Below are 72,089 nucleotides of genomic sequence, written 5' to 3'. Positions count from 1 at the left end.
ACTGGAAATTCAAGAACCCCTGAACCGTCTAACGGTCCGGGGGGAGAACACCAGCCCCCCTAGAGCTTCCAGCAAAGGTCAGGATATAGATTTGGAACAAGCTGGACAAAAATACAAAACCAAAACAAATAGCAAAAAGCAAAAGGCAGACTTAGCTGATATAACTGGAACCAGGATCAGTAGACAAGAGCACAGCAGACTAGCTCTGATAACTACGTTGCCAGGCATAGAACTGAAGGTCCAGGGAGCTTATATAGCAACACCCCTAACTAACGACCCAGGTGCGGATAAAAGGAATGACAGAAAAACCAGAGTCAAAAAACTAGCAACCACTAGAGGGAGCAAAAAGCAAATTCACAACAGTACCCCCCCCCTTAGTGAGGGGTCACCGAACCCTCACCACGACCACCAGGGCGATCAGGATGAGCGGCATGAAAGGCACGAACTAAATCGGCCGCATGAACATCAGAGGCGACCACCCAGGAATTATCCTCCTGACCATAGCCCTTCCACTTGACCAGGTACTGAAGCCTCCGCCTGGAGAGGCGAGAATCCAAGATCTTCTCCACCACGTACTCCAACTCGCCCTCAACCAACACCGGAGCAGGAGGCTCAATAGAAGGAACTACAGGCACAATGTACCGCCGCAACAAGGACCTATGAAATACATTGTGAATAGCAAACGACACAGGAAGATCCAGACGAAAAGATACAGGATTAAGGATTTCCAATATCTTGTAAGGCCCAATAAAACGAGGTTTAAATTTGGGAGAGGAGACCTTCATAGGAACAAAGCGGGAAGAAAGCCATACCAAATCCCCAACGCGTAGTCGGGGACCCACACCGCGGCGGCGGTTGGCAAAGCGCTGAGCCTTCTCCTGTGACAACTTCAAGTTGTCCACCACATGATTCCAGATCTGCTGCAACCTATCCACCACAGAATCCACCCCAGGACAGTCAGAAGGCTCCACATGACCCGAAGAAAAGCGAGGATGGAAACCAGAGTTGCAGAAAAAAGGCGAAACCAAGGTGGCGGAACTAGCCCGATTATTAAGGGCAAACTCAGCCAACGGCAAGAATGTCACCCAATCGTCCTGATCAGCAGAGACAAAACACCTCAAATAAGCCTCCAAAGTCTGATTGGTTCGCTCCGTCTGTCCATTAGTCTGAGGATGGAAAGCAGACGAAAACGACAAATCAATGCCCATCCTACTACAAAAGGATCGCCAGAACCTGGAAACGAACTGGGATCCTCTGTCTGACACAATATTCTCAGGGATGCCGTGCAAACGAACCACGTTCTGGAAAAACACAGGAACCAGATCGGAAGAGGAAGGCAGCTTAGGCAAAGGAACCAAATGGACCATCTTGGAGAAGCGATCACATATCACCCAGATAACGGACATGCCCTGAGATAGCGGAAGATCAGAAATGAAATCCATGGAGATATGTGTCCAAGGTCTCTTCGGGACAGGCAAGGGCAAGAGCAAACCGCTGGCACGAGAACAGCAAGGCTTAGCTCGAGCACAAGTCCCACAGGACTGCACAAATGACCGCACATCCCTTGACAAGGAAGGCCACCAAAAGGACCTGGCCACCAGATCTCTGGTGCCAAAAATTCCCGGGTGACCTGCCAACACCGAGGAATGAACCCCGGAAATGACTCTGCTGGTCCACTTATCCGGGACAAACAGTCTGTCAGGTGGACAAGACTCAGGCCTATCAGCCTGAAATCTCTGCAACACACGTCGCAGATCCGGAGAAATAGCTGACAAGATAACTCCATCTTTAAGAATACCAACAGGATCAGCGACTCCAGGAGCATCAGGCACAAAGCTCCTAGAAAGAGCATCGGCCTTCACATTCTTTGAACCTGGTAAATACGAGACAACAAAATCAAAGCGGGAGAAAAACAATGACCAGCGGGCCTGTCTCGGATTAAGGCGTTTAGCAGACTCGAGATACATCAGATTTTTGTGATCAGTCAAGACCACCACACGATGCTTAGCACCCTCGAGCCAATGACGCCACTCCTCAAATGCCCATTTCATGGCCAACAACTCCCGATTACCCACATCATAATTTCGCTCGGCAGGCGAAAACTTCCTAGAGAAAAAGGCACAAGGTTTCATAACAGAGCAACCAGGGCCTCTCTGCGACAAAACGGCCCCTGCCCCAATCTCCGAAGCATCCACCTCAACCTGAAAGGGAAGTGAGACGTCAGGCTGGCACAAAACAGGCGCCGAAGTAAACTGGCGTTTCAACTCCTGGAAAGCCTCCACGGCAGCAGGAGCCCAGTTAGCTACATCGGAGCCCTTCTTGGTCATATCCGTCAAAGGTTTCACAATGCTAGAAAAATTAGCGATAAAACGACGGTAGAAGTTAGCGAAGCCCAAGAACTTCTGAAGACTCTTAACTGACGAGGGCTGAGTCCAATCAAGAATAGCTCGGACCTTGACTGGGTCCATCTCCACAGCAGAAGGGGAAAAAATGAACCCCAAAAAGGGAACCTTCTGTACACCAAAGAGACACTTTGAGCCCTTGACAAACAAAGAATTTTCACGCAAAATTTTAAAGACCAACCTGACCTGCTCCACATGCGAATCCCAATTATCAGAAAAAACCAAAATATCATCCAGATAAACAATCAAAAATTTATCCAGATACTTCCGGAAAATGTCATGCATAAAGGACTGAAAAACTGAAGGCGCATTGGAGAGCCCAAAAGGCATCACCAAGTACTCAAAATGACCTTCGGGCGTATTGAATGCGGTTTTCCATTCATCACCTTGCTTAATGCGCACAAGGTTGTACGCACCACGAAGGTCTATCTTGGTGAACCACTTGGCACCCTTAATCCGGGCAAACAAGTCAGACAACAGCGGTAAAGGATACTGAAATTTGACAGTGATCTTATTTAAAAGCCGATAATCAATACAAGGTCTCAAAGATCCGTCCTTTTTAGCCACAAAAAAGAATCCCGCACCAAGAGGGGAAGAAGACGGACGAATATGTCCTTTCTCCAGAGACTCCTTGATATATGAACGCATAGCGGTATGTTCAGGTACCGACAGATTAAACAGTCTTCCCTTAGGAAATTTACTGCCTGGGATCAAATCTATAGCACAGTCACAGTCCCTATGAGGAGGCAGTGCACTGGACTCAGACTCACTGAAGACATCCTGATAATCAGACAAATACTCCGGAACTTCCGAAGGCGTAGAAGAAGCAATAGACACAGGCAGGGAATCCCCATGAATACCACGACAGCCCCAACTTGAGACTGACATAGCCTTCCAGTCCAGGACTGGATTATGGGTCTGTAACCATGGCAGCCCTAAAACAACCAAATCATGCATTTTATGTAAAACCAGGAAACGTATCACCTCGCGGTGTTCAGGAGTCATGCACATGGTAACCTGTGTCCAATACTGCGGTTTATTTGCTGCCAATGGTGTAGCATCAATACCCCTAAGAGGAATAGGATTTTCTAATGGTTCAAGAGTAAAACCACAGCGCTTAGCAAATGAGAGATCCATGAGACTCAGGGCAGCACCTGAATCTACAAACGCCATGACAGGATAAGATGACAGTGAGCAAATCAAAGTTACAGACAGAATAAATTTAGGTTGTAAATTACCAACGGTGACAGGACTAACAACCTTAGCTATACGTTTAGAGCATGCTGAGATAACATGTGTAGAATCACCACAGTAGTAGCACAAGCCATTCCGGCGTCTATGAATTTTCCGCTCATTTCTAGTCAGGATTCTATCACATTGCATTAAATCAGGTGTCTGTTCAGACAACACCATGAGGGAATTTGCGGTTTTGCGCTCCCGCAACCGCCGGTCAATTTGAATAGCCAGTGCCATAGTATCATTCAGACCTGTGGGAATGGGAAAACCCACCATAACATTCTTAATGGCTTCAGAAAGGCCATTTCTAAAATTAGCGGCCAGTGCACACTCGTTCCAATGTGTCAGAACGGACCATTTCCGAAATTTTTGGCAATACACTTCAGCCTCGTCCTGCCCCTGAGACATAGCCAGCAAGGCTTTTTCTGCCTGAATCTCAAGATTGGGTTCCTCATAAAGTAAACCGAGCGCCAGAAAAAACGCATCAAGATCAGCCAATGCCGGATCTCCTGGCGCCAGCGAAAAAGCCCAATCCTGAGGGTCGCCCCGTAAGAACGAAATAACAATTTTTACTTGCTGAGCAGAATCTCCAGATGAACAGGGTCTCAGGGACAAAAACAATTTACAATTATTCACGAAATTCCTAAACTTAAACCTGTCTCCGGAAAACAGTTCAGGAATCGGTATTTTAGGTTCTGACCTAGGATTTCTGATAACATAGTCTTGTATGCCCTGCACACGAGTAGCCAGCTGGTCCACACTTGTAATCAAGGTCTGGACATTCATGTCTGCAGCAAGCATAGCCACTCTGAGGTAAAGGGGAAGAAGAAAAAAAAAACTCAGAATCTTCTTTCTTATAATCCCTCTTCTGCAATGCATTAAACATTTAATACTGGCCTGGCAAACTGTTATGACCCCAATGGCGAGGGTCTCAGAGGAACGTGGTAGTCTGCAGAGTACAAAAATCCAGCTCATAGGGCAGTGGTAACTGGGTTGACCATATATCTACTCCTAACGCCAACACTAGAAGTAGCCGGGGATCATTCCTACGTTGATTCTAGATGACACGCGCCAGCCGGAGAATCTAGCTACCCCTAGTAGAGGAAAACAAAGACCTTTCTTGCCTCCAGAGAAGGGAACCCCAAAGCTGGATAGAAGCCCCCCACAAATAATGACGGTTAGGTAAGAGGAAATGACAAACACAGAAATGAACCAGGTTTAGCACAGAGAGGCCCGCTTACTGATAGCAGAATAAAGAAAGGTAACTTATATGGTCAACAAAAACCCTATCAAAATCCACACTGGAAATTCAAGAACCCCCGAACCGTCTAACGGTCCGGGGGGAGAACACCAGCCCCCCTAGAGCTTCCAGCAAAGGTCAGGATATAGATTTGGAACAAGCTGGACAAAAATACAAAACCAAAACAAATAGCAAAAAGCAAAAGGCAGACTTAGCTGATATAACTGGAACCAGGATCAGTAGACAAGAGCACAGCAGACTAGCTCTGATAACTACGTTGCCAGGCATAGAACTGAAGGTCCAGGGAGCTTATATAGCAACACCCCTAACTAACGACCCAGGTGCGGATAAAAGGAATGACAGAAAAACCAGAGTCAAAAAACTAGCAACCACTAGAGGGAGCAAAAAGCAAATTCACAACAGTTCCCTTTCCTGTCCTCTGTCTGTCTAGAGAAGATTCGGCCTCCTTCGCTAAAATCTGTTTCATTCCTGTGTTTGTTACTTCCTCTTAACTCACAGTCAATATTTGTGGGGGGCTACCTTTACTTTGGGGTATTTCTCTGAGGCAAGGTAGGCTGCTATTTCTATCTTTAGGGGTAGTTAGCTCTTAGGCTGTGAAGAGGCGTCTAGGGAGAGTTAGGTACGCTCCACGGCTATTTCTAGTGTGTGTGATAGGATTAGGGATTGCGGTCAGTAGAGTTACCACTTCCTCAGAGCTTGTCCCAGGTTTTCCCATTTTAACCATCAGGTCATTTCGGGTGCTCCTAACCACCAGGTCCATAACACTAGCCCTCCATATACAGTGGGGAAAAAAGTATTTAGTCAGCCACCAATTCTGCAAGTTCTACCACTTAAAAAGATGAGAGAGACCTGTAATTGACATCATAGGCAGACCACAACTATGAGAGTCAAAATTGAGAAAACAAATCCAGGAAATCAGCTTGTCTGACTTGGCAAGATTTATGTTTCAAATTATGGTGGAAAATAACTATTTGGTCATTAAAGGGCCACTGTCACCCCCCCCCAGGCGTTATAAACTAAAAGAGCCACCTTGTGCAGCAGTAATGCTGCAGTCTAACAAGGTGGCTCTTTTAGTTTTTGATTAAGTTATTACCGCAATAAAACGTTTTAAAAATTGGCCAAACGTACCAGCGATTGTACCGGGAGGCGGTCCGAAGCGTCCTCTATGAATCTTCAAACTGCCGTCACTCTTCTCTTCAGGGCCGATGGTACCCGCCCCCTTCGCGTTGTTGCTTCAAATCCGGCGCCTGCGCTGTGCGTGCCTGCCTGGGGCCTGCGCAGTCTTCTTTGGCCGTCATCACTCACACGCAGGGTGCCTGACTGCGTCTGTGCGGGCAGTGCGGCCGCCCTGTTACTGAATCCCCGCCCCGCACTGTGTTATTCATTATGCACACTGCGGGGCTGGCATTCCTGGGCATGCGCACTGCACTGCGCTGTTCAGGCCCTCCCCCAGCTCGGACGTTCTCCCTTGTCTGACGTTCCCCCTGCTCCCCCGCCTTCCGGCATTATTTTCGGCTGCCAGATTCCAAAATCTGGTGAGGATTAGTGTATATGGCGGCAAGCTGCTGTGTGCTTTGTCTCTCTCTATGTGTTTGTATGTTTTAATGCAAATGCATATTTACACCAGCAGCAATGAAAATTTGGTACTTGTGTGGGTGGCCATAAATTACAAAGCACTGATGATCAATACTGTTTTTTGGGGGAGCATTATAGGTTTACATTGCGTTCGGGCAATACGTTTTGCGAATATAGCTAGCGTATTGCACCAGCGCAATGTCTTTAGCGGGATTGCTTTTGCCGATCCCGCTATCGCAGATCCACGATCTGCGCTAGCGAGGAACGGAGCTGGGACGCTGAAAGCAGCATCTGAGGTCCGACTGAAAATAACGGCACATCGCAAGGGCGTGCCTAAAAAATGGCATGCGCTAGCGATGCGATCCAGATCCTAAACACATTGCCGTCAATGGGTGCGCTAACGGACCCGTTGCATGGCGTAACTTGCGACAATCACGCCATGCAGCGTACTCCTTTAGCGTTAACCCATTAACGCTTAGTGAACCTATTCGTAACGCACTGAACATCACTAAAGGAGGAGGGGTCTGCATTATACCACATCAAAGAACAATAAACGTTGAGGGGTGACCATTATTACACCGTACTGCAGATCAATGCACGGTCAGGGGTCTGCATTATTATACCGCACTGATCATCAATAAACGGTGAGGGGGGATCATTATTATTCCGCACTATAGATCTATAAACGGTCATGGTGGAGCATTGAGTGGAGCACTTAAATACGTGGCACTGAAATATGTGGCACTGAAATACGTGGCACGTGGCAATGAAATACGTGTCACTGAAATACGTGGCACGTGGCAATGAAATACGTGGTACGTGGCACTGAAATACGTGGCACTGAAATACGTGACACGTGGCACTGAAATACGTGGCACTGAAATACGTGGCACGTGGCACTGAAATACGTGGCACTGAAATACGTGGCACGTGGAACTGAAATACGTGGCACTGAAATACGTGGCACGTGGCACTGAAATACGTGGCACTGAAATACGTGGCACGTGGCACTGAAATACGTGGCACGTGGCACTGAAATACGTGACACGTGGCACTGAAATACGTGGCACTGAAATACGTGGCACTGAAATACTGGAAAAAATATTTTAATGAAATAAAAACACACACTTTTTGACAAGTACTTTATTTTACGCTTAATCCATTTGAAGACCCTCGACCTGCAACAGAAATTAAAAAAAAAAAAATTAATACTCCCTGGCCCTGTCCGCAGAAATCCAACGAGGGTCCCACGTCGATCTGCCATGGAGAACAGACACATCCGGAGATGTGTCTGCTCTCCACGGCTGCAGCAACACACTGACAGGTGCTCCAGCACCTGTCGGTGTCTTACTGTACATGCGCGAGAGTTTACCTGCGGTCATTGACCCCGGTACTCTCGCTTTACGGCACTACAGCGTGGGAAAGTTCACCGCACCTGTAGTGCCGTAAATAGAGACGCCGGGCCACGTATTTCAGTGCAACGTATTTCAGTGCCACGTGCCACGTATTTCAGTGCCACGTATTTCAGTGCCACGTGTCACGTATTTCAGTGCCACGTGTCACGTATTTCAGTGCCACGTATTTCAGTGCCACGTGCCACATATTTCAGTGCCACGTATTTCAGTGCCACGTGTCACGTATTTCAGTGCCACGTATTTCAGTGCCACGTGCCACGTATTTCAGTGCCACGTAATTCAGTGCCACGTGTCACGTATTTCAGTGCCACGTATTTCAGTGCCACGTGTCACGTATTTCAGTGCCACGTGCCACGTATTTCAGTGCAACGTATTTCAGTGCCACGTATTTCAGTGCCACGTATTTCAGAGCCACGTATTTCTGTGCCACGTATTTCTGTGCCACGTATTTCAGTGCCACGTACCACGTATTTCATTGCCACGTATTTCAGTGCCACGTACCACGTATTTCATTGCCACGTGCCACGTATTTCAGTGACACGTATTTCATTGCCACGTGCCACGTATTTCAGTGCCACGTATTTCAGTGCCACGTATTTAAGTGCTCCACTCAATGCTCCACCATGACCGTTTATAGATCTATAGTGCGGAATAATAATGATCCCCCCTCACCGTTTATTGATGATCAGTGCGGTATAATAATGCAGACCCCTGACCGTGCATTGATCTGCAGTACGGTGTAATAATGGTCACCCCTCAACGTTTATTGTTCTTTGATGTGGTATAATGCAGACCCCTCCTCCTTTAGTGATGTTCAGTGCGTTACGAAAAGGTTCACTAAGCGTTAATGGGTTAACGCTAAAGGAGTACGCTGCATGGCGTGATTGTCGCAAGTTACGCCATGCAACGGGTCCGTTAGCGCACCCATTGACGGCAATGTGTTTAGGATCTGGATCGCATCGCTAGCGCATGCCATTTTTTAGGCACGCCCTTGCGATGTGCCGTTATTTTCAGTCGGACCTCAGATGCTGCTTTCAGCGTCCCAGCTCCGTTCCTCGCTAGCGCAGATCGTGGATCTGCGATAGCGGGATCGGCAAAAGCAATCCCGCTAAAGACATTGCGCTGGTGCAATACGCTAGCTATATTCGCAAAACGTATTGCCCGAACGCAATGTAAACCTATAATGCTCCCCCAAAAAACAGTATTGATCATCAGTGCTTTGTAATTTATGGCCACCCACACAAGTACCAAATTTTCATTGCTGCTGGTGTAAATATGCATTTGCATTAAAACATACAAACACATAGAGAGAGACAAAGCACACAGCAGCTTGCCGCCATATACACTAATCCTCACCAGATTTTGGAATCTGGCAGCCGAAAATAATGCCGGAAGGCGGGGGAGCAGGGGGAACGTCAGACAAGGGAGAACGTCCGAGCTGGGGGAGGGCCTGAACAGCGCAGTGCAGTGCGCATGCCCAGGAATGCCAGCCCCGCAGTGTGCATAATGAATAACACAGTGCGGGGCGGGGATTCAGTAACAGGGCGGCCGCACTGCCCGCACAGACGCAGTCAGGCACCCTGCGTGTGAGTGATGACGGCCAAAGAAGACTGCGCAGGCCCCAGGCAGGCACGCACAGCGCAGGCGCCGGATTTGAAGCAACAATGCGAAGGGGGCGGGTACCATCGGCCCTGAAGAGAAGAGTGACGGCAGTTTGAAGATTCATAGAGGACGCTTCGGACCGCCTCCCGGTACAATCGCTGGTACGTTTGGCCAATTTTTAAAACGTTTTATTGCGGTAATAACTTAATCAAAAACTAAAAGAGCCACCTTGTTAGACTGCAGCATTACTGCTGCACAAGGTGGCTCTTTTAGTTTATAACGCCTGGGGGGGGGTGACAGTGGCCCTTTAACAAAAGTTAATCTCAATAATTTGTTATATATCCTATGTTGGCAATGACAGTGGTCAAACCTTTTCTGTAAGTCTTCACAAGATTGGCACACACTGTTGGTGGTATGTTGGTCCATTCCATCATGCAGATTTCCTCTAGAGCAGTGATATTTTGGGCCTGACGCTGAGCAACACGGACTTTCAACTCCCTTCAAAGGTTTTCAATGGGGCTGAGATCTGGAGACTGGCTTGGCCACTCCAGGAACTTCATATGCTTCTTACGAAGCCACTCCTTCATTGCCCTGGTGGTGTGCTTGGGATCATTATCATGCTGAAAGACCCATCCATGTTTCATCTTCAATGTCCTTGCTGATGGAAGGAGGTTTGCACTCAAAATTTCACGATTGCACAATTCATTCTTTCATGTACACGGATCAGTCATCCTGGTCCCTTTGCAGAGAAACAGCCCTAAAGCATGATGTTGCCACCCCCATGCTTCACAGTAGGTATAGTGTTCTTTGGATGCAACTCAGCATTCTGTCTCCTCCAAACACGAGTTTTGTTTCTACCAAACAGTTCTTATTTGGTTTCATCAGACCATATGACATTCTCCCAATACTCTTCTGGATAATCCAAATGCTCTCTAGCAAAATTCAGACGGGCCCAGACATGCACTGGCTTAAGCAGGGGACACGTCTGGCACTGCAGGATCTGAGTCCCTGGCGGCGTAGTGTGTTACTGATAGTAGCCTCTTTTACGGTGGTCCCAGCTCTATGCAGGTCATTCACTTGGTACTGGGATTTTTGCTTCTTGTGATCATTTTGACCCCACAGGGTGAGATCTTGCGTGAAGCCCCAGATTGAGAGAGATTATCAGTGGTCTTGTATGTCTTCCATTTTCTTATTATTGTTCCCACAGTTGATTTCATCACACCAAGCTGCTTGGTTATTGCAGATTCAGTCTTCCCAGCCTGGTGCAGGGCTACAATTTTGTTTCTGGTGTCCTTCAACAGTTCTTTGGTCTTCACCATAGCGGAGTTTGGAGTGTGACTGTTTGAGGTTGTGAACAGGTGTCTTTTATACTGATAACAAGTTCAAACAGATGCCATTACTACAGGTAATGAGTGCAGGAGAGAGGAGCCTCTTAAATAAGAAGTTACAGGTCTGTGAGAGCCAGAAATCTTGCATGTTTTTAGGTGACCAATACTTATTTTCCACCATAATTTGAAAAATAAATCTTGCCAAATCAGACAAGGTGATTTTCTGGATGGATTTGTTTTCTCATTTTGACTCTCATTGTTGTGGTCTACCTATGATGTCAATTAAAGGCCTCTGTCATCATTTTAAGTGGGAGAACTTGCACAGTTCATGGCTGAATAATTACTTAAATTCCCCACTGTAGTATAATGTGCACCACAGTCCTTCATATTGTATAATACATACCCCATAGTCCTCCATATAATATAATGTGCCCCATAGTCCTCCATATAGTATAATACACTCCCTATAGTCCTCCATATAGTATAACACACTCCCTATAATCCTCCATATAGTATAATACACTCCATATAATCCTCCATATAGTATAATACACTCCTCATAGTCCTCCATATAGTATAATACACTGCCTATAGCCCTCCGTATAGAATAATACACTTCCTATAGTCCTCCTTAGAGTAAAATACACTCCTCAGTCCTCCATATAGTATTATACACTCCCCATAGTCCTCCATATAGTATAAAACACTACTCAGTCCTCCATATAGTATAATACACTCCTCATAGTCCTCCATATATTAAAATACACTCAGTCCTCCATATAGTATAATACACTACTCAGTCATCCATATAGTACACTCCTCAGTCATCCATTTATTAAAATACACTCCTTAGTCCTCCATATAGTATACTACAATCCTCATAGTGCTCCACATAGTATAATGCACCCCCATAGTCCTCCATGTAGTAAAATTCACTTCCCATAGTATAATTCACCCCATAGTTCTTCCCCATAGTCCTCGATACAGTATAATGCAGCCCCAATATAGTATAATGCTGCCACCCCTTAGAGCATAATGCAGCCACCCCACAGAATATAATGTAGCCTTCTCAGAGTATAATGCAGCCACTCCATACAATATAATGTAGCCCCCATAAAACATAATGCAGACCCCCTCATATAGTATAATGCAGCCCCTCCATAGAATATAATGTAGCCCCTCACAGAATATAATGCAGTCCCCCTATAGAATATAATGTAGCCCCCTCATAAGGTATCATGCAGACCCCCTTATAATATAATGCAGCCCCCTTATATAGTATAATACAGCCCCCCTCTTATAGCATAATGCAGCCCCCCATAGAATATAATGTAGCCCCCTCAGAGTATAATGCAGCCCCCAGTAGAATATAATCCAGTCCCCCTCATATAGTATAATGCAGCCCCCCATAGAATGCAATGTAGCCCCCTCATAGAGTATAATGAAGCCACCTCTTAAATTATAATGTAGCTCCCCAATAGAATATAATACAGCCACCTATAGAATACAATGTAGCCCCCTCATACAGTATCATGCAATCCCCCTCATAGAATATATTACAGCCTCACCTGTCATGATTCCCAATGGCAGGGACATGGGCAAAAACGGACTAGCTCTAGGAAGATGGTAACTCAGGTAACCGCGATGCTGAACCTAACACGCAAATAGAAGTAGCCAGGGGGTGTGCCTACGTTGATCTCTAGACACCTCGCGCCAGCCGGAGAGCTAACTACCCCTAGAAGAGGAATACACAGACCTGGCTTGCCTCCAGGGAAACCCCAAAAGTTATAGTAGCCCCCCACATGTAATAACGGTTAGGTAAGAGGAAAACACAAACGCAGTATGAATATAGTTTCAGCAAAGTGAGGCCCTCTGACTAGATAGAAGAAAATACAAAAGAGGACTTCGCGGTTACCTCAAAACCCTAAGCAGCCATCCTGAAACTACCTTAACTCCGTTATCTACTCATGACACCGTTATCTACTCATGACACCGGAGTAGTAATTTCAGATCACTAGAGCTTCCAGCAGCACAAGAAATATAAATGCATGCTGGACAAAACAAACACAAAAAAAGCCAAAGATTCAACTTAGCTGAATTGCAGACTTGGAGCAGGTAGCAAGCAACAGAGATGCTCTGGTAACATTGATTGCCGGCACTAGAGTGACTGAGAAGCCAGACTAAATAGGAAACTCCCAATTTCCTGATGAAAACAGGTGCACTGGAAACACAAGACCAAAGTCAACCAGTACCACCAGTAGCCACCAGAGGGAGCCCAAAAACAGAATTCACAACAGTACCCCCCCCTTAAGGAGGGGGCACCGAACCCTCATGAGAACCACCAGGGCGATCTGGATGCGCCCTATGAAAGGCGCGAACCAAATCAGAGGCATGAACATCAGAGGCAGTCACCCAAGAATTATCCTCCTGACCGTATCCCTTCCATTTAACCAGATACTGAAGTCTCCGTCTGGAAATACGAGAGTCCAAAATCTTCTCCACAACATACTCCAATTCACCCTCCACCAGCACAGGAGCAGGAGGCTCAACAGAAGGAACAACCGGTACCTCGTACCTCCGCAACAACGGCTTATGGAAGACATTATGAATGGTGAAAGATGCTGGAAGGTCCAAACGAAAAGATACAGGATTAAGAATCTCCAAAATCTTATAAGGACCTATGAACCGAGGTTTGAACTTAGGAGAAGAGACCTTCATAGGGACAAAGCGAGAAGACAACCACACCAAGTCTCCAACACGGAGATGATGACCCACATGACGATGACGATTAGCAAACTGCTGAGTCTTCTCCTGAGACAACTTCAAATTGTCCACCACATGACTCCAAATCCGGTGCAGTCTATCCACCACAGAATCCACTCCAGGACAATCCGAAGACTCCACCTGACCAGACGAAAAACGAGGGTGAAACCCTGAATTGCAAAAGAAAGGAGAAACCAGAGTAGCAGAACTGGCCCGATTATTGAGAGCAAACTCTGCCAACGGCAAAAAGGCGACCCAATCATCCTGATCAGCAGACACAAAACACCTCAAATACGTCTCCAAGGTCTGATTAGTTCGCTCCGTCTGGCCATTAGTCTGAGGATGGAACGCAGATGAAAAAGACAAATCAATGCCCATCCTGGCACAGAACGCTCGCCAGAACCTAGACACAAATTGAGATCCTCTGTCAGACACGATGTTTTCCGGGATACCATGCAAGCGAACCACATTCTGAAAAAATAAAGGAACCAACTCCGATGAAGAAGGCAATTTGGGCAAGGGTACCAAATGAACCATCTTAGAAAAACGGTCACACACCACCCAAATGACAGACATTTTCTGAGAAACCGGGAGATCCGAGATAAAGTCCATAGAGATGTGCGTCCACGGCCTCTTCGGAATAGGCAAGGACAACAACAATCCACTAGCCCGAGAACAGCAAGGCTTGGCCCGAGCACAAACATCACAAGACTGTACAAAGGTACGCACATCCCGAGACAGGGAAGGCCACCAGAAGGACCTGGCCACCAAATCTCTGGTACCAAAAATTCCAGGGTGGCCCGCCAACACAGAAGAATGAACCTCTGAGATGACTCTACTGGTCCACTCATCTGGAACAAACAATCTCCCAGACGGACAACGATCAGGCTTATCAGTCTGAAACTCCTGCAAAGCACGTCGCAAGTCTGGGGAGACAGCAGACAAAATCACTCCATCCTTAAGGATACCCGTAGGCTCAGAATCACCAGAGGAGTCAGGCTCAAAACTCCTAGAAAGAGCATCTGCCTTCACATTTTTCGAGCCCGGCAAGTATGAAACCACAAAATTAAACCGAGAGAAAAACAATGACCAGCGCGCCTGTCTAGGATTCAGACGCCTGGCAGACTCAAGGTAAATCAGATTCTTGTGATCAGTCAAGACCACCACCTGATGTCTAGCACCCTCAAGCCAATGACGCCACTCCTCAAATGCCCACTTCATAGCCAAGAGCTCCCGATTGCCGACATCATAATTTCGCTCGGCGGGCGAAAACTTTCGAGAGAAGAATGCACATGGTCTCATCACTGAGCAATCGGGACTTTTCTGCGACAAAACCGCCCCCGCTCCAATCTTGGAAGCATGAACCTCAACCTGAAAAGGGAGCGAAACATCAGGCTGGCGCAACACAGGGGCAGAGGAAAAGCGGCGCTTAAGCTCCCGAAAGGCCTCCACAGCCGCAGAGGACCAATTGGCAACATCAGCACCCTTCTTAGTCAAATCAGTCAGAGGTTTAGCAACACTTGAAAACCCAGTTATAAATCGACGATAGAAATTAGCAAAGCCCAAAAACTTCTGAAGACTCTTCAGGGAAGTAGGCTGCGTCCAATCACAAATAGCCCGAACCTTGACAGGATCCATCTCAACAGAAGAAGGGGAAAAAATATACCCCAAAAAGGAAATCTTCTGAACCCCAAAGATACACTTTGAGCCCTTTACAAACAGAGAATTGGACTGCAAAACCTGAAAAACCTTCCTAACCTGTTGAACATGCGACTCCCAGTCATCCGAAAAAATCAAAATATCATCCAAATACACAATCATAAATTTATCCAGGTATTTACGGAAAATATCGTGCATAAAGGACTGAAAGACTGAAGGGGCATTAGAAAGACCAAAAGGCATTACCAAATACTCAAAATGGCCCTCGGGCGTATTAAATGCAGTTTTCCACTCATCTCCCTGCTTAATCCGCACCAAATTATACGCACCCCGAAGATCAACCTTAGAGAACCACTTTGCCCCTTTAATACGAGCAAATAAATCAGTCAATAGTGGCAAAGGATACTGGTATTTGACTGTAATCTTATTCAACAGGCGATAATCAATACAGGGCCTCAGGGAGCCATCTTTTTTACCCACGAAAAAAAAACCTGCTCCTAAAAGGGATGAGGATGGACGGATATGTCCCTTTTCCAAGGACTCCTTAATATACTCTCGCATAGCAGCATGCTCAGGCACAGATAGATTGAACAAACGACCCTTGGGAAACTTGCTGCCCGGAATCAAGTCTATAGCACAATCGCAATCCCGGTGAGGGGGGAGAGAACTAAGTTTAGGCTCCTCAAAAACATCACAATAATCAGACAAAAATGCCGGAATTTCAGAGGGAGTAGATGAAGCAATGGAAACCAAAGGTACTTCCCCATGAGCCCCCTGACATCCCCAACTTAACACAGACATTGTTTTCCAGTCAAGGACTGGATTATGAGTTTGCAACCATGGCAATCCAAGCACTAAGACATCATGCAAGTTATGCAACACAAGGAAGCGAATCACCTCCCGATGGTCAGGAGTCATACACATAGTCACTTGTGTCCAGAATTGTGGTTTATTCCTAGCCAAAGGTGTGGAGTCGATACCCTTCAGAGGGATAGGAACTTCCAAAGGCTCTAGGCTAAACCCACAACGTCTGGCAAAGGACCAATCCATAAGACTCAAGGAAGCGCCAGAATCCACATAGGCATCCACAGAAATAGTTGATAATGAACAGATCAAAGTTACAGACAAAATAAACTTAGACTGTAAGGTGCAAATTGCAAAAGACTTATCAACCTTTTTTGTGCGTTTAGAGCATGCTGATATAACATGAGCAGAATCACCACAGTAGAAGCACAACCCATTTTTACGCCTATAATTCTGCCGTTCATTTCTGGACAGAATTCAATCACATTGCATAATCTCTGGTGCCTGCTCAGAAGACACCGCCAAATGGTGCACAGGTTTGCGCTCCCGTAAACGCCGATCAATCTGAATAGCCATAGTCATGGATTCATTCAGACCTGTGGGCGTAGGAAACCCCACCATGACATCTTTAACGGCGTCAGAGAGACCTTCTCTGAAATTCGCCGCCAGGGCGCACTCATTCCACTGAGTAAGCACAGACCATTTTCGAAATTTTTGACAATATATTTCAGCTTCATCATGCCCTTGAGAGAGGGCTATCAAGGCCTTTTCAGCCTGAATCTCCAAATTAGGTTCCTCATAGAGCAACCCCAGTGCCAGAAAAAACGCATCCACATTAAGCAGCGCAGGATCCCCTGGTGCCAATGCAAATGCCCAATTCTGGGGGTCACCCCGCAACAGGGAAATAACAATCTTAACCTGCTGAGCGGGGTCTCCAGCGGAGCGAGATCTCAGAGAAAGATACAATTTACAATTGTGCTTAAAATTCAAAAAGCGAGATCTATCTCCAGAAAAGAACTCAGGTATAGGGATCTTAGGTTCAGACATAGGAGCATGTATAACATAGTCTTGGATATTTTGAACCTTAGAGGCAAGAGTATTAAGATTTGAAGCTAAACCCTGGATATCCATTTCTCAACAGCAGAGGTCTGAGCCATTCAGGGGTTAAGAGGAGAGGAAAAAAAAAACAAAAAACAGCAGATTGCAATTATGGCTAGACAGAACCTCTGAGTAAAAAAAAAAAAAAAAAAAGTGTCAGAAACTTCTTTTTTTCTCTCCTTCTTTAGCCAATACCTTTAATACATTATGGCCGGCAATACTGTCATGATTCCCAATGGCAGGGACATGGGCAAAAACGGACTAGCTCTAGGAAGATGGTAACTCAGGTAACCGCGATGCTGAACCTAACACGCAAATAGAAGTAGCCAGGGGGTGTGCCTACGTTGATCTCTAGACACCTCGCGCCAGCCGGAGAGCTAACTACCCCTAGAAGAGGAATACACAGACCTGGCTTGCCTCCAGGGAAACCCCAAAAGTTATAGTAGCCCCCCACATGTAATAACGGTTAGGTAAGAGGAAAACACAAACGCAGTATGAATATAGTTTCAGCAAAGTGAGGCCCTCTGACTAGATAGAAGAAAATACAAAAGAGGACTTCGCGGTTACCTCAAAACCCTAAGCAGCCATCCTGAAACTACCTTAACTCCGTTATCAACTCATGACACCGGAGTAGTAATTTCAGATCACTAGAGCTTCCAGCAGCACAAGAAATATAAATGCATGCTGGACAAAACAAACACAAAAAAAGCCAAAGATTCAACTTAGCTGAATTGCAGACTTGGAGCAGGTAGCAAGCAACAGAGATGCTCTGGTAACATTGATTGCCGGCACTAGAGTGACTGAGAAGCCAGACTAAATAGGAAACTCCCAATTTCCTGATGAAAACAGGTGCACTGGAAACACAAGACCAAAGTCAACCAGTACCACCAGTAGCCACCAGAGGGAGCCCAAAAACAGAATTCACAACACTCACCATAGAATATAATGTAGCCCCCATAGAATATAATACATCTCATCTCCCCATAAAATAAAATGTAGCCCCCCTAATAGAGTATGATGCAATCCCCCTCAGAATGTAATACAACCCCCCCATAGCATATAATGTAGCTCCCCCCAGAGAATATAATTCAGCCCCACAGTACAGTATTTACTCACTGCTGCTCCTGGCTCGTCTCTGGTCATAATGGCTGCACTGCCCGACACACAGTGGGTGCGTGATGAAGTGATGTCACTGCACCCGCAGTGTCAGAGGCAGAGGGGAATGATGGGAGAGGGAGTGTCATCTGATGCTCTCTCCTCCATCACTGAATGTGGCACGTGGAGAGGGGGAATTGGCGCTGACGCTGGGTGGGCCCCCCGACTTACTGGCCCCATAGCGGCTGTGTGGTGTGCTGCTATTAGCAACACACCATTGGCTGGGGGCCCCTAATGCTGACCCTGCATTGACACACTCCACAAGGAGGGTAAGCCACAAATCGTCATTGCTAAAGAAGCTGGCTGTTCACAGAGTGCTGTATCCAAGCATATCAATTGAAAGTTGAGTGGAAGGAAAAAGAGTGGTAGAAAAAGGTGCACAAGCAACCGGGATAACCACAGCCTTGAAAGGATTGTTAAGAAAAGGCCATTCAAAAATTTGGGGGAGATTCACAAGGATTTGACTGCTACTGGAGTCATTGCTGAAAGAGCCACCACACACAGACATATCCAGTACATGGGCTACAAGTGTCGCATTTCTTGTGTCAAGCCACTCAAGAACTCAGGACAATGTCAGAAGAATCTTACCTGGGTCAAGAAGAAAAAGAACTGGACTGTTGCACAAAGGTCCAATGTGTTGTTTTCAGATGAAAGTAAATTTTGCATTTCATTTGGAAATCAAGGTCTCAGAGTCTGGAGGAAGAGTGGAGAGGCCACAATCCAAGCTGCTGGAGGTCTAGTGTGAAGTTTCCATAATCAGTGATGGTTTGGGGAGCCATGTCATCTGCTGGAGTAGGTCCACTGTGTTTTATCAAGACCGAAGTCAGTGCAGCCGTCTACCAGGAAATTTTAGAGCACTTAATGCTTCCCTCTGCTGAGAAGCTTTTTGGAGATGGAAATTCCATTCTCCAGCAGGACTTGGCACCTGTCCACACTGCCAAAAGTACCAATACCTGGTTTAAAAACAACAGTATCACTATGCTTAATTGACCAGCAAACTTGCCTGACCTTAACCCAATAGAGAATCTATGGGGTATTGTCAAGAGGAAGATGAGAGACACCAGACCCAACAATACAGACAAGCTGAAAGCTGCTATCAAAGGAACCTGGGCTTTCATAACACCTCAGCAGTGCCACAGGCTGATCGCCTCCATGCCACATTGATGCAGTAACTGATGCAAAAGGGGCCCCGACCAAGTATTGAGTGCATTTACTGAACATACATTTCAGTAGGCCAACATTTCAGGTTTTTAAATAATTTTTCAAGCTGGTGTTATAAAGTATTCTAATTTACTGAGATAATGACTTTTGGGTTTTCATTGGCTGTAAGTCATAATCAAGAACATTAACAGAAATAAACACTTGAAATAGATCACTCTGTTTGTAATGACTCTATATAATATATGAGTTTCACTTTTTGTATTGAAGAACTGAAATAAATAACATTTTGATGATATTCTAATTTTGTGAGAAGCACTTTTACCTCTTTACACTGAAAATATTCGGCCACAGTTGAGCTGCAATCAACTAAGGATAGGTTAACAAAGTTCATTAAACACCCTGTAATGACTGCAGAAGAAATGGTTTTATTTAATAAAATCAGATAATTCGGCAAAAAAAAAAAAAAATTTAAAAAGCTCCTTTGGACCAATTGGCTATTTTCTTATTTCAAAAATCAAACAATTCATCTTTGAAAAAACTTTTTCCTCGGCTGGTTTGTCTTTAAAAAAAAAAAAAACACCAACTGTGCAATACTCACCCTCACTCCTCACCCCCCCCCCCCCCATATAAAGTGCTGTGTCTCAACCGCTACTCCCAGTGTCTGTTATTGTCTGAAGCACTGAAATCACATTATCAGCACTGCATCCAATAATTGAACTTAGTGGCAGTAAGCAGAACTTGCCATCAAGTTGCCATCAGAAAAAACAAAGAAATAAGCCGGAGCACAAGCTGGTGTATGAGCAATGTGTAAGATCACGCTCACCCTGTGTCCATTTTACAGACAAAACCCAAGAAGAAAACAAAATGAGCAAATATTCTATAATAAGTAAATAGTAATAGTACATGTACACTCACTGGCCACTTTATTAGGTACACCTGTCCAACTTCTTGTTAACACTTAATTTCTAATCAGCCAATCACATGGCGGCAACTCAGTGCATTTAGGCATGTAGACATGGTCAAGACAATCTCCTGCAGTTCAAACCGAGCATCAGTATGGGGAAGAAAGGTGATTTGAGTGCCTTTGAACGTGGCATGGTTGTTGGTGCCAGAAGGGCTGGTCTGAGTATTTCAGAAACTGCTGATCTACTGGGATTTTCACGCACAACCATCTCTAGGGTTTACAGAGAATGGTCCGAAAAAGAAAAAAAATCCAGTGAGCGGCAGTTCTGTGGGCGGAAATGCCTTGTTGATGCCAGAGGTCAGAGGAGAATGGGCAGACTGGTTCGAGCTGATAGAAAGGCAACAGTGACTCAAATCGCCACCCGTTACAACCAAGGTAGGCCTAAGAGCATCTCTGAACGCACAGTGCGTCGAACTTTGAGGCAGATGGGCTACAGCAGCAGAAGACCACACCGGCTACCACTCCTTTCAGCTAAGAACAGGAAACTGAGGCTACAATTTGCACAAGCTCATCGAAATTGGACAGTAGAAGATTGGAAAAACGTTGCTTGGTCTGATGAGTCTCGATTTCTGCTGCGACATTCGGATGGTAGGGTCAGAATTTGGCGTAAACAACATGAAATCTTTGGGATGTGGTGGAACGGGAGATTCGCATCAGGGATGTGCAGCCGACAAATCTGCGGCAACTGTGTGATGCCATCATGTCAATATGGACCAAAATCTCTGAGGAATGCTTCCAGCACCTTGTTGAATCTATGCCACGAAGAATTGAGGCAGTTCTGAAGGCAAAAGGGGTCCAACCCGTTACTAGCATGGTGTACCTAATAAAGTGGCCAGTGAGTGTAAATGACATAGCCATCCAACCATGAAAAGATGTACCCAATTGGGACATTCCTATCATGTCTCTTTTGTCAGCCGACCTCTATGTGAAACCGAAAAAAACACCATTAATTTAGTCATTGCTCATTTTGAGCTTAGCATTCAATGGTGGTCACACTTAGTGATGACAGCAATTTCTGTATACATTCTTATACAGGGAGGAGGGCTGATTAGGGACCCCCACTTGACTGCTATGTGTGCTTCATAATTCCCAATATTGTGATGTTTTCTTTGTACTCAGCAATTGTTTTGTACCCATTGAGTTATGACACCAGAAAGTTGTCTCCTCTTTTTTTCTTTCCAGCGCTAAGAATATGACAACCCAAAAATATTTTCTTCTTCTTTTCGAGTAAAAAGTGCTTTCATTTTAGAAAAGTAATATAAGTGAAAAAACAGAATAGAGTCTACAATAAAACAAATCCTCAGCTACATTGATGAAGAATATAAACCGCTTTCCTGTAGGGTTAAGTGTGCGCATATTTTCAAGCAATAGGGAACACAAGAAGATCTTAATTTAGTAAGTTACAAAACTTTCCATTATACAACAATTAAACTTTATTTACCGGAAGACAGAAAACAGTATAAGCAGATTTAGCCAAGATACTTTTGCTTGGAATAGGATCAGTTTGAAGCCAAAGTGTTGCAAAACAGGTGGAGAAAGAGTCATTGCATTTTTCATCTATGAGTGCTGCTGCTCATTTCCTTTTGCCCACACGAGTCTTGGGAACGGTTTCTCAAAGATTCTATTATCATTGGACTTTGGGAGTTGTGCTGCTTCTTTTCCCTGATACAGTTAATATTGCAATGACTCAATTCTATTAATACAAAAATGTATGCTTTCTGGCTAAATCATTTATTAATGGAACATCATGATCAATATAGTCAGAACATTTGCATTTTTAAAAATTTGTTTTAATAGATTCTATCTGCTTTTTGGTGGCACGTACATTAAGTACCCTTGTTTCTAGGCTCTTGAGGCTTAGAGGTCTGGAGTGGTTCGCAAACTAAAGGGAATGTTGTAGTTTCAAGAGGACAAAGAAAAAAAATGATGAAATGTTCTGAGCAAAACAGAAAAAAACAGTAGCAAAAGGTTGGTTTGGTTGGTAAACAACATAATTGCTCCTTCCATAGCAAAGAAGCCTTTTATCATTCCTAAACGATTGCACCAAAATTCATTTATTGCTAAATCTTTTTTTTTTTTTTACAGATAAACAAACTATCAAATTAGTTTTTTGTTTTATGTAATGTAAATTTTAAAAGGGGTTGTGCTGATAGTTGTTAACTTAAAGAGTTAAAAAACAAAAGAAGTAACATTTCTACTGATTCCCCTATCGCTCCAATTCTGCTTCCCCTAATTTCCTACTGGTTTTTATTTTTGCTTCCCGATTATTCTCCAGAAGGGAATACTAATTGATAGCGGATTGTGATTCACTGTTGTAGTGAATGATTGGCTAAGCAGCATTTCCTCAACTTTTGTGTCAAAGGACTAGTTTATTTTTTTCACTATGGGCCTAAGATCTAAGAGTCAGGTAGCTGCTAAGTACCCACCAGTTATACCTGGCACCAGCTCAGAGTGGTGATGGACCGCTCCTACCTGTGATTCTGCTGCTTCAAGTCAACAGAGCAGCTCTTTCTCTTCTGGTCTGCTCTGTCGAGGGGCATCACTGGCAACATCATGCTGATTAACCCACTCCTGACATGCGCTGTACATATACTGTTCTGCAAGAGCTGTATTACCGCAAAGAGAAGTATATGTATGGGGCCGCATTCACGCAGCCTCACGCTGAGTGAAGCGGCGATCGAGTGAGGGTGTTAGGTCTATGTGAGAGCTGACACCCTGCAGCAATGCCCACAATCGGTGCTAGCACCGGTCGCGGACTTTTAACCTCTCTGATGCCGCTGTCAATAGTGACAACGACATCTAGGAGCATTGCACAGGGAGTGGGCTTCGATGCAATCGCATTGTGCTGATGGTCTCCATAGTGGCCCTCAACCACTAGATTGCCATGGGGTCCTTCAGGGAAGGTGGCCTGTGAGTCTCTGCTAAGAGCAGGAGCTGATGCTCCTCCTTCCCTGCTTGTCAGATGCTGATCTGATGCTCTGCAGTGCAGAAACATTGTAGAGTATCAGAGCAGCAATCTCTTACTATACAATGATGTCCCATTCTGGGACAATGTAAAAAAAAAGTTACAAAAAAGTTATTAGAAAGTGTAAAAATATAAACATAAACCTCAATAAAGAACAAAAAAAAATATTGTTCCAAAAAATACATTGAATAAAAGCTCACAGACACAAAAAGAGGACTTAAAAATCCTCCAAAAAATTGAAAAAAATCACAGAGAAAAAGCAGAGATGATTACCTGCTGAAGCCTCCAAACAAATGCACTATCAGGGTGCGGCGGACCCGATAAATGATGGCAAAAACACAGGTGCAAAAAATACAGATGAAACAACCACTTTCAATCCAGTGTTGGCTGTTTGGCATTAGTGCACAAAAAGATAAGCGATAATAGTCTGTATGTGGCATTGTTCACACAGGCAATGCAGAGCATCTGGTTTACAGCCTATTACTAACGCACATACAGGTGGGCCGCCCAGTGCTACAAAATGCATGCTGTGTGAATAGAGGCCTACAGTTTACAGAGCCATCTTGGTCCGACTGCGCCCTGCAAGATAAAGTGCAAAAAAACCCACATATCAATGTATGTAAGGTATTAGTTTATATTGGAGCCTCAATACGTAAGCCGGGAACCCGCGTCAAGGGTCCTTACATTTTGCCAGTCCTAACACTAAACATTGAGTAAAAGCTCACAGACACAAAAAGAGGACTTAAAAATCCTCCAAAAAATTGAAAAAAATCACAGAGAAAAAAGCAGAGATGATTACCTGCTTTTTTCTCTGTGATTTTTTTCAATTTTCTTGAGGATTTTTAAGTCCTCTTTTTGTGTCTGTGAGCTTTTACTCAATGTTTAGCGTTAGGACTGGCAAAATGTAAGGACCCTTGACTCAGGTTGCCGGCTTACATATTGAGGCCCCAATATAAACTAATACCTTACATACATTGATATGTGGTTTATTTTTGCACTTTATCTAGCAGGGTGCAGTCGGACCAAGATGGCTCTGTAAACTGTAGGCCTCTATTCACACAGCATGCATTTTGTAGCACTGGGCGGCCCGCCTGTATGTGCGTTAGTAATAGGCTGTAAACCAGATGCTCTGCATTGCTTGTGTGAACAATGCCACATACAGACTATTATCGCTTATCTTTTTGTGCACTAATGCCAAACAACCAATACTGGATTGAAAGTGGTTGTTTCATCGGTATTTTTTGCACCTGTGTTTTTGCCATCATTTATCGGGTCCGCCGCACCCTGATAGCGCATTTGTTTGGAGGCTTCAGCAGGTAATCATCTCTGCTTTTTTCTCTGTGATTTTTTTCCAAAAAATACATGTATTTGTGTAAAAAAGTGCAATAAAACTAGATCAAAAAGTGTAAATGTAAATAAAAATGGTACCGCTGAAAATGTCATCTTATCCTGCAAAAAACAAGCTGACATACAGCTCAGTCAGCAGAAAAATTAAAAAAATTATGGCTGTCGGTATAAAACGATGTAAAAATAATTATTTTTTCAATAAAATAGTTTTTATTGTGTAAAAGTGCCAAAACATAAAAAATATAAAAATGGGATATTGCTGTAATTGTACTGACCCTAATAAAGCTTCCTTATTAGTTTTACCATACGTGGAACGGTTTAAAAAAAAATCCTGAATTGCTGGTTTTTGTTCATTCTACCTCACAAAAATTGAAATAGAAAGCGATCAAAAATTGTTATGTGCCCGAAAATGATTCCAATGAAAACAAAGCTTCAGCCTGTGTGAGGCAACACGGAGCCAAAAGGCCTGGCACCCATCAGCGTGACACGGCGGTACAGTTGCCCATGGGAACACATCTCGGTACGGACTGTCTTGTTTCCAAGCTGCGGTCCAGAGGATACCTGTTTTCCAGTTGTAATTTTCTTTGAACATTAAAAGACAATTGTTTCAAACTTTTCTGTGGTCACTGTATGTCTGTCACACTGCACCAACCCCGCTGCACTACAACTATCATGTGATCTGTGATACATTTTGGTGTGGCATAACAGTCCAGAAAAGTGTTGGAATATTTTTCTGTATTCAATTACTCATTCAACATACTATTACGTGGTCTGTGGTACATTTTGATGTAATATAATACTCCAAAAAAGAGTTGAAACATTTTTTCATTCAATTACTCATCTATAGAGTATTATGTGATTTGTGGTACATAATGATGGTATTAAACTCCAAACACTTTGACTTCTGCAGGTGACCAATTTTTTATTTTTTTTTAATTAAAAATAAACTTGGTTTCAAGAGACCTAGCAATTGGAAAATGCATAAGGCACGCGGCAAGGGACAGGAAAGTGTAAGTGCTCATGATGATAAACACAGACGCCGAGGATGTGGGGCAGGTGTGACTACGCCTGTTTCTGGAGAACAATAAACACCCCCATCCATAACACATAACTTCCTTTCCCACTATGCAGGGAGGCACGGTACACCACTTCTGAAGCCAGAGCAGTGCGAACAGGTGATTGGTTGAATAGAAAATAACCCAGTCTTCCATACAGTCCAGTCTTACCAGCCTATATTTTGGATCACTTAATTGTCACCCTGGTCCTCCTTTCTCCCACCATGTTAAGTCTCAGGAGACTAGTGTTCCCACACTAGGACAGTCTGAGGAGGTCTTTATCGCTTCTTGATTGTGGCCTCTCACCTTGCATGATACAAGAGGGTGAGGAAGAGGTGCTATTTAGTGATATACAAAGCTTAGAACAGCCAAGGCCACAAGAAAATGACGGTGGGGTATGGCAAATTTTTGTCTAAGGAGGAAGATGATGATGAAACAAGGTTGCTGATATGTGAGGCTATTCTTAAGTCACCAAGTCAGGAGGACCAAGGTGCGGCAGTGGAAGACGAGGTGGTGGATGACAAAGTCACCAACCCAACCTAGCAAGCAGGAATGAAGAGCGAGGCCAGCAGCACTCAGGGGGACAATCTGCAGCACCAAACCAGGCAGGAAGAGGCAGTGGGGTGACCAGAGGGAGAAGGTGGGCAACTATTCCATACAGACAATCCTGAATTTCTCCGTCGAAGAGTTAGATATTCCTCAGTCTGGGACTATTTTCAAAAGAGTTCTGAGACAAAAAAAGGTCATTTGCAACCTGTTCCATGCTAAGATCAGCAGGGGCATAACCACTAAGAGCCCAACCACCAACAGTGTGATCAGGCACTTGTCATCTAAGCACCCGACTCGGGAAGCCGAACGCCTGGGTCCACAATTAGTCCTTCCCACTGTCTCTTTGTTACAGATCTGCAACACAGGACTTAGGCAGAAGGGGGAAAACTGACCCTGCACTATGACTAGGCTGAAACCATACGATGGAGTGGGCGACCCATTCCTTGCGAATAGAGCCACCGACGATCCTAGGTTAATCTCAAGCGAAGACCTATAGATAAGGGGAAGGGGTACCCTAAAAGAACTAAGGACTGGGTACAAAAACGGGTCACCTCCTAGTAGAAAAGAGAGAAGGCTGCAGAAACAATAAAAAACAGAAACTAAGGCTAACAGAACCAGAGGTACAAGTACTACACAAATAACATACACAGAACACTAAGCAAAGCACCAAGCTAGAGCTCAAGCAGATTAACACTGTTGTCCAGCAAGGACTGGGAGGCAGGTGCTGATTAATAAAGAGTGAAACAAACACCTGACCCAAGACAAACCCAGCACCAGAGGAAAAAGACCAGCAGCCAGAACTCCACAAGAACATGGCGTATAGTAACAAACTAAACAGATTCTAACAGTACCTCCCCTTTAATAAGGATCCCCCGGATCCTCTAGGCTGGGCCTTATTCGGAAATCTCCTGTGAAAAGCATTAATTAACCTTGAGGCTGAGACATCCACAGCTTTCACCCAGTAATTATCCTCGGGACCGAAACCCTTCCAGGACATAAGATACTGTAACCCTCCTCTACGCCACCTGGAATCAAGAATGCATGAAATCTCAAACTCGCAGTCCTCATCAATTGGAGGAGCAGACAGCATAGCCACCTTATCTGGTGTGTCAACCTTCTTCAGGAAAGATACATGAAAAACTGAATTAATTTTCCAGGACGAAGGAATGTCTAATCTCACCGCTGCCAAATTGACAATGTGAACCACTTTGAAAGGTCCTACAAACTTCGGGCCCAACTTTTTAGAAGGGATCATTAAATGCAGATTCCTAGAGGACAACCAAACCATGTCCCCAACAACAAACCTCGCCTCTCTTCTACTCTTGTCAAAAAATTTCTTAGACCTCCTATTAGCCTGTTTAAGATTATGGCGCACACTGGTCCAAACCCTTTCCAAATTTCCAGAAAAACTCTCCTCCTCAGGCACCGCTGCCCCAATCATAGAAAAAGGACTGAAAGATGAATTTTTCCCAGTACAACAAAAGAAAGGAGAGCACCCAGCCGAAGAAGACGTATGATTATTGAGAGCAAACTCAGCTAATGGTAGATATTCCAACCACATCTCCTGATTGTCCACTACAAAACATCTCAAAAACTGCGCAACGTCCTGGTTCTGTCCATTGGACTGCGGATGATAGCCCAACGAAAATGACAAATGAACCTTAAGTCTGTCACAAAAGGCATGCCAAAAACAAGTCACAAATTGTGGTCCCCTTTTGGAGACAATGACCGTGGGAACACCATGGAGTCTGACAATCTCTTTCACAAATGCCCTGGCAAGTGTCTTAGCACAGGGTAATTTATTGAACTGGACCAGATGACACATCTTACTAAACCGGTCCACAATGACCCAGATAACAGAAAAACCCTCAGAGACCGGCAGGTCAGTGATAAAATCCATTGCAAGATGCATCCATGGAGAACTAGGAACCTCTAACGGGCAAAGAAACCCTGCCGCCGGAGCATGAGAAGCCTTAGACCTAGCGCACATGGTACACTGATGCACCCACTTGACAATTTATCTTAGCCATCCCGGCCACCAGAAACTCCGACTGATCAACTTTCTTGCTTCAGCAATCCCTGGATGACCCGCCAAACAAAAATCATGACATTCCGTAAACAAAGCTCTCCTTAGGGCTTTAGGCACAAATAATTTCCCATACGGAGTGTTAGTTGGTGCCACATCCTGAGCTTTAAGAATGCTATTTTCCAACTCAGAACCTAATGCTGCCACGACCACCTCTCTCTGCAGAATAGATTCTTCCTTTTCAGTATTAACCAGTGGGGAGGAACTTCGAGACAAAGCATCAGCTTTAACATTTTTTGTCCCAGGAATATATGTCACAGAGAAATGGAACCGGGCAAAAAGCAATGCCCACCTAGCTTGACAGGCATTCAAACATTTAGCAGCATCCAAGTAGTTCAGGTTTTTATGATCAGTAAAGACTTGTATAGGATGTCTAGCGCCCTCCAAAAAATGTCGCCAATGCTCAAACGCAATAGCCAGCAATTCTCGGTTCCCAACATCGTAGTTGAGCTCCGCCTCTGAAAATTTTTTAGAAACGAAAGCACAGGGATGCACCCCATCCTCCCCCTCCTGGGACAGAACAGCCCCCACTCCTACTGATAAGGCATCCACCTCTACCAGAAAGGGCTAGTCTCATCTGTCTGGATCAAAACAGGAGCAGAGCTAAACATCTCCTTGAGATGCGCAAAAGCCTTAACAGCCTCAGGGGACCATTGGACAGTATTGGAACCCTTCTTAGTAAGATCAGTAAGGGGTTTTGCGAAAACAGAAAAATTCTTTATGAATTTTCTATAATAATTAGCAAACCCCAAAAATCTCTGAATCGACTTTAAGCATTCAGGTCTAGGCCACTCCAATACCGCCTGAACCTTCACCGGGTCCATCTCAAAACCATCACTGGAAACAAAGTACCCCAAAAAACTAATTTTCTGTACCGCAAACTCGCATTTCTCCAGTTTAGCAAAGTGTGTGCTTTCTCTCAGAATCTGCAGAACCTCACGGACTCTCTGCTAATGCGACTCCAGATCGGGTGAATAGATCAAAATATCATCCAAATAAACAATCACACTCCTACCGATCAACGGTCTCAGGGTGTCGTTAATGGAATTTTGAAAGAACGCCAGAGCATTTGTAAGGCCGAAAGGCATAACTATACACTCAAAATTAACTTCCTGGGTATTAATCTCTTCCTGACCTTTGATGCAGCGTATGCGTCATGAAAACCTGTGCCAATCTGACCTGTGACGCAGCATATGCGTCATGGTCGGATCGCGTCCCTGCAGGCCGGGTGAAAGGGGTTAACTCCAATTTGACCCGACATGCAGGGACAGGGGGAGTGGTACTACAGCCCGGGGGGGGTGGCTTCGCCCCCCGTGGCTACGATTGCTCTGATTGGCTGTTGAAAGTGAAACAGCCAATCATAGCAATCTGTAATATTTCACCTATGAAAATTGGTGAAATATTACAATCCAGCCATGGCCGATGCTGCAATAGCATCGGCCATGGCTGGAGACCCCGATCTGGCCCCCCCAACGACTGACGGGGCGATCTGCAGCCGCCGTCAGTGTTCCGTACCCCTCCGTCCTGTCCTAAGCGCCTTCCTCTCCCCTCCGCCCCTCCCCGTTCTCCCCTCTGCCCCCCCCCCGCTGTCCGATCGCACCCCCCCCATACTTACCTAGTCCCGGTGTCTCTCCCGGTGTCCTCGGTCTTCTCGCATGGGCGCCGCCATCTTGGAAAATGCCGACAGATTCGTTCCCTGTGCATTTTGGTCGCTGTGATAAGTTCTATCACAGCGATCAAAATTAAAAAAATAGTAAATAAACCCCCCCTTTATCACCCCCATAGGTAGGGACAATAATAAAATACAGAAAATATATTTATTTTTGTTTTTCCATTAGGGTTAGGGGTAGGGTTAGGTTTAGGGGTAGGGTTAGGGGTAGGGTTAGGGGTAGGGTTAGGGTTGCACTTAAGGTTAGGGTTGCACTTAGGGTTAGGGTTGCACTTAGGGTTAGCGTTGCACTTAAGGTTGCACTTAGGGTTAGGTTTGCACTTAGGGTTGCACTTAGGGTTAGGGTTGCACTTAGGGATAGGGTTGCACTTAGGGCCAGGGTTACACTTAGGGCCAGGGTTGCACTTAGGGCCAGGGTTGCACTTAGGGTTGCACTTAGGGTTAGGCTTGCACTTAGGGTTAGGGTTGCACTTAGGGTTAGGGTTTCACTTAGGGTTAGGGTTTCACTTAGGGCTAGGGTTAGAATTAGGGTTAGGGTTAGAATTAGGGTTAGGGTTGCAATTAGGGTTAGGGTTACAATTAGGGCTAGGGTTGGAATTAGGGTTAGAATTAGGCTATGTGCACACTGTGCGGATTTGGCTGCGGATCCGCAGCGGATTGGTCGCTGCGGATTCATAGCAGTTTTCCATCACGTTTACAGTACCATGTAAACCTATGGAAAACCAAATCCACTGTGCCCATGGTGCGGAAAATACAGTGTGGAAACGCTGCATTGTATTTTTCGCAGCATGTCAATTCTTTGTGCGGATTCCGCAGCATTTTACACCTGCTCCATAATAGGAATCTGCAGGTGAAATCCACACAAAAAACACTGGAAATCCGCAGTAAATCTGCAGGTAAAGCGCAGTGCGTTTTACCTGCAGATTTTTAAAAAACGGTGCGGAAAAATCCGCACACAAATCCGCAACGTGGGCACATAGCCTTAGGGTTGGAATTAGAGTTAGGGTTGGAATTAGGGTTAAGACTAGGGTTAGGGGTGTGTTGGGGTTATGATTGTGGTTAGGGTTGGGATTAGGGGTGTGTTGGGGTTAGTGTTGGAGTTAGAATTGAGGGGTTTCCACTGTTTAGGCACATCAGGGTGTCTCCAAACGCGACATGGTGCCACCATTGATTCCAGCCAATCTTGCGTTGAAAAAGTCAAATGGTGCTCTCTCCCTTCCGAGCCCCGACATGTGCCCAAACAGTGGTTTACCCCCACGTATGGGGTACCAGCGTACTCAGGAGAAACTGCACAACAACATTTGGGGTCCAATTTCTCCTGTTACCCTTGGGACAATAAAAAATTCCGGGCTAAAAAATCATTTTTGAGGAAAGAAAAATTATTTTTTATTTTCACGGCTCTGCATTATAAACTTCTGTGAAGCACCTGGGGGTTTAAAGTGCTCACTATGTATCTAGATAAGTTCCTTGGGGGTCTAGTTTCCAAAATGGGGTCACTTGTGGGGGAGCTCCAATGTTTAGGCACACAGAGGCTCTCCAAACGCGACATGGTGTCCTCTAACGATTTGTCATGTCGGACGCTTTTCACACTAGGGCGTCCGACAGACAGTGGTAATTCCACATTCGTCCACTATATGCTCAGTGGCGTCGGCTAGACTTTATCAAAGGGGCCCGGGTAATCAGCTGTAGTCTACCCAGTACCCCCGTGACTGTTGTGAAATTGGATTTTGGGCTCCCCCGGTGGCCACTGGTGGAATTGAACTGGTGTGCATCATCCCCTCTGTTCACCTGTTTCCATCAGGATGTGGGAGTCGCTATTTAGCCTTGCTCCTCTGTCACTTCCATGCCGGTCAACATTGTAATCAGAAGCCTTTCTGTGCATGTTCCTGCTGCTAGACAACTCCCAGCTAAGTTGGACTTTAGTCCTTGTTTGTTTTTGCATTTTGTTCCAGTTCACAGCTGTAGTTTCGTTTCTGTGTCTGGAAAGCTCTTGTGATCTGAAATTGCCACTCTGATGTTATGAGTTAATACTAGAGTCTTAAAGTAATTTCAGGATGGTGTTTAGATAGGGTTTTTAGCTGACCATGAAAGTGCCCTTTCTGTCTTCCTGCTATCTAGTAAGCGGACCTCAATTTTGCTAAACCTATTTTCATACTACGTTTGTCATTTCATCTAAAATCACCGCCAATATTTGTGGGGGCCTCTGTCTGCCTTTCGGGGAAATTTCTCTAGAGGTGAGCCAGGACTATATTTTCCTCTGCCAGGATTAGTTAGTCCTCCGGCCGGCGCTGGGCGTCTAGGGATAAAACGCAGGCTACGCTACCCGGCTACTGTTAGTTGTGCGGCAGGTTTAGTTCATGGTCAATTTAGTTTCCATCCTTCCAAGAGCTAGTTCTTATGTTTGCTGGGCTATGTTCTCTTGCCATTGAGAACCATAACAGTTTGACCGGCCACAAAAGGGTTAAATTAATTGACAGAGAAAGGAGAGAAAAGAGAAGTCTGCTGAAGATTTTTTTTTTTTTTTCCCTTCAGTTCTGAGTGTGCTTGTAATTGAATCTCTTGCAAGTCTGCCTATATTGCAGCCTTTCTCTCTCTCTCTCCTTCTAATCCTGGAATGGCTCTGTGTTCACCTGTTTAAAATGGACATTCAGAGTTTAGCTGCAGGTTTGAATAATCTCACCACGAAAGTTCAAAATTTACAAGATTTTGTTGTTCAGGTTCCTATATCTGAACCTAGAATTCCTTTGCCTGAATTTTTCTCGGGGAATAGAGCTTGCTTTCAAAATTTCAAAAATAATTGCAAGTTGTTTTTGTCCCTGAAATCTCGCTCTGCTGGAGATCCTGCTCAGCAGGTCAGGATTGTGATTTCCTTGCTCCGGGGCGACCCTCAGGATTGGGCTTTTGCATTGGCTCCAGGGGATCCTGCGTTGCTCAATGTGGATGCGTTTTTTCTGGCCTTGGGGTTGCTTTATGAGGAATGTCATGTTCTCAATGGCAAGAGAACATAGCATCAGCATATATAGGAACTAGCTCTTGGAAGATGGGAACTGAGCTGACCATGAACTAAACCTAACGCACAACTAGCAGTGGCCGGGTAGCATGCCTACGTTGATTCTAGATGCCCAGCACCAGCCGGAGGACTAAATAATGCTAGCAGAGGAAAATATTAGTCCTAGCTCACCTCTAGAGAAATACCCCGAAAGGAGACAGAGGCCCCCCACATGTATTGGCGGTGAATTAAGATGAAATAACAAACGTAGTATGAAAATAGGTTTAGCAAATTTGAGGTCCACTTACTACATAGCAGAAGACAGAAAGGACACTTTCATGGTCAGCTGAAAACCCTATCAAAACACCATCCAGGAATTACTTTAAAACTCTGGCATTAACTCATAACACCAGAGTGGCAATTCCTGTTCACAAGAGCTTTCCAGACACAGTAACGAAACTACAGCTGTGAACTGGAACAAAAATGCAAAAACAAACATGGACAAGAGTCCAACTTATCTAGTAGTTGTCTAGGAGCAGGAACAAGCACAGAGAGGCTTCTGATAACATTGATGACCGGCAAGAAACTAACAGAGCAGCAAGGTTATATAGCGACTCCCACATCTTGATGGGAACAGGTGAACAGAGAAGATGAAAACACCAGTTCAATTCCACCAGTAGCCACCGGGGGAGCCCAGAATCCAAATTCACAACAGTACCCCCCCCTCAAGGAGGGGGCACCGAACCCTCACCAGAACCACCAGGGCGATCAGGATGGGCCCTATGAAAGGCACGAACCAGATCAGAGGCATGAACATCAGATGCATTCACCCAAGAATTATCCTCCTGGCCGTATCCCTTCCACTTGACCAGATACTGGAGTCTCCGTCTGGAAACACGAGAGTCTAAGATTTTCTCCACAACGTACTCCAACTCACCCTCAACCAACACCGGAGCAGGAGGCTCAACGGAAGGCACAACCGGTACCTCATACCTGCGCAATAATGACCGATGAAAAACGTTATGAATAGAGAAGGATGCAGGGAGGTCCAAACGGAAGGAAACAGGGTTAAGAATCTCCAATATCTTATATGGGCCGATGAACCGAGGCTTAAACTTAGGAGAAGAGACCCTCATAGGGACAAAACGAGAAGACAACCACACCAAATCCCCAACACAAAGCCGAGGACCAACACGACGGTGGCGGTTGGCAAAAAGCTGAGTCTTCTCCTGGGACAACCTCAAATTGTCCACCACCTGCCCCCAGATCTGATGCAATCTCTCCACCACAGCATCCACTCCAGGACAATCCGAAGATTCCACCTGACCAGAGGAAAATCGAGGATGAAACCCCGAATTACAGAAAAACGGGGACACCAAAGTGGCAGAGCTGGCCCGATTATTGAGAGCGAACTCTGCCAATGGCAAAAAAGCAACCCAATCATCCTGGTCAGCAGACACAAAACACCTCAGATATGTCTCCAGGGTCTGATTAGTCCGCTCGGTCTGGCCATTCGTCTGAGGATGGAAAGCGGACGAAAAAGATAAATCTATGCCCATCCTAGCACAGAATGCCCGCCAAAATCTAGACACGAACTGGGTCCCTCTGTCAGAAATGATATTCTCAGGAATACCATGCAAACGAACAACATTTTGAAAAAACAGAGGAACCAACTCGGAAGAAGAAGGCAACTTGGGCAGAGGAACCAAATGGACCATCTTAGAGAAACGGTCACACACCACCCAGATGACAGACATCTTCTGAGAAACAGGCAGATCTGAAATAAAATCCATCGAGATGTGCGTCCAAGGCCTCTTAGGAATGGGCAAGGGCAACAATAATCCACTAGCCCGAGAGCAACAAGGCTTGGCCCGAGCACAAACGTCACAAGACTGCACAAAGCCTCGCACATCTCGTGACAGGGAAGGCCACCAGAAGGACCTTGCCACCAAATCCCTGGTACCAAAAATGCCAGGATGACCTGCCAACGCAGAAGAATGAACCTCAGAGATGACTCTACTGGTCCAATCATCAGGAACAAACAGTTTATCAGGTGGGCAACGATCCGGTCTATCCGCCTGAAACTCCTGCAAGGCCCGCCGCAGGTCTGGAGAAACGGCTGACAATACCACTCCATCCTTAAGGATACCTGTGGGCTCAGAGTTACCAGGCGAGTCAGGCTCAAAACTCCTAGAAAGGGCATCCGCCTTAACATTCTTAGAACCCGGTAGGTATGACACCACAAAATTAAACCGAGAGAAAAATAATGACCAGCGCGCCTGTCTAGGATTCAGGCGCCTGGCGGTCTCAAGATAAATCAAGTTTTTGTGGTCAGTCAATAACACCACCTGATGTCTGGCCCCCTCAAGCCAATGGCGCCACTCCTCAAAAGCCCACTTCATGGCCAAAAGCTCCCGATTCCCAACATCATAATTCCGCTCAGCGGGCGAAAATTTACGGGAAAAGAAGGCACAAGGCCTCATCACGGAGCAGTCAGAACTTTTCTGCGACAACACTGCCCCAGCTCCGATCTCAGAAGCGTCGACCTCAACCTGAAAAGGTAGAGCAACATCAGGCTGACGCAACACAGGGGCAGAGGAAAAACGGCGCTTAAGCTCCCGAAAGGCCTCCACAGCGTCAGGGGACCAATCAGCAACATCAGCACCCTTCTTAGTCAAATCGGTCAATGGCTTAGCAATATCCGAAAAACCAGCAATAAATCGACGATAAAAGTTAGCAAAGCCCAAAAATTTCTGAAGACTCTTAAGAGAAGAGGGCTGCGTCCAATCACAAATAGCTTGAACCTTGACAGGATCCATTTCAATGGAAGAGGGAGAAAAAATATATCCCAAAAAGGAAATCCTCTGTACCCCAAAAACACACTTAGAACCCTTCACACACAAAGAATTAGACCGCAAAACCTGGAAAACCCTCCTGACTTGCTGGACATGAGAGTCCCAGTCATCCGAAAAAATCAGAATATCATCCAGATACACAATCATAAATTTATCCAAATAATCGCGAAAAATATCATGCATAAAGGACTGGAAAACTGACGGAGCATTTGAAAGACCAAAAGGCATCACTAAATACTCAAAGTGGCCCTCGGGCGTATTAAATGCGGTTTTCCACTCATCCCCCTGCCTGATTCGCACCAAATTATACGCCCCACGAAGGTCAATCTTAGAGAACCACTTGGCCCCCTTTATGCGAGCAAACAAATCAGTCAGCAACGGCAATGGGTATTGATATTTTACAGTGATTTTATTCAAAAGCCGATAATCGATACATGGTCTCAAAGAGCCGTCTTTTTTTGACACAAAGAAAAAACCGGCTCCTAAGGGAGATGACGATGGACGAATATGTCCCTTTTCCAAGGACTCCTTTATATATTCTCGCATAGCAGCATGTTCAGGCACAGACAGATTAAATAAACGACCCTTTGGGTATTTACTACCCGGGATTAAATCTATGGCACAATCGCACTCTCGGTGCGGAGGTAATGAACCAAGCTTGGATTCTTCAAAGACGTCACGATAGTCAGACAGGAACTCAGGAATTTCAGAGGGAATAGATGATGAAATGGAAACCACAGGTACATCCCCATGAGCCCCCTTACATCCCCAGCTCAACACAGACATAGCTCTCCAGTCGAGGACTGGGTTGTGAGATTGCAGCCAAGGCAATCCTAGCACCAAATCATCATGTAGATTATACAGCACCAGAAAGCGAATAATCTCCTGGTGATCCGGATTAATACGCATAGTTACTTGTGTCCAGTATTGTGGTTTATTATTAGCCAATGGGGTGGAGTCAATCCCCTTCAGAGGAATAAGAGTCTCCAAAGGCTCTAAATCATACCCACAGCGTTTGGCAAAGGACCAATCCATAAGACTCAAAGCGGCGCCAGAGTCGACATAGGCGTCCGTGGTAATAGATGACAAAGAGCAAATCAAGGTCACAGATAGAATAAACTTAGACGGTAAGGTGCAAATGGAAACAGATTTATCAAGCTTTTTAGTGCGCTTAGAGCATGCTGATATAACATGAGTAGAATCACCACAATAGAAACACAACCCATTTTTCCGTCTAAAATTCTGCCGCTCGCTTCGGGACAGAATTCTATCACACTGCATACTCTCTGGCGACTTCTCAGTGGACACCGCCAGATGGTGCACTGGTTTGCGCTCCCGCAAACGCCTATCGATCTGAATAGCCATTGTCATGGACTCATTCAGACCCGCAGGCACAGGGAACCCCACCATAACATCCTTAATGGCATCAGAGAGACCCTCTCTGAAAGTCGCCGCCAGGGCGCACTCATTCCACTGAGTAAGCACAGACCATTTACGGAATCTTTGACAGTAAATTTCCGCTTCATCTTGCCCCTGAGATAGGGACATCAAAGTTTTTTCTGCCTGAAGCTCCAAATGAGGTTCGTCATAAAGCAACCCCAAGGCCAGAAAAAACGCATCCACATTGAGCAACGCAGGATCCCCTGGTGTCAATGAAAAAGCCCAGTCTTGAGGGTCGCCCCGGAGCAAGGAAATCACAATCCTGACCTGCTGTGCAGGGTCTCCGGCAGAGCGAAATTTCAGGGACAAAAATAATTTGCAATTATTTCGAAAATTCTGAAACCCAGATCTATTCCCCGAGAAAAATTCCGGCCAAGGAATTCTCGGCTCAGATACAGGTGCATGACAAACAAAGTCTTGCAAATTTTGTACCTTCGTGGCGAGATTATTCAAACCTGCAGTTACACTCTGAAGATCCATTACAAACAGGTGGACACAGAGCCATTCAAGGGTTAAGAGGAGGTAAGAAGCAGCTAGACAGCAATTAAGGGCTAGGCAGCAAAACTCTGAGGGGAAAAAAAAAAAAATTCCCTTAAACACTTCTTTTTCTCCTACTTCAGCCCAAACAATTAACACTTTGTGGGCCGGTCAAACTGTCATGTTCTCAATGGCAAGAGAACATAGCATCAGCATATATAGGAACTAGCTCTTGGAAGATGGGAACTGAGCTGACCATGAACTAAACCTAACGCACAACTAGCAGTGGCCGGGTAGCATGCCTACGTTGATTCTAGATGCCCAGCACCAGCCGGAGGACTAAATAATGCTAGCAGAGGAAAATATTAGTCCTAGCTCACCTCTAGAGAAATACCCCGAAAGGAGACAGAGGCCCCCCACATGTATTGGCAGTGAATTAAGATGAAATAACAAACGTAGTATGAAAATAGGTTTAGCAAATTTGAGGTCCACTTACTACATAGCAGAAGACAGAAAGGACACTTTCATGGTCAGCTGAAAACCCTATCAAAACACCATCCAGGAATTACTTTAAAACTCTGGCATTAACTCATAACACCAGAGTGGCAATTCCTGTTCACAAGAGCTTTCCAGACACAGTAACGAAACTACAGCTGTGAACTGGAACAAAAATGCAAAAACAAACATGGACAAGAGTCCAACTTATCTAGTAGTTGTCTAGGAGCAGGAACAAGCACAGAGAGGCTTCTGATAACATTGATGACCGGCAAGAAACTAACAGAGCAGCAAGGTTATATAGCGACTCCCACATCTTGATGGGAACAGGTGAACAGAGAAGATGAAAACACCAGTTCAATTCCACCAGTAGCCACCGGGGGAGCCCAGAATCCAAATTCACAACAGAGGAACCTCAGTTAGAGCTTCAGGCGGAAAAGGCCTTGATGTCCCTATCTCAGGGGCAAGACGAAGCTGAAATATACTGCCAGAAATTCCGTAAATGGGCTGTACTTACTCAGTGGAATGAGTGCGCCCTGGCGGCGAATTTCAGAGAGGGTCTCTCTGATGCCATTAAGGATGTTATGGTGGGGTTCCCTGTGCCTGCGGGTCTGAATGAGTCCATGACAATGGCTATCCAGATCGATAGGCGTCTGCGGGAGCGCAAACCTGTGCACCATTTGGCGGTGTCTACTGAGAAGACGCCAGAGAATATGCAATGTGATAGAATTCTGTCCAGAAGTGAACGGCAGAATTTTAGATGAAAAAATGGGTTGTGCTTCTATTGCGGTGATTCAACTCATGTTATATCAGCATGCTCTAAGCGTACTAAGAAGCTTGATAAGTCTGTTTCAATTGGCACTTTACAGTCTAAGTTTATTCTATCTGTGACCCTGATTTGTTCTTTATCATCTATTACCGCGGATGCCTATGTCGACTCTGGCGCCGCTTTGAGTCTTATGGATTGGTCCTTTGCCAAACGCTGTGGGTATGATTTGGAGCCTCTTAAAACTCCTATACCCCTGAAGGGGATTGACTCCACCCCATTGGCTAGCAATAAACCACAATACTGGACACAAGTAACTATGCGGATTAATCCGGATCACCAGGAGATTATTCGCTTTCTTGTGCTGTATAACCTACATGATGTGTTGGTGCTTGGATTGCCATGGCTGCAATCTCATAACCCAGTCCTTGACTGGAAAGCTATGTCTGTGTTAAGCTGGGGATGTAAGGGGACACATGGGGACGTACCTGTGGTTTCCATTTCATCATCTATTCCCTCTGAGATTCCTGATTTCTTGACTGAATATCGTGACGTTTTTGAAGAACCTAAGCTTGGTTCATTACCTCCGCACCGGGAGTGCGATTGTGCCATAGATTTGATTCCGGGTAGTAAATACCCTAAGGGTCGTTTATTTAATCTGTCTGTGCCTTAACATGCTGCTATGCGAGAATATATAAAGGAGTCCTTGGAAAAGGGACATATTCGTCCTTCGTCATCTCCCTTAGGAGCCGGTTTTTTCTTTGTGGCTAAGAAAGATGGCTCTTTGAGGCCGTGTATTGATTATCGGCTTTTGAATAAAATCACGGTTAAATATCAATATCCGTTGCCACTGCTGACTGATTTGTTTGCTCGCATAAAGGGGGCCAAGTGGTTCTCTAAGATAGATCTCCGTGGGGCGTATAATTTGGTGCGTATTAAGCAGGGGGATGAGTGGAAAACCGCATTTAATACGCCCGAGGGCCACTTTGAGTATTTGGTGATGCCTTTTGGTCTTTCAAATGCCCCTTCAGTCTTTCAGTCCTTTATGCATGACATTTTCCGTGATTATTTGGATACATTTATGATTGTGTATCTGGATGATATTTTGATTTTTTCGGATGACTGGGACTCTCATGTCCAGCAGGTCAGGAGGGTTTTTCAGGTTTTGCGGTCTAATTCCTTGTGTGTGAAGGGTTCTAAGTGCGTTTTTGGGGTTCAAAAGATTTCCTTTTTGGGATATATTTTTTCCCCCTCTTCCATCGAGATGGATCCTGTCAAGGTTCAGGCTATTTGTGATTGGACGCAACCCTCTTCTCTTAAGAGTCTTCAGAAATTTTTGGGCTTTGCTAACTTTTATCGTCGATTTATTGCTGGTTTTTCTGATGTTGTTAAACCATTGACTGATTTGACTAAGAAGGGTGCTGATGTTGCTGATTGGTCCCCTGCTGCTGTGGAGGCCTTTCGGGAGCTTAAGCGCCGCTTTTCTTCCGCCCCTGTGTTGCGTCAGCCTGATGTTGCTCTTCCTTTTCAGGTTGAGGTCGACGCTTCTGAAATCGGAGCTGGGGCGGTTTTGTCGCAGAGAAGTTCCGATTGCTCCGTGATGAGACCTTGTGCTTTTTTCTCGCGTAAATTTTCGCCCGCCGAGCGGAATTATGATGTTGGGAATCGGGAACTTTTGGCCATGAAGTGGGCTTTTGAGGAGTGGCGTCATTGGCTTGAGGGGGCTAGACATCAGGTGGTGGTATTGACTGACCACAAAAATCTAATTTATCTTGAGTCCGCCAGACGCCTGAATCCTAGACAGGCGCGCTGGTCGTTGTTTTTCTCTCGGTTTAATTTTGTGGTGTCCTACCTGCCGGGTTCTAAGAATGTTAAGGCGGATGCCCTTTCTAGGAGTTTTGAGCCTGACTCCCCTGGTAATTCTGAACCTACAGGTATCCTTAAGGATGGAGTGATATTGTCTGCCGTTTCTCCAGACCTGCGGCGGGCCTTGCAGGAGTTTCAGGCGGATAGACCTGATCGTTGCCCACCTGGTAGACTGTTTGTTCCTGATGATTGGACCAGTAAAGTCATTTCTGAGGTTCATTCTTCTGCGTTGGCAGGTCATCCTGGAATCTTTGGTACCAGGGATTTGGTGGCAAGGTCCTTCTGGTGGCCTTCCCTGTCTCGAGATGTGCGAGGCTTCGTGCAGTCTTGTGACGTTTGTGCTCGGGCCAAGCCTTGTTGTTCTCGGGCTAGTGGATTGTTGTTGCCCTTGCCTATCCCGAAGAGGCCCTGGACGCACATCTCGATGGATTTTATTTCGGATCTTCCTGTTTCTCAGAAGATGTCTGTCATCTGGGTGGTGTGTGACCGTTTCTCTAAGATGGTCCATTTGGTTCCCCTGCCTAAGTTGCCTTCTTCTTCCGAGTTGGTTCCTCTGTTTTTTCAAAATGTGGTCCGTTTGCATGGTATTCCGGAGAATATCGTTTCTGACAGAGGTACCCAATTCGTGTCTAGATTTTGGCGAGCATTCTGTGCTAGGATGGGCATAGATTTGTCTTTCTCGTCTGCTTTCCATCCTCAGACTAATGGCCAGACCGAGCGGACGAATCAGACCTTGGAGACATATTTGAGGTGTTTTGTGTCTGCAGATCAGGATGACTGGGTTGCTTTTTTGCCTTTAGCAGAGTTTGCCCTCAATAATCGGGCCAGCTCTGCCACCTTGGTGTCTCCCTTTTTCTGTAATTCGGGGTTTCATCCTCGATTTTCTTCTGGTCAGGTGGAGTCTTCGGATTGTCCTGGAGTGGATGCTGTGGTGGAGAGGTTGCATCAGATTTGGGGGCAGATAGTGGACAATTTGAAGTTGTCCCAGGAGAAGACTCAGCTTTTTGCCAACCGCCGGCGTCGGGTTGGTCCTCGGCTTTGTGTTGGGGACTTGGTGTGGTTGTCTTCTCGTTTTGTCCCTATGAGGGTTTCTTCTCCTAAGTTTAAGCCTCGGTTCATCGGCCCGTACAAGATATTGGAGATTCTTAACCCTGTGTCCTTCCGTTTGGACCTCCCTGCATCTTTTTCTATTCATAATGTTTTTCATCGGTCATTGTTGCGCAGGTATGAGGTACCGGTTGTGCCTTCCGTTGAGCCTCCTGCTCCGGTGTTGGTTGAGGGCGAGTTGGAGTACGTTGTGGAAAAAATCTTGGACTCCCGTGTTTCCAGACGGAAACTCCAGTATCTGGTCAAATGGAAGGGATACCGTCAGGAGGATAATTCTTGGGTGACTGCCTCTGATGTTCATGCCTCCGATCTGGTCCGTGCCTTTCATAGGGCTCATCCTGATCGCCCTGGTGGTTCTGGTGAGGGTTCGGTGCCCCCTCCTTGAGGGGGGGGTACTGTTGTGAAATTGGATTTTGGGCTCCCCCGGTGGCCACTGGTGGAATTGAACTGGTGTGCATCATCCCCTCTGTTCACCTGTTTCCATCAGGATGTGGGAGTCGCTATTTAGCCTTGCTCCTCTGTCACTTCCATGCCGGTCAACATTGTAATCAGAAGCCTTTCTGTGCATGTTCCTGCTGCTAGACAACTCCCAGCTAAGTTGGACTTTAGTCCTTGTTTGTTTTTGCATTTTGTTCCAGTTCACAGCTGTAGTTTCGTTTCTGTGTCTGGAAAGCTCTTGTGATCTGAAATTGCCACTCTGATGTTATGAGTTAATACTAGAGTCTTAAAGTAATTTCAGGATGGTGTTTAGATAGGGTTTTTAGCTGACCATGAAAGTGCCCTTTCTGTCTTCCTGCTATCTAGTAAGCGGACCTCAATTTTGCTAAACCTATTTTCATACTACGTTTGTCATTTCATCTAAAATCACCGCCAATATTTGTGGGGGCCTCTGTCTGCCTTTCGGGGAAATTTCTCTAGAGGTGAGCCAGGACTATATTTTCCTCTGCCAGGATTAGTTAGTCCTCCGGCCGGCGCTGGGCGTCTAGGGATAAAACGCAGGCTACGCTACCCGGCTACTGTTAGTTGTGCGGCAGGTTTAGTTCATGGTCAGTTTAGTTTCCATCCTTCCAAGAGCTAGTTCTTATGTTTGCTGGGCTATGTTCTCTTGCCATTGAGAACCATAACACGTGACATTATAATCGGCCAAAATAAATTTTGGATGCCATGGATCCCATGACTTCCATAACCCGCCAGTTGGAGGCGCTGTCCTTACAGGTCACTGAGTTGAAGGGGGCAGCTCAGCAACAGGGTCTTGTAGTATCTAATGTGCAAGCTGAAACTGCAGGTAGAGTTGCAGAGCCAAAGATTCCTTTACCTGAGAGGTTTGCTGGGGAACGCAGTAAATTTGTTGTTTTTCGTGAAGCTTGCAAATTATATTTTTGTATGCGCCCGGTTTCCTCAGGTAATGAGGCTCAGCGTGTGGGCCTGGTATTGTCATTACTGAACGGAGACCCCCAAGCATGGGCATTTTCAATACCATCTGATTCAGCTGCATTTAACTCAGTGGAGATTTTTTTTCTGCTCTTGGGCTCATATATGATGATCCTGACAGATTGGCTCTAGCAGAATCTAAAATACGCGCTCTCTGCCAGGGGGAGCGAATGGCGGAGGATTACTGTTCTGAATTTTGCCGCTGGGCGGTGGACACACAATGGAATGACCCGGCGCTCCGGAGTCAGTTTGTACATGGGGTTTCGAGAAGGGTTAAACAAGCCCTCCTGATGTATGAGACTCCTGCTTCTCTAGAGCCTGCCATGAGTCTTGTTGTCCGCATTGATCGCCGTTTGCGTCAGGGGGTGCAAGAGACGCCGCTTATGGGGGAGGGCGTAGGTGCACGTGAGGTTGCTGCAGGTGAGCCCACGGAGCCTATGCAAATCGCAGGGGTGTCACATCATCGAGCCCCCTCACTCAGGAAGCAGGGAGCCTGTTTTTGCTGTGGTAAAAAAGGGCATTATGTTAATGCTTGTCCTCTGTTTTCTAAGAAAAGCGCAACGACGGAAAACTACTAAGGTCAGAGGGTGTGGAGGAGGCCAATCTGAGCTTATGCATATCCTCCATGGTGGTCTCTCAATGTATGCTCCCTGCCAGAGTTATGGTCGCTGGCAGAGAGCTGCCAATCACTGTTTTTGTGGATAGTGGGTCGGCCACTAATCTTATTGATGAGGAGTTTGCGCGCACGGCCGTGTTCACGGTCGAAAAACTGCCTCATCCTATCCGGGTGGTCACCATCAATGCTACTCCACTCCCACAGGGGGAGATTACTGAGTTTGTGGCTGAGGTTAAACTCCACATTGGGGTCCTACATTCTGAGCAAGTTACATGTAGGGTGCTCAGTAATCTTCCTGCACAAATTGTTCTGTGTTTTCCATGGTTGTCTATGCACAACCCAGTGATTGACTGGAAAACTCAGGACATAATTCAGTGGAGCGGATTCTGCCAGGAGAATTGCCTGGCCACATGTGTTTCCGCTGTGACTCCTAGCATTCCTGAGTCACTGCTGGATTTCGCAGATGTGTTCTCTGAGAAGGGCTGCTCAGAATTGCCGCCCCATCGATCCTATGACTGTACTATTAGGTTTAAACCAGGGGCCAAATTGCCAAAAGCTAGGATGTTTAACATCTCTGGTCCTGAGAGGCAAGCTTTAAAAGACTACATAGCTGAGAGTTTGAGCAAAGGGCACATCAGGCCTTCGTCCTCGCCGGAGGCATCGGGGGTTCTTCTTCGTTAAGAAGAAAGATGGTGGACTACGCCCGTGTCTGGATTTCAGGGAGTTAAACCAGATTACGGTCCGTGATCCATACCCTATGCCACTGATACCTGATTTATTCAACCAGGTGGCTGGTGCTAAGTGGTTTTATAAGCTTGACCTCAGGGGGGCATACAACCTCATAAGAGTCCATCAAGGTGATGAGTGGAAGACGGCTTTTAATACTCCTGAGGGTCATTTTGAAAATTTGGTGATGCCATTTGGGTTGACAAACGCGCCTGCTGTATTTCAACATTTCATAAATGATGTGTTCTCGCATGTACTGGGGAAATTCGTTATTGTGTACCTAGATGACATTCTCATTTATTCATGCGACCGTGATACCCATTTAGAGCATGTGAGGCAGGTGTTACAGCTACTCAGAGAAAATAAGCTCTATGCAAAACTGGAGAGATGTGTTTTTTCGGTTCAGGAGTTGCCTTTCTTGGTTTATATTGTGTCTGTTTCAGGGTTTAAAATGGACGCCGCTAAAGTGCAAGCGGTGCTGCATTGGGAACGGCCTGATAACCTAAAAGCACTCCAGCGGTTCCTTGGATTTTCTAATTAGTATAGAAAATTTATCAAAGATTTTTCTACCATTGCTAAACCGCTTACTGACATGACGAAAAAGGGTCCCAATTTCTCCGCCTGGCCTGAGTCTGCTGTGCGCGCGTTCGAATTTCTGAAGAATAGTTTTACTTCGGCCCCCATTCTGGTGCAACCGGACGTATCAAAACCATTTACCATGGAAGTCGATGCATCTGAGGTTGGAGTGGGGGCGGTGCTGTCACAAGGCTCATCCTTGGGCGAGTTGCGTCCATGCGCCTACTTTTCCAAGAAGCTGTCGCCCGCCGAACGTAACTACGATATCGGCAACAGGGAGTTGTTGGCTATCAAGTTGGCTTTTGAGGAATGGCAACACTTCTTGGAGGGGTCGGTCCACCAGGTTACAGTTATCACCGACCATAAAAATCTGCTTTATTTAGAGTCAGCCAAGCGTCTGTCCCCCAGGCAGGCTCGCTGGGCATTGTTTTTCACGCGATTCAACTTTTTTGTTACGTACCGACCGGGGTCTAAGAACACTAAGGCAGATGCTTTATCTAGGTGTTTTCCGGGGGGGGGAAATCGGGAAGATCCGGTACCCATCCTCCAAAAGGGTGTAGTGGTCTCGGCTCTCATGACAGAGGTTGAGGCTGAGATTGCCGAGGCTCAGGAGGAAGTAGCACCAGAGCTTCCCATTAACAAATCATTTGTACCGCTTCATCTTCGCCTAAAGGTGTTGGGTGAGCATCATGATGCTGTTCTGGCTGGCCATCCAGGGGTTAGGGGTACCTTGGAGTTGGGGTTGCGTTGGTTTTGGTGGCCCAAAATCCGACAGGACGTGGTCTCGTACGTATCAGCATGTACCACGTGGGCTAGGGCTAAGACGCCTCGCTCCCGTCCTGCTGGCACATTACATCCTCTAGGGGTACCCAGTAGGCCATGGACAGGGATCTCCATGGATTTTATTACAGACCTGACCTCCTCAGCTGGGAACACGGCATCTTGGTGGTTGTTGATCGGTTCTCAAAGATGTCGCACTTTGTGTCTTTGCCTTCGTTGCCTAATGCAAAGACTCTGGCTCAGGTTTTTGTGCAGGAGGTGGTCAGACTTTACAGGGTCCTGTCTGACATAGTGTTGGATAGGGGTACTCAGTTTGTGGCAAAGTTTTGGAAAGCATTTTGCTCACGGCTGGGGATCAAGTTGTCGCATTCTTTGGCATTTCATCCTCAGTCAAATGGTCAGACCGAGCGTATGAACCAAAATTTGGAGCAGTACTTACGCTGCTTTGTTTCTGACAACCAGGAGGAGTGGTCGATGTTCCTTCCTTTGGCTAAGTTTGCCATTAATAATCACTGTCAGGAATCGTCTGGGGAGTCCCCGTTTTTTTGTGTTTACGGGTACCTTCCTCAATTTTGTACTCTGCGTCAGGGTGGCTCTGCTGGCGTTCTGGAGGAGGACCAGCTAGGAGCACAACTGTCATCCGTTTGGAGGAGAGTGAAACAGCGTTTGCTGAGCGTGGGTGCAAGGTACAAACGAGTGGCTGACAGTAGACGTGTGCCAGGTCCGGACCTGAGCGTGGGTGATTGGGTGTGGTTGTCCACAAAGAACATAAAACTCAAAGTACCATCCCTGAAATTGGGTCCAAGGTTTATTGGTCCATTTAGGGTCACGCCATCATTAACCCGGTAGCCTACCGATTGGAGCTTTCTACTGTACACAACACAACATGTTTCACAGATCTCTTTTAAAGAAGGTGGTGGGTTCCGTGGATGCGGCGCCGATGCCATCTCCAGTCTTGGTGGATGGCAATTTGGAGTTTGAGGTCTCCAAGGTGGTTGACTCTCATATAGTGCATCGCACATTACAGTACCTGGTACACTGGTGTGGTTATGGGCCGGAGGAGAGGTCTTGGGTACCAGCTTCGGACATACATGCGGACCGGCTGGTCAGTATGTTTCACCGCCGCCATCTGGACAAGCTGGGTCCTATAGGTCGTGAGGGCCCTGGGTTCCCTCGTAGAAGGCGGAGTACTGTCATGTCGGACGCTTTTCACACTAGGGTGTCCAACAGACAGCGGTAATTCCACATTCGTCCACTATATGCTCAGTGGCGTCGGCTAGACTTTATCCAGGTTGTCCGGGGTTAATCTAACTGGTAATCGGGTTGGAGGCTGGGTCACGCCCATGGCCTTTAAATAGTCATTCTGGACTTTGGGCGTCGCTGATTATAGCTTGTGTCTTGTGCCTGGTGATCTTGGTCTGGAGTGGTGGTCTAGGAGGGAGTGGTGGTCTAGGAGAAGAAATATCGTATCTGGTGGTGTATTATCCTTTGTCATATTTCTCCTTCCTATATTTGTATTTGTTTTGCCCTGTGCACATTATAGTGTTTTCCTGTGTGTCTGCAGCGTGGTGCATTTTTAGTTTTCCCTGTCTGTGCTTTCTGTAGGGGTTGGTGTGTGGTCTTATCACTGGGTGGCGGGTGGAGGTTTCAGCATAGGACTGAAACAGGAGTCAGGGTCAGGCCTGGCGGCCCAGACAAGCACACCATCAGTGTAAATTCTGGGAGAGGGACAGACAGGGTTTTTCCTAGTCTGAGGGATATCGCAGGGGCCCGGGTGATCAGCTGTAGTCTACCCAGTACCCCCGTGACACAATTGGAGCTAATTTTCCATTCAAAAAGTCAAATGGCGTGACTTCCCTTCCGAGCCTTACCATGTGCCCAAACAGTGGTTTACCCCCACATGTGAGGTATCGGTGTACTCAGGAGAAATTGCTTAACAAATTTTATGATCCATTTTATCCTGTTGCCCATGTGAAAATGAAAAAATTGAGGCTAAAAGAATTTTTTTGTGAAAAAAAAGTACTTTTTAATTTTTACGGATCAATTTGTGAAGCACCTGAGGGTTTAAAGTGCTCACTAGGCATCTAGATAAGTTCCTTGGGGCGTCTAGTTTCCAAAATGGGGTCACTTGTGGGGGAGCTCCAATGTTTAGGCACATGGGGCTCTCCAAACGCGACATGGTGTCTGCTAAAGATTGGAGCCAATTTTTCATTCAAAAAGTCAAATGGCGCTCCTTGCCTTCCAAGCCCTGCCGTGTGCCCAAAAAGTGGTTTACCCCCACATATGAGGTATCAGCGTACTCAGGACAAATTGGACAACAACTTTCGTGGTCCAATTTCTCCTTTTACCCTTTGGAAAATAAAAAAATGTTGCTAAAAGATAATTTTTGTGACTAAAAAGTTAAATGTTCATTTTTTTCCTTCCATGTTGCTTCTGCTGCTGTGAAAAACCTGAAGGGTTAATACATTTCTTGAATGTGGTTTTGAGCACCTTGAGGGGTGCAGTTTTTAGAATGGTGTCACTTTTGGGTATTTTCAGCCATATAGGACCCTCAAACTGACTTCAAATGTGAGGTGGTCCCTAAAAAAATGGTTTTGTAAATTTTGTTGTAAAAATGAGAAATCACTGGTCAAATTTTAACCCTTATAACTTCCTAGCAAAAAAAAATTTTGTTTCCAAAATTGCGCTGATGTAAAGTAGACATGTGGGAAATGTTATTTATTAACTATTTTGTGTCACATAACTCTCTGGTTTAACAGAATAAAAATTCAAAATATGAAAATTGCGAAATTTTCAAAATTTTCTGATTTTTTCACAAATAAACACAGAAATTATCGACCTAAATTTACCACTAACATGAAGCCCAATATGTAATGAAAAAACAATCTCAGAATCGCTAGGATCAGTTGAAGCGTTCCTGAGTTATTACCTCATAAAGGGACACTGGTCAGAATTGCAAAAAATGGCCAGGTCATTAAGGTCAAAATAGGCTGGGTCATGAAGGGGTTAAAGGCTGTCTTCCATTCATCACTTTCTTTAACCCACAGCAAATTAAATGCGCCATGGAAATCGATCTTAGAGAACCACTTGGCTCCAATTAATTGGTTAAACAAATCCGGAATTAGCGGCAAGGGGTAAGGATTGCGCACAGTGATCTTATTAATCTCCCTGAAATCCAGACATGGCCTAAGACCCCCATCTTTTTTTTGACAAAAAAGAACCCCACTGCCACAGGGGACTTAGAGGATCTTATATGACCTGCAGCAAGACTAGTCTGCAGGTATTCCTTTAAGGCCTCCCTCTCGGGAATCGTCAGATTAAATAAACAACTCTGGGACACCTGGAACAAACTCAATAGCGCAATCGTAATCTCTATGAGGTGGGAGAGCTTGTGACTCCACTTCTGAAAAGACTTTCCAGAATTCCTGAATAGCTTCAGGTAGCTCTTTTTTCATAACAGCAGCAATGTGTACATCACAACATTTCCCATAACACTCCTGACCCCATGATCTTATCGTACTTGACGACCAGTCCAGTACAGGATTGTGCATTTTTAAGCAGGGTAACCCCAGGACAACTGGAAAAGGCAATTTATCAAGTACAAACAAATCTACAGATTCCTGGTGTTCCATATTCACAGTGAGTAGAAACCCGGTGACCTTTTGAGAAACGCACCCATGCTCTAGAGGAGTGTTATCAATCGCCACTACAGGAAAAGGGCATGATAAAGGTACAGAATCAATCTTAAACTTGTCTAGAAATTGTTGATCAATCAAATTAAGTGCAGAACCACAGTCAACCATCACTTGAAAATCAATCGAATGACCACCACAGGTAGAACTACCAGAAAAAGAAACTCCTGCTGACCGTAAAAATGCAATGCGAAAGGGAAGGTTATTAGAGGAGGGTTATTCTGATTGACCTTTTTTTTTCTCCTTTCCTTTTCTATGCGCCCTTCACATTGCTTAATAAAATGGTCAGCCTTACCACAATAAAGACATAGCCCCTCTGAGAATCTTCTCTGCCTTTCCTGGGAACGAGATGACATCGCCCCAAGTTGCATCAGCTCCCCACAGTCAACGGGGCTCTCCAGCAAAACTGAAACCTTCTCCTCATTCCGTCTACTTTTTAATCTTCTATCCACCCGGATAGCTAATTGCATAGCAGCCTCAAGCATAGCAGGTGCAGGATATGCAATGAACAAATCTTTAACCCTGTCATTCAAACCTGCTAAAAACTGACTCTTGAGTGCTGGATCATTCCAGCTGACCTCTGCAGACCATCATCTGAACTGGGTACAATATCTCTCAGTATCGTCAGAACCCTGTTTCAGCCGCCTGAGTTCTGCCTCGGCTGTAGTGACCCGATCAGTATCATCATATAATACCCACCATAGCAAAAAAAAATCGCTACCACAGACATCAAAAACGGGTCATCCGGATGCAATGAAAATGCCCAAACTTGGGGCTCACCTCGCAGTAATGACATAATAATCTCCACACACTGTAATTCAGCCCCTGAAGACCTGTTACCCGATAACACCAGGAAACATGAAGAGATCCATAGTATTAAAAATATATAACTTTATTGATACTTAAAAACAATGAATACACCAAATAAATTAAAAAAGCAGAGTGCCTCACAAGGGGAAACACCACAGACTCTTATAGAGAATATGTAATGAATGGCTGATCAGAATAGATGCTGTCACATGAGGTAATAATGTGCATAGTTGGCAAACAAAAGTTGGTAGAAAAGCAGGAAGGGAAGATAAGGACATAGTATGGATAGGTATCCTAAGGCAATGGTTTTGGTAGTTATATAGAATAATATTCACTCTATACAAATGACAAATACAATAAAAGGTATACAAGTGGAATATGAATGCTATATAATACTGCTGCCTTATAGGTTAGGGTGTGTTTCCATAGCCAAGAGGCTGGTACCCAACAGTGAGAGGAGAATACCTATGCAGCTCTAAGTCATAAATAATTACAGAATAATTTACCTCAAACATGGCAGAGACCATGGCCTGTTGAACAAAATTTTCTGCGTAACCTGAGTCCAGGTAGGTCGATTCGACAAAAGAAATGTTGCCGCAGGAGACCGATACTGTCAGAGTCAGCGATGGAAAGGAGTAATTCTTGCCCAGCGTAACCTCTCTTACAGATCTTGGCTACTGGCGTTTCCCGGTCTCTCGGGGCAGGATCGGATAAAGTAATAGCAATAGAAACACGTTCCCTCTGTACGACAAAACTCCTGATGACACTTCACCTGGTCAATCTGCATAGTTTCAAGGAGTGGTGCCACAGCAGGGGCTTGCTGGGTAATTGGCCTTTGGAAGGTGGAAGCTAAGCGCACAGATTTTCTTTCCCTACTGGAACCTGATGACCGGCGAGGTCATTCTTGATTCGCCCGGAGAAACCCTCCCACCCCACAATGAATGCTATAGTGTATGCTATATATGACACAAAAATTATGGCTGCAACCACCCAGTGATTAACTGTCTAAAAAAAGAACATCAAACCATCTACAATAATTGTATACAGGATAATATACCATACAAAAGGAAGAAGGAAAGTTGGTGGTCTAAACTATTAAACAATGCCACAACACCATGGACCCTCGCTATATTCATGCATATGCCCTTGTATTTTCCCCCATTCACAATGTATTACATACTGTATATACTTTCCATGTACAGTGTTATCTCATGCATACTCTTTGGCCCATTTTTGGTACACTGATTTGATTAATAGTATGTTTTCCAGTTATTTTAGTGCATATTTTCATTTTTCCCTATTATACCTTTTTGTTGCACATTTTTTCAAGAAAAATTTATCTTTACACAATTTAAGCTATTGGACAAAAATAAGTAAACATAAAAGGGGTACATTTTTTGCTGTATACTATTGCAAATCCTTGGTGATCAATCATTTCCAAGACTTGAAGACAAAAATCAGATCTTTAAAGGGGTATTCCCACTTCAGAAGCATATATCACATTTACAGGATATGTTATATATGTTTGTTAGATACATGTCCCACCTTTGGACTTGCGTTTGTACTGAGAACAGGGGTCTTCTGACTACCATTCTGTTTAATGGGATGTCCACCAGCCACTGAATTCATAATGAGAAATAATGGATAGGTTGTTACCCCTGGCTTTTTCCTTAATTTTTCTATATGACTTGGGGGGCCTAACCCTGACGGACTCTCACTCTTCAGGCATTTTTGTCATGTCTTAGATGGAAGTATCAATTATAAATAAGATGTAAAGGTGGAAGACAAAAATATGTAATTAGTTGTTGTTTTTTTTAAAGGAAGTTGGGCAAACTACTCTATTTCTAAATCATGTAATTTGGGTTGGCAACAAAATGTATAATTTACTAACTTAAGGGTTTAGAATTTGTTCCCGATGCTTCAAAAGGCCTAATCATAAGATTTGTGTACATGATGTCCAAGATGCAGAACTGATGTTTTGAGATTAGTTTACTTAGTATCAACCCACACTGTTCCTTATTTCGAAGAAAGCCATAAATAACGAAGAATCATTAGTTATGTGAAAAACGGTTTCTGTATCAGTTTTTACAGTCCGTGCGTAATCCAATGTTTTTCAAAGCTTCTCCTATCACATGCTCAGTGAAAAGCAGGCAGTACGCTGATGACACACACACAAGTACAATCCGTATTTTTTTATGGACCTATATATACTGTATATACAGTACAGACCAAAAGTTTGGACACACCTTCTCATTTAAAGATTTTTTTCTGTATTTTCATGACTGTGAAAATTGTAAATTCACACTGAAGGCATCAAAACTATGAATTAACACATATGGAATTATATACTTAACAAACAAGTGTTAAACAACTGAAAATATGTCTTATATTCTAGGTTCTTCAAAGTAGCCACCTTTTGCTTTGATGACTGCTTTGCACACTCTTGGCATTCTCTTGATGAGCTTCAAGAGGTAGTCTCAAAGCAAAAGGTGGCTACTTTGAAGAACCTAGAATATAAGACATATTTTCAGTTGTTTAACACTTGTTTGTTAAGTATATAATTCCATATGTGTTAATTCATAGTTTTGATGCCTTCAGTGTGACTTTACAATTTTCATAGTCATGAAAATACAGAAAAATCTTTACATGAGAAGGTGTGTCCAAACTTTTGGTCTGTACTGTATATACACACACTTTAATGGGTAAATATTCATCAACAAATGAGGTTTAAAAAGGTCATGTCTCAATGTTTATGCATACAATCTGTCCTAAAAAAATGGACATAAACTATAAAGTGTTCTCTATATAACAATGTATCTTTGTACCATGTTAGCCAATAGATTAAAAAAATGAAAAAAATCACACAGACACAGGGAAGCAGAACTGTCAATATGGGAAGGGGAGAAAACAGTTGTGGCAATAAATATCGGAGCAGCTTATAGATAAGGAGTGTGAAAGCTTTGTTGTCTACTGATTGAGGTGCAGTCCGGGCTTGTAATGCCCCCACGAGGTTTGAGGAGCATTAAAAGCCTTTGAAAAATCCCCAAATGGTATATACATAGCTATCGCTTTGTCCAGGTGTATACTCGCCTCTTCATAAAATTAAATCAGGTTTGTTTTAAAACTTGTCTCTAGTAAATTATTGCTGGCAATCCCTTCTAATACTATTTTTCATCACATAACCCTGTGCACTATCACTGAAGGAGATTGTCCACTAGTACTTTTACTTTGCAAGTAAGTGCTCTCGGCACTAGGCCACCGCCACTGATTGCAGCTAATCGGTGGGGGTGCCAGGTGCGAGACCTCGCCAAACAATAGTATAAAACCACTTTAAAGGGAGCATGTCACCTGAATCTTGCTGCCCAAATCACAGGCAGCATGAATTAGAGTCTAGCTGCACAATTGCAGCCAGATATATTTTTCTCTGAAAATAAGAATAGAAATGAAAAAGTAAAAATTACATTTTACTCAGCTCTGCAGCCACTATTGAATAATGTGGTCATTTAACATGCTAAAACTGGTGAAAGGTCCTTTTAAGGGCTACGCACACTACCGTATAACATAGCCGATTGCCATGCAATGCTTTATCTGATAGCACTCGGACCAGTGTTATACTATGGGGCAGTGTAGACCTGTGATAATTTTTTTACGCCAATTCGTCATGAGAAAACAATCACAGCATGCTGCGAGTGACTCTAATATTTGGATCACAGGCACCTATACAAGTCTATGGGTTTGTGTGAAACATGAGATGGTACTCGGATGTCATCCGAGTGTAGTCCGATGTACGCTCACAGAGACAATGGAGAATATGGAGAAATTAAGTTCTCCGTCTTCACACATGTGCTTTGATTCTCTCACGCGACAGAGCTTGAGCCGAGCGTCACTAGCATAATTGGCCCATTACTCTGTTAGGCCTTCTTCACATGTCCATTGTTTATGTCTGTTTATGATCTGTTTTTTTTAAAAATCACAAATATGTACATACACACACCCACTGTATTCAATAGTGTTGTGCACATGTCAGGTTTTTTACACGGACCGTGTGTTTGTGTGAAAAACCTGTAGACATGTCTCTTTAATAGTCATATGGGCGTGGTGACAACGCTGTTTCTCCCCCAGAATCCTGCTCATCATTCCGTTGGTGGCGTAGTGGTGTGCGCATGTCCAAAAGGCGAATCCACTGCCCAGGTGATGAAAAAGAGCGCGATCTGCACTATTCAGCCGTTTACCGCAGAAGGAGCGCTCTGCTGCCCGGGGCTTCAGGAAAATGGCCGTGGGATTCCGCGCGTGCGCAGATGGAGATCACGGCGGCCATTTTCCTGAAGCCCCGGGCAGCAGAGCGCTCCATCTGCGCACGCGCGGCCACAGAAAGATGGCCGCACGCACCACCGGTAAACGGCTGAATAGCGCAGATCGCGCTCTTTTTCATCACCTGGGCAGTGGATATTCTCTGTTGGACATGCGCACACCACTACGCCACCAACGGAATGATGAGCCTGATCTGGGGGAGAAACAGCGCTGTCACCACGCCCATATGACCAGACCAGCGTGAGTGACAGCACAAAACGGCCACTTTACAAAGGTATTTCGGCAGCATAGGTGGGTAATAAAGGCACACAAAGACACTAATGTAACTCCCAGTAGGGTTGACTGAAACGGATCGGTCATTTTCAAAAGTCGCCGACTTTTGGCAAAGTCGGGTTTCGTGAAACCCGACCCGACCCCAGCGTGGGATCGGCCACACGGTCGGCGATCTTCGCGCCAAAGTCGCGTTTCGTATGACGCTTTCCCCGCCATTTTTTCAGCCAATGAAGGAGTGTGTGCAGCGTGATGACATGGGTTCCGGCTCGCTTTGTGCGGCGTCACAAGGGGTAAAACCGCCATGTTAACGTTTGGGATATAGCGATTCCCACAGTGAAACACAAATTTTGCAGGGACGGAGGGAAGAGAGAGAGAGAGAGAGAGAGAGAGAGAGAGAGAGAGAGAGAGAGAGAGAGAGAGAGAGAGAGTAAATAAAAAAAAAAATTGCATTGGGTTTCGTGTTTCGGTCGGCCCCCCGACTTTTCACAATAATCTGCCGATTTCACACGATCCGACTTTCGAGACAGTCGGGTTTCACGAAACCCGACTCGATCCTAAAAAAGCAAAAGTCGCTCAACCCTAACGCCCAGCTCTGCCCCTATTTAACGCTATTTTTAGCTCATCTTCAAAAACCGGGGTGACAGGTTCCCTTTAACCCCATTGAAAACCTCGGGAATGTAATCAAGAGGATGATGGATAGTCACAAGCCATTTAAGAACTGCTTAAATTTTTGTACCAGGAGTGGCATAAGGACACGAAAAAACAGTGTGAAAGACTGGTGGAACGCATGCCAAGACGCATGAAAGCTGTGATTAAAAATCATGGTTATTCCACAAAATATAGATTTCTGAACTCTTCCTGAGTTAAAACATTAGTATTGTTGTTTCTAAATGATTATGAACTTGTTTTCTTTGCATTATTTGAGGTCTGAAAGCACTGTTTTGTTTTCTTTTAATTTTGACCATTTTCCTTTGTCAGAAAAAAAAACAAAATTTATTGCTTGGAAATTCGGAGACATGTTGTCAGAAGTTTATAGACTAAAAGAACAATTTACATTTTACTCAAAAATATACCTATAAAGAGAAAAATCAGACAAACTGAACATTTTGCAGTGGTCTCTTAATTTTTGCCAGAGCTGTATATTTTTCTCTGAAATGCTCAAGCATTTTAGACATAATATACTTTAATCCGTTCACTACCAGTTAAATCCCGCTGTCAATCACTAACAGTGGGATTTAACATGCACCAGCCAGAAGCATGTCATTCATCCCAATTCCCACACATCGGCACCTCCGATCATATAACGGGGCGCCGATGGGTTGTCATGAGTGACAGCCAGGTGCCTACTGATGACAACCATGCCTGTCATTATGAGCCTCCTGTAAATGCCGTCCTGTGGTTTTAACACAAGAACTTCAAGTCACCCCCCTTTTGTCCCACTTTAAAAATAAAACAATAAAAAAAAAATACACATATTTGGTATCGCTGTGTACAGAATAACTGATCTATCAAAATATAAAATAAATTAATGTGATCGGTAAACGGCATAACGAGAAAATAAATCTAAACGGCCGAATTATGTGGTTTTGGCCGCTGCAACATTGAATAAAATGCAATAAGAGGAAATCAAAAATTTTATGTACCCATAAATGGTATTAGCAAAAACTTCAGGTCAGGATTCAAAAAATAAGCCCTCACACAGCTCCGTAGACAGAAAATGAAAATGCTACAGGTCTCAGAAAATGGCAACAAATGAAATTTTTTACAAATTTCCTATTTTTTTTTTCACCACTTAAATAAAAACAACTTTACAGGTTTGGTATCGGCGTACTCGTCCTGACCTGGAGATACTTTATAATACTTTTGTGCATGTTGCACATAAGCTCAGGTGAACAATGATTTAAATGCTTGCTTCCTATTTTTTCTTTTTTGTTTTGTGCAGAGCTGGTGCACAGTGAAAAAAAAATATTTTTGTTGCTAATACTGTGCTCCTACCACACTATCTGAGAAACATGACTGGGAAAAAATGAGGTTGTGGTGCAAGGTGGATTAGGCTTGGTGTTCAAGGTGTATGTGAGGGGGTAGATGGTAATGTTAGTGAAAGCACTAATGAACCAACAGCGTCATGTCCAATACAAACAAACTAACAACGTCTGTTACTGGACGAGCTACTCCACTCTACCTTCCTTTGGCAGCCGCACAGCAGAAAACCTTGTTAATGAGGCCTAGAAAGAGCCCCCTCGCATCACAACTCTCCAACTGCCCAACTGACTGTAGGTAACCACAGATGGGTGAGTCTGCATAGCTGTTCACACATTCTATGCCATGAGTATCAGAAGTTTACTCAAAAGTATCCCAGAGTCAAAAGTAGGAAATCATCTGAACTGATGCCCAAAATGTTTTTAGCTCAGATCTGGGGCAGAATGAAGTAGGGTCCAAGCAGCATCTTGACCCTTATGACTAGACATTAACCCCCGAGGGGAGGTGATCCTGGTGAGAGCCAGATATCTGATGCTCTCACAGACTGTACTGTCAGGGCAGGAAGAGGAGGAGGGTGACTCTCAGGGCGAGGAGTGTGATAACAAAGAAGATGAAGATGAGGTTGTAGATTTCACTTGGCGTTAACACAGAGGCATGCATTTGAGCAGGTCATCTGAGGAGGTGGAGGAGGAGGAAAACAAGGAGGTTACATTGCGCTGTACAGTGCAGAACACAGTGATGCAGCCAAGACTAGCACTGCATCCTCAGCCAAAACTGTGTCTGTGGCCAGAAGCATTTGCATGTCTGCAGCTCGTAGGGGCACAAAGGGTTGTCTAGACTGGGCCTTTTTTACACTGCACAGGATGAGCTAACTCACGTTATCTGCCAACTTTGCAACAAAAAAAACAGAGTAGTGGAAAAAGGGCAATAATTAGACTACCACATGCATGAAACTTCACATGCGCAATCAACGTGCGTTACTCTGGCAATACCACTGCGCTAAAAGGTGGAAAAGTGGACCCCAACAATCATCAGCCGTCCCATCAACCGCATCTGCTGCTTCTTCCTCCTATTCTGTTACCGTGCCAAGTATTGTCATGCAGGTCTCTGATGGCAGAACCTCCATTTCTTTACCCGCTCCAATCAGGTTGAGTGAGAGCCCGCCATCAGCTTTAATGGAAGCGGACATGCCTGCTGTTTTTGACCGATCTCAGAGAATGAGCACACCACACCGTTATCAATCCACAGTAACATTTCTGCCTGAACCTCACTCATGGTCCAGCAGTTTGTCTAGTTCACTGTACTTCACCCTCTCTCAGCACTGCAGCCAGCTCTCGGTCGCACAGTTGTGGTCACATAAAAGACTGTTTCCTTCTACACATGACAAAACTAAAAGCTTGAAATCAACCTTCTCCAAATATGTTGCCCAAGTAAATTCTGCCTTTCCGCCTGGTAGATACAGATGGTTTCAGAAAGCTGATGGCTGTCGCAGTCCCCCAGTACCAGTTGCCCAGTTGCCAATACTTCTCTAAAAAAGCTGTGCCTGCGCTACACCAACATGTCACAAACAATATCACCCGTTCCATGACAATCTATACCCTGCACCCCATCTTGACTGAAAAAAGCAGAAAAGTAGTAATTTTTGCAAGTTTAATAAAAAAGAAAAACTGAAGTATCATATGGTCATAAGTATTCAGACCCTTTGCTCAGTATTCAGTAGAAGTACCCTTTTGAGCTAATACAGCCATTTCACACCTGGATTTGGGGATCCTCTGCCATTCTTCCTTGCAGATCCTCTCCAGCTCCGTTAGATTGGATGGTGAACGTTGGTGGACATCCATTTTCAGGTCTCTCCAGAGATGGTCTTTTGGGTTTAGGTCAGGGCTCAGGCTGGGCCAGTCAAGAATGGTCACAGAGTTGTTCTGAAGCCATTCCTTTGTTATTTTACCTGTGTGCTTAGGGTCATTGACTTGTTGGAAGGTGAACCTTCGGCCAAGTCTGAGTTCCAGAGCACTCTAGAAGAGGTTTTCATCCAGGATATCTCTGTACTTGGCCACATTCATGTTTCCTTCAATGACAACCAGTCATCCTGTTCCTGCAGCTGAAAAACACCCCAATAGCATGATGCTGCCACCACCATTTCACTGTTGGGATTGTATTGGGCAGGTGATGAGCATTCCCTGGCTTTCTCCACACATACCACTTAGAATTATTGCCAAGAAGGTCTATCTTCGTCTCATCAAACCAGAGAATCTTATTTCTCATAGTCTGGGAGTCATTCATGTGTTTCTTTTAGCAAATTCTATGTGGGCTTTCATATGTCTTGCACTGAGGAGAGTCTTCCGTCGGGCCACTCAGCCATAAAGGCCTGACTGGTGGAGGGCTGCAGTGATAGTTGACTTTGAGGAACTTTCTCCCGTCTCCCTACTGCATCTCTGGAGCTCAGCCACAGTGATATTGGGGTCCTTCTTTGCCTCTCTCACCAAGTACTGCAGAAATTCTGTTGTAAGCTTGGTCAGATCTGTGCCTTGCCACAATTCTGTCTCTTAGTTCCTTGGCCAGTTCCTTTGACCTCATGATTCTCATTTGGTCTGACATGCACTGTGAGCTGTGAGGTCTTATATAGACAGGTGTGTGCCTTTCCACATCAAGTCCTATCAGTTTAATTAAACACAGCTGGACTCCAATGAAGGAGTAGAACCATCTCATGGAGGATCAGAAGGAAATAGACAGCATGTGACTTAAATATGAGTGTCTGAGCAAAGGGTCTGAATACTTATGACCATGTGATATTTCAAATTTTCTTTTTATTACCGTATATACTCGAGTATAAGCCAAGATTTTCAGCCCATTTTTTTAGGCTGATAGTGCCCCACTCGGCTTATACTTGAGTCATTGGCCCAGGGGGTCGGTGGGGGAGGGGGAGCGGCAGCTGTCAAATCATACTCATCTGTTCCTGGCGTGTCTCTGCATGTCCCTGCTTCTTCAGCACCTGCAGCTCTTCCTGTGTTCAGCAGTCACATGGTACCACTCATTAAAGGAATGAATATGGACGCGACTCCACTCCCATAGGGGTGGAACGCATATTCATTACTTTAATGAGTGGTACGATGTGACCACTGAACATAGGGAGAAGCTGCCGGCACCCAGAGATCATCTGTCTGTGAGAAGCTGCCAGGGACCGTCCGGGGAGCAGGTGAGTATAACGGGGAGGGAGAGCATTCTGATATTCACCTGTCCCCGTTCCACCGCCGGGCTCCATCTTCCACATCCTCTGGCTGTGATGTTCAGGTCAGAGGGCGCGATGACATGTTTAGTGTGCGCACCACCCTCTGCCTGAACAGTCACTGCAGAGGACATGGAAGACGGAGCCCTGCGGTGGAACGGGGACAGGTGAATATCGCAAGTACTGGTGTCTCCGCCTGCTCAGGACAAGAGGTGAGTATGTCTTTTTTTTTTATCGCAGCAGCAGCATATGGGGCAAATGTTTCTATGGAGCATCTTATGGGGCCATAATCAACCTTTGTGCAGCATTATATGGGGCAAATGTTTCTATGGAGCATCTTATGGGACCATAATCAACCTTTATGCAGCATTATATGGGGCAAATGTTTCTATAGTGCACCTTATGGGACCATAATCAACCTTTTTGCAGCATTATATGGGGCATATTTCTGTATGAAGCATCTTATGGGGCCCATCATAAACTTTATGGAGCATTATATGGGGCATATGTTATTATTGAGCATCTTATGGGGCCCATCATGAACTTTATGGAGCATTATATGGAGCTCCTGATTCAATATGGATATTCAAAAACACTTATCCTACTGATGTCTCAATTAATTTAACTTTTATACGCATCTACTTTTATTTTTTAAATTTACCAGTAGCTGCTGCATTTCCCACCCTAGGCTTATACTCAAGTCATTAAGTTTTCCCAGTTATTTGTGGCAAAATTAAGGGTCTTGGCTTATACTCGGATCGGCTTTTTCTCGAGTATATAGTGTAAATTTGCAAAAATTACTACATTTCTGTTTTTCAAAATGGGGTGCATAGTGTACATTAATGTGAAAAAAAAAATTTTTTTTTGAATTTACCAAATGGCTGCAATGAAACAAAGAGTGAAAAATGTAAAGGGGTCTGAATACTTTCCGTACCCACCGTATGTTTGCCAGGGTACATTTTACCGCAGTCACTTGGATGAGTAAGTATGGTGAAGGACATTTCATCTCGCTGACTGGGCACTAGGTGTCTCTGGAGGCTGCGGTGGCAGAAGGGGAAGGTGGTGCTCCACAAGTCTTGGAATTCCCTTGGTTTGCAGGCAAACCTCTGTATTTCACAGTTCCTCCACTGCTGCTGCCTCTTATTTTATATCTTCTAGGGCCTGTACCTGCACCCTTAGCATTTGACTTAATGAGACACACGTTCCAACAGTGCATATTGAATCCCCACCACCTTCATAATGTGCAGCCAGGGCTCACCGCAATCAGGCAGTGTTAAAATTGATATGCCTTGGAGATCGCAGTCATACAGCTGAAGAGTTGTGGACAGCCGTCCAGACCGAGTTTGAACAATGGATGTCTCCGCTGAACCTGGATCCAGGAAAGGTCATGTCCGATAATCGTGCAAACCTGGTAGCGGCCCTATGCTGAGGCAAGCTCACACACAAGCCTTGCATGGCTCACGTCCTCAACCTGGTGAAACAGCGATTTCTCCGCCACTATCCTGGCTTGGGTGAGCTGCTGCAGAAAGCACAGAAGCTGTGTGCTCACTTCTGTCGTTCGCATCCCTCAGGTCAATGACTTGCAAAGACACAGTGGTCTTTGTCCATGCCAGTTAACAGGTTGATATGCGATGTGCGGAATTCCACTCTGCACATGTTACAGTGACTGTGGCAGCAGCAATGAGCCCTGACGCAGTAGGATATGTCGCATAGCATGGGCCAATGCAGTATGAACGTGGCGCATATCACGTTTATGGAGTGGGCACAGATTAAGGACCTCCACACCCTTCTGCACAGCTTAGAAATGGCTACTAAGATGGATAGCAATGACGATGCCATCATTAGCATCACTATTCCGATCATCTACATGCTGGAGCAGACTTTGAATAGCCTGCCGGAGGAGGTGGTGGTCCCAGAGGAAGAGCAGGAATCAGAGGAGGATATGGAAGGGATAACATTGTCTCAAAGTTCCAGACTGTCGTCACACAGGTGGATACCAAGGGAGGGTGGATTACAGCGATTGAGGGGGTCTGGTGATACCAGGCAAACTGTTAGTGCTGAAAAACAAATGGATGAGGAAGTGGAGACGGGCTGAGCAACTGTCAGGAGATGAAGATAATCATCTCCTCTCTGTTGTTCGTGGTTGGCAGAAGGGACAGAGGAAACAAGCTTCGTTGCTACCTAGCCACCAACACAGCATGGGCTTGGACCTCGTGGAAGATCCCGTTATATGAGTGACTTCTTGCAGCACTATCTGCAACATGATTCCGTATAGTTATGATTCAAAATAGTGCTAACTACTGGGTTACCATTCTGTTAGATCCATGTTATAAGACAAAATTTCGTCAGATGCTTCCCGCTCTGGAAAGTAACCCGCAAATGCTGGAGTATTGAAACACGCTTTTACACAACCTTAAGAGATGTTTTCCCCAAGACAGCAGTGAGGCACACAGTGTGCATCGCAGCTCTAGACTTCCAACCTCAGGCACGTCAATTAGTCAATGCCAAAACATTAGCAGCAGCAGCATCAGTAGCAGCAGCAGTAGTGTAAGTAGCAAAAGCAATTTTGGTGAGTCCTTTGCCACATTTTTTAGACAAGCTTGTGCACCAGCACAACAGAGTCCAAGTCTGACATGTGATGAATGACTGTAGAGGATGGTGCAGGAGTATCTAGAACCCAATATCAATACCACCAGTGATGGTTTGGACTTTTTCACATTTTGGACTTCAAAAATGGATGAGCGGCTTGAGAACGCCTCTCACGCCTTGCAGATTTTATTGTGCCTGGCAGGCAGGGTTCTCTCAGAATGTGTCTTCAGCACTGCTGGTGGTGTCCTGAAGGATAAGCGCAGCTGGCTGTCCCCTGAAAGTGTAGACTGCCTAACGTTCATCAAGAAACACAAGTCATGGATCGCCAAGGACTTTTGCACGCCAATCATAGACTGTTGTAGTTTTTAGTGTGCTGCATTGATCTCACGTAATTGCAGTTTTTGATATCTTTAGTGGGGCTTCTGTGCCTGCTGTTGCCGCAGATGTTAACACTAGTGTTGAGCATTCCGATACTGCAAGTATCGGGTATCGGCCGATACTTGCTGTATCGGAATTTCCGATACCGAGATCCGATACTTTTGTGGTATCGGGTATCGGGTATCGCAACAACATTAATGTAATAATGTGTAAAAAAGAGAATTAAAATAAAAAATATCGCTATACTCACCTGTCCGACGCAGCCGGGACCTCAGCGAGGGAACCGGCAGCGTTGTTTGTTTAAATTTCGCGCTTTTACTTGGTTACGTGAAGTCCCGGCTTGTGATTGGTCAGGGCGGCCATGTTGCCGGGACGCGGACCAATCACAGCAAGCCGTGACGAAATTACGTCACGGCTTGCTGTGATTGGTCCGCGTCCCGGCAACATGGCCGCCATTAACCAATCACAAGCCGTGACGTCACGGGAGGCTGGACATGCGCGTATTTTGAAAAGCGCGAGTGTCCAGCCTCCAGTGACGTCCCGGCAACATGGCCGCCATTAACCAATCACAAGCCGTGACGTCACGGGAGGCTGGACATGCGCGTATTTTGAAAAGCGTGCGTGTCCAGCCTCCCGTGACGTCACGGCTTGTGATTGGTCAGGGCGGCCATGTTGCCGGGACGCGGACCAATCACAGCAAGCCGTGACGAAATTACGTCACGGCTTGCTGTGATTGGTCCGCGTCCCGGCAACATGGCCGCCATTAACCAATCACAAGCCGTGACATCACGGGAGGCTGGACATGCGCGTATTTTGAAAAGCGCGCGTGTCCAGCCTCCAGTGACGTCCCGGCAACATGGCCGCCATTAACCAATCACAAGCCGGGACGTCACTGGAGGCTGGACACGCGCGCTTTTCAAAATACGCGCATGTCCAGCCTCCCGTGACATCACGGCTTGTGATTGGTTAATGGCGGCCATGTTGCCGGGACGCGGACCAATCACAGCAAGCCGTGACGTAATTTCGTCACGGCTTGCTGTGATTGGTCCGCGTCCCGGCAACATGGCCGCCCTGACCAATCACAAGCCGGGACCTCACGTAACCAAGTAAAAGCGCGAATTTTAAACAAACAACGCTGCCGGTTCCCTCGCTGAGGTCCCGGCTGCGTCGGACAGGTGAGTATAGCGATATTTTTTATTTTAATTCTTTCTTTTACACATTAATATGGTTCCCAGGGCCTGAAGGAGAGTTTCCTCTCCTTCAGACCCTGGGAACCATCAGGAATACCGTCCGATACCTGAGTCCCATTGACTTGTATTGGTATCGGGTATCGGTATCGGATTGGATCCGATACTTTGCCGGTATCGGCCGATACTTTCCGATACCGATACTTTCAAGTATCGGACGGTATCGCTCAACACTAGTTAACACTAATTTGTGGAATTGTGAACAGTCCTGGTTGGGTGTCCATCTGCTTGGTTGGCTGTAGTGGAAGAGGTATCACTACCCATTATACTATCTCTACTCTGCTGAAATTGATGACATGTTGTTGGTGTCTGCCACTAATTGTTGGAAATGCGAACACTCCTGATTGAGTCAACATCTGCTGGGTTGGCTGTAGTGGAAGATGTTTCGGTCCCTATTATACTATTTCTACTCTCGAGAAATTGATGCCACTGCAGTGGTGTCAGGCCCAATTTTTTTTAAATTTGAAGACTCCTGATTGGGTCTCCATTTGCTAAGTTGGCTGTAGTGGAAGATGTATCGGTCCCTGTCCCTATTATACTATTTCTACTCTGGTGAAATGGATGCGACTTTGGTGGTCTCAGGCCCTAAATATTTTAAACTTGAAAACTCCTGATTGGGTCCCATCTGTTGGGTTGGCTGTAATGGAAGATGTGTTGGTCCATATTATACTATTGTTACTGTCGTAAAATTTATGCCACTTCAGAGGTGTTAGGCCCTCATTTTTTTAAATTTCAAGACTTCTATTTGAGTCTATGGAGCGCCCCCAGACGCAGGGCCGCAGGGTACTCGGTACCGGGCTTCTCTTTCTCAGTTCTGGGGTTGTCACGGTGGCTAGACCTGGTCCGTGACCCTGCTAAGGGGCGTCCAATGAAAGTTGTAAGTGGTGGTGCGTGGTGCAGGTCACGATGAATAACGAGGACACAGGGTTGCAGTCTCTTTACCTCTTTACTGAAGGCTTCAAGGTCCTCAATCCAGAGTACGGTTAACAGGGCTGTCTGAGACCGGCTGGTCCGATGGCACCTCCAGAGTTCCCTTTGCAGGTGGAAATCTGTGCCTACCTTCTAGCGCCTGTGTGTTGTAGTACTTCCCTGCTGAGCACCATGGGATAGTCCTCACAACTGTTGTGTCTGTTTCTGATGTTCTTTCCCACAACTTATGTCTGTTCTGATGTTCTTCTCCGTCCCCCAGATGATATGGATAGGACGCACCCGTATGACGGGTAGGCCTGGAGTTCTTCCGGGACCCTAGTGATGCCCCTCTCCCACAGTTGCCCCCTATGTCTGCTTCGGTGATTTAGGTGAGACAGCCAACCTATAATTAACTGTCCTGCCGTTGGTTTGAAGTAATGCTTGGAGCTCAATACTTCCTCGGCGTTCCGGCCACCGGCTACGCGCCTCAATAGGATGTTGCCTCGATCTTACAGCACGACTCCTACTGGTGTTATCTCCTTTTTGCTTTGATCTCGTTTCTCACTCTCCACAATAAACCTCGCTTCTTGTCCTTTCTTGAGATACCGCCGCGATGTAGTGCAGGTGCGGTTCCTTAACGTTCTTTCCTGTTCGCTAGGCCTCTGTCAGGATCCCACCCCTGATAGGGACCCCCCTGAATCTTCCCCTGCAACACCCTCTGCCACAGGATGTTGCCTGGTTCCAACCCAGTCAGCTTCTGCTCTAACTTTCTATCTAACCCCCAGTTTTACCAGATTGTGAGGAGTGGCCTAATGCATAGCGCACTTTGCTCCCCCTGGAGGCCAGACTATGAAGTGTATTGGTGTCTGTGATACCTGGTCAGATGAACTCCTTCAGTGCCATCAGACGTACCATCACTCCCCTTAGCGGTGGAGCATCAGTACTGCAACGACCAGGACTCTGGGGCGCTGCATCAACATCTGCTGGGATTTTTGTAGTGGAAGATATGTTGGTCCCCATTATACTATTTCTACTCTGGTGAACTTGATGCCACTTTGTTGGTGTCTGCCACTGAATGTTGGAAATGTGAACACTCCTGGTTCGGTCTACATCTGCTGGGTTGGCTGCAGTTGAAGAGATGTCGCTGCCCATTATACCATTTCTACTCTGATGAAATTGATGCCACTTTGGAGGTCTCTGCTCCTAATTATTTTAAATTCGAAGACTCCTGATTGGTTCTCCATCTGCTGGGTTGACTTTAGTGGAAGACGTGACGGTCCCTATTATACCATTTCTACTCTGGTGAAATTGATGCCTCTTTGTTGGTGTTTGCCACTAATGTTTGGAAATGTGTACACTCCTGGCTGGGTCTCCATCTGCTTGGTTGGCTGCAATGGAAGGCGTGTTGGTCCCTATTATAATATTTCTACTCTCATGAAATGGATGCCACTTCGGAGGTGTCAGGCCCTCATTTTTTTAAATTTCAAGACTCCTAATTGGGTCTACATCTGCTGGGTTGGCTGTAGTGGAAGAAATGTTGCTCCCTATTATACTATTTCTACTCTGGTGAAATTGATGCCACTCTGGTAGGGTTTGCCACTAATTTTTGAAAATGTGAATAGTCCCGATTGGATCTCTCCGTCTGCTGGGTTGGCTGTAGTAGAAGAGATGTCGCTTTTCATTATACTATTTTTACTCTGGTGAAATTGATGCCACTTTGTTGGTGTCTGCCACAAATTTTTGGATATGTGAAGACTCCTGGTTGGGTCTCCTTCATGTGTGTTGCCTTTAGCAGTAGGCCTCCGAGAAAGGCAGGCCTCCACCACTTTTGAGTCATTTACCCTTGTTACTATCCTTACTAGGGTTGAGCGACCTTAGCTTTTTTAGGATCGAGGTGGGTTTTGTGAAACCCGACCTTCTCGGATGTCGGATCGTATGGAATCGGCCGATTCTACTGTAAAGTCGGGTTCCGGACCCGGAACACGAAACCCAATGTATGTCAATGAAATTATTTTATTTTTTTTATTCTCTCTCTCTCTCTCTCTCTCTCTCTCTCTCTCTCTCTCTCCCCTCCGTGCAAGGCATATGTTATTTTTTGACTCCGGAAATTACTACGTCCGAAAACGTAACATAGCACTATGATGCCGCAGGAACCGGAACCTATGTCATCACGCTGCCCACAATTAATTGGCTCAAAAAAATGGCGGGGAAGGCGTCATTCGAAACGCGACTTTGGCGCCAAGTTCGCATTCCACGTGGCCGACCCACACTGGGATCGGATCGGGTTTCATGAGACGCCGACTTTGCCAAAAGTCGGCGACTTATGAAAATGAACGACCCGTTTCGCTCAACCCTAATCCTTACATTTATATAAGGAAAGCACTGGCGCACTACAATTCTATGAATCCAAGCATAAGGGGTGCAGGGAAGTAGCAATGCAACATGAAGAACAAGAAGGAGAAAAAAGAACCACTCCAAACAATGCCGCACACCACTAATGGAAACAAATATAAAAGGTAAACTTTTATTGATGCACAAATTTAAAAACATCTAAAAAAATCCCCACAAAAACCCAAAAGATCCCGCCAAATATAATACAGGTCTGAGATAAACATGTAGTAATGTAACACGTATAATACAAAATGCCAATATATCACATGACCTCTTATCTAATGTCCTAAAACAACTAATAAACACCCCGGGGGGTAAGTGTGTGTACAAGGATAAGTAAAGGCCTGTCTGGTTAGAACATACCACAACAATAAATGCCGTAACGTAAGCTACTGTACCTGTATGTCAGAAAAAATGTCAATGTTGTGGTATGTTCTAACCAGACAGGCCGGGGTGTTTATTAGTTGTTTCCATTAGTGGTGTGCGGCATTGTTTGGAGTGGTTCTTTTTTCTCCTTCTTGTTCTTCACTATCCTTACATTTTTCTGACAATAGTACTCTATAAAACTGATATCTGTGCCATCTGAGTGCGGCTGAGTATAAAAGCAGGTTGAGCTGTTGCATATGGTATCAGGGCTCCCAGCACAGCAGGCCTCCACCGATCCCCCACCCACCTTGTATAAATTTGAATTTCAATTCAAAGCTGTAAATGCTGGCCCAGACGCTGTTACCTCATGCATGGCTGATTGCTGCTGTGCTATTCTAAAATTTGTACTGTGGGTGAATTGAGGCCATTTTCCTGGTGTCTGCTCCATATTTGATATATTTTGGCAGCTTTTGGGCCAGTTTGAAGGTGTTGTGTATGCATTTGTTTTTGCCTCTGAATGACTCCAATGGTGTTCAGCTACGTTCGGCGAATAATCGACTAATAGTATATAGTATAGTATATAGTGTATAATCAGTGAATATTGCAAAATCGGCGAACATAATCTAAATCGAACATTGAAATATTCGCTCATCTCTAATGATAATAAATATCTCAGAAAAGGGATCTCCTGCTGAGAACATACATTTCTCTGGTTTGACATATATATATGTCCCTCAGTATTTGCCTGACATGTATCTGATGTGACTCGAGGTTCGGCGAATAAATCAATATGGCATGCAGAGAGACTACTACAAATCTACCTGCCAGGTGACGAAAAATATAATTTTCAAAATGTTGAAAAAACTGCATAACAAGGTATTTGTAGTGTCCTTCTGGCATATTAAAAGCAGTCTTCCACTCATCCCCCTCCTTAATACGTATGAGATTATAGGCCTCCCTAAGGACCAGTTTGGAAAACCACTTAGCCCTGACGATGCGTTTAAAGAGATCTGGAATAAGAAGGAATGGATATGGATCCCGAATAGTGATCCAATTTAATTCCCTGAAATCCAAGCAGGCACAGGTCCCCATCTTTTTTCTTAATAAAAAAAATTTCTGCTGACACTTGAGATGAGGATGGTCTGATATGTCCCTTTGCCAGACTCTCTGTAATATAATCTTTTATGGCCTGTCTCTCAGGACCAGAAATATTATACAACCTGCTCTTAGCATCAGGAAACAAATCCACTGAGAAATCAAAAGGACACTGAGATGGTAGTTCTTGACACCCTTTGTCACGATTAGTGTTGAGCATTCCGATACCGCAAGTATCGGGTATCGGCCGATACTTAGCGGTATCGGAATTCCGATACCGAGTTCTGATACTTGCCGCGTATCGGATACCGGAATCGGAAGTTCCCAGGATTCAAACTGCACAAATTTGAACGAAATCAGCCAATGACAATGATTCCAAGTGTGGGCACATCCTGTTCAGCATGGAGGGCATGAAACTACTGGCAAGGCTGTGATTGGCTGCTGAAATGATGTCATGATGCAGTTTAAAAGTCGCTGGCGCCATTTTTCGCTCACTCTGCTGTGAATTCAGTTAGTGACAGGACGCTGTTTGCTGACTGAGGGCCAGTTTAGAGATAGCGATTTGCTTCTTTGTGCTTTTCCAAGGCTAATTTAGCAACCGCTGTGTTCACCTACTAATCACCTTGCTTTTGCCTTGCAGCGCTGTTTTCACAGCGATCTGCAAGGTCTGTGTGTGTGTGTGTGTGAGTGCAGCCCACTCTCTAGTCTGTGTGCAGCCATAGGCCATCCATAGCTGGTTGTATTCAGTTCAGGGAGGGTGGTTCATTGCCTCATACTGTTCTTTTTTTTTTTTTTTCAAGTAGTGTAGTCTGCTGCTCATTTTTTCTAACAATTCCTATTAGTGACTTTCCACCCGTATCCAGCTAACTTGTGGAAAAACACTACATAGGATAAAGTAGAGTAGGTTTTTTGGGCCTTGCAGCGCCGTTTACGGCTGTCTGCACGGTCTCCGTGTGACTGCAGCTCGCCCTGTAGTTTGTGAGCAGCCATAGCCTGGTTGTATCCAGCTCAGGGTTCTTCACTGCGTCATACCGTAAAATCAATTTTCTTTTTGTTTTACGTAGTGCAGGCTGCTGCACATTTTTTCAAAAAATTCCTATTAGTGTCTTTCCACCCGTATCCAGCTAACTTGTGGAAAAACACTACATAGGATAAAGTAGAGGAGGTTTTTTGGGCCTTGCAGCGCCGTTTACGGCTGTCTGCACGGTCTCCGTGTGACTGCAGCTCTCTCTGTTGTCAGTTCAGCCCCCAAAAAATAAATAAATAATAAAGTTCACCAAACACACCACTTTACATTTCTGTAGGCCACATTAGCACTTATTAAAGTCTAGTCCACACTTTAGAAAATTAGTGTTTCCTATACCTGTTAGGACTCGGAGCTTTTCAGGAATAAGCACACAAAGCCGTTAGTACTTTTCTGCTTATCTTTATCAGTCAACCAAGATGAAGAAGGCAGGGAGTAAGGCACGTGGGCGTGGGCGCGGAGCAGGGAGAGGACGTGGGGATTCTGTGCCTGCTGCGGGCACCGGTGACTCCTCAGCACCCAGTTTCACCAGGGAACAGTCTTTCATGCGCAGCTTTGTCGCAGAGCGCCGTACACCGCTGCTGCGTGAAGACCAAATTGAAGCCGTTGTCGGATGGATGGCAGCTAACGCATCGACTTCAATTAGTGCCACATCCTCACAGACACAGAGCACTGGAGAGCAGCCATCTGTCTCTTCACCACCTGCCAAATTGGCCAGGCAGACAGAGAGCCCAGGACAGGAGCCGTCTCTACTTCTGTTCTCTGAATCTCTTGGCTTGGAAACAGGGGGCCAGCCAAGCAGCATTGGAGAAATGGAAGAAGAGGCAGGGTGCAGTGATGCCCAACAGCTTTTTCTCTCTGAGTCTGAAGAGGCGGGTGGGCCAGTGCCTCCGGTCACCACATCGCAGGCCGCATCCGCTGATGATGACACTCAGGTGCCACTTTCTGGTGCGTGCTCTGCTGCTGAGACTACCCAGGAGGAGCAGTTGGTGGCAGAGGGTAGTGTAGATGATGAGGTCCTTGACCCATCGTGGCGTGAGGGACAGGAAGGTGGTGGGAGCAGCTCCGAGGAAGAGATTCCTAGAACGGGCCAAAGAGGTAGAGGGAGGGGGAAGACTGCGCAGCCTGTAGCCTCCACTTTGGCACCCGTTAGGAGCATGTCTGTTCCAAAAGCCAAAAAGGGCGCTCTCAAGACTTGCAGTGTCTGGCCCTTTTTTGACACAGTTGCAGATGACATTTGCTATGTCAAATGCAAGGTGTGTCATCACAAAGTCAAAAGAGGTCGAAATGTCAGCAACCTCAATACCTCCAACATGTGGAAACATGTGCGCAACAGGCACGCGGTGGAGTTAGAAAAACACACTGAAGAGCTTGGCCAACCAACAGCGGCAGCTACCACTTCTTCAGCTCGTGTTGCCTCTTCCTCCAGCTCACACGCAGCTGGTTCGGCTTCCTCCCAGGATCACCGTGGAAGAACCTCTGGCCCTGTTGTCCAGAGACCCACTGTAATTCCACCCGCAGCACCACTTTCCCAGTCATCCACACACTCCCAGCCCAGTCTACAGCCATCGGTAGTACAG

The sequence above is a fragment of the Ranitomeya variabilis genome, chromosome 3 (genome assembly GCF_051348905.1).
Source record: "Ranitomeya variabilis isolate aRanVar5 chromosome 3, aRanVar5.hap1, whole genome shotgun sequence".
Classification (NCBI taxonomy): Eukaryota; Metazoa; Chordata; class Amphibia; order Anura; family Dendrobatidae; genus Ranitomeya; species Ranitomeya variabilis.
The sequence above is the reverse complement of the archived record's forward strand: the minus strand, read 5'-3'. Positions refer to the sequence as shown.